General features: G+C 39.1%; 1 protein-coding gene across 1 annotated transcript; it reads left to right on the forward strand.

The window, feature by feature from the left end:
• The first annotated feature begins 13573 nt into the window (after positions 1-13573).
• Positions 13574-48108, forward strand: LOC118844086 (vomeronasal type-2 receptor 26-like). The gene is given in 7 exon segments (XM_036751940.1): positions 13574-13824; positions 25438-25729; positions 34148-34951; positions 40080-40307; positions 41192-41315; positions 41358-41363; positions 47144-48108. Coding segments are annotated over 7 exon segments (2670 nt in total).
• The last annotated feature ends 23981 nt before the right edge of the window (positions 48109-72089 follow it).

The following is a 72089-nucleotide window of genomic DNA, read 5'->3' on the forward strand; positions in this document are numbered from 1 at the left end:
AGCCATTTTTTATCTGTGCTTGGAGGAACCTGGGGGAGGGGAGTTTAAACATGTCCCTGCTTTCCAGCCTCCATCTTGGCTCCACCCCCAAGGCTCTGCATTCTAATTTTTAAGGAATTCTTTTTTTTTTTCAGTAAGTTTTCGGACCTCCTTTTCCATTTGGCCATTCCTTCTTTTTTAGGGCATTCTTCTCCTCATTGGCTTTTTGGACACCTTTTGTCATTTGGGTTACTCTATTTTTAAGGTGCTATTTTCTTAAGTATTTTTGGGGGGGGGTCTCTTTTAGTAAGCTGTTGACTCATTTTTCATTATTTTCTTGTGTCACTCATTTCTTTTTCCAATTTTCCCTCTGCTTTGGTTACTTGATTTTCAAAATCCTTTTTGAGCTCTTCCACAGCCTGAGATCAATTTGTAATTTTCTTGGTGGCTTTGGACATAGGAGATTTGATTTTGTTGTCTGCTCCTGAGTGTATGTTTTGATCTTCCTTGTCGCCAAATTAAGTTTTCATAGGCTGAGTTTTTTCCATTGTTTGCTCATTTTTTTTCTAGCCTATTAGTTGACATTTTAATTCATGTTAAGGCAGGGCTCTGCTTCCAACATGGAGGGTATACTGTCACAAGCTTCAAGGGTTTGTGCAGCTGTTTTCAGAGATAGTTTTGGGACCTGCAAAATTTTCAGTTTTTTTCTAGGTGCTATTATCAAAGGAGAGATGTTTACTCCTCACCTGGTTGGTGCCCTGGTCTGTGAGTGACCACAAGCAGTCTTTTCTGCCCTGGAATTGTCCACTGCTGCCACAAGCTCTACTATGCTAGTATTTCTCCTTGACCGAGACTGCCACCCGGGACTGTGACTCACTTCCAAGCATGGGCAAAGAAATAGAGTCCTGCCTCAGTGCTAGTAAAGAGACCCCTACAATCTCCTTCTGACCAGTTATTTGATACCCTTACCATTTGGGGGCTGAGAGCTCCAGAAGCTGCAGCAGCAGCTTCCACAGGTTCCACAGACCTTTCCTACTGAAACTCTAAGTTTTCTTCCGTGTTTGTGGGCTGAGAAGTCTGAAAATCACCACTGCTGCCACTGAGTCAGTCCTCTGAGACCTTCTCTGGGTTTGCTGGCATGGCCTGTGTTGGACTGTGTTCCTCTCTCTCAGTATGGTGCAACAGACCTTTCCTGTTGACCTTCTAGGTTGTCTTGGGCTGGAAATTTGTTTCACTCTGTCATTTTTTGGGTTCTGCTGCTCTCAGATTTGTTTATAGTCATTTTGGGTGGGGAGGGGAGAAGGTAAGGCAATTGGGGTTATGTGACTTGCGCAAAGTCACAGAGCTAGTAAGTGTGTCATGTGTCAGGCTGCATTTGAAGTCAGGTCCTCCTGACTCCAGGCCTGATGCTCTCCTCATTGCACCTCATAGTTAACCCTAGAGTCATTTTTAAAGGTATTTGGAGGTGTGTGAGGGAGAGCTCAGGCAAGTTCCTACCTTTACTCCACCATCGTAGGTCCCCCTCAAATTCTTATAATCATTTTAGATGATCAGTATGAATACAATATTATATCTTTATCTTATAAGATAATACTGGAGCACATCTGAATTACTACAATAAGATGCAATTGTAAGATTTGAGTTATTTGACCTAGAATTTAGTCCTTTCTATGTTGCAGCTATTCAAGTATTTAAGCTTCACATCTGTTACTAGGTATATCTTCCTGTGTAAGTTAAGGTCCTTTAATTTCTTACAATGATACGGATCTATTTAAACAAATGATTCAAAGACTTGTGAAACCAGGATGTGCTTCTGTTATTTAGTGAATAATGGTGGTTTCAGTTCTGTGTTATGGAAAGAGATATGAGCCCAATTAGCTGTCTTAGAAAAAGAATGGCTTGTGGTCTGTTTTGTAAATGTTTTAAAGAGACATTCACTTGCATTAGGGGTTATTCATTTGAACACGGCTAAAAGGTGAAAATGTTTTATTATAACTTATTTGATATGAACTGTTTTGAAATTGATTACTCAATATATTTATATATCCACTTTTGAATCTTTTGTAACAATTGAATTTAACCTGGCAACTTTTAAATGAATTCATTTTTGTATTATAGTCCGTCTTCTTATAAAAATTTCTGTTATTAATTCCTTAGTGGAATCTCATCCTCCTAACAGAGGAATGAATAATGCCAATTGTAAATTTGTGTTCGAAATTTCATATTTGTATTTACGTTTCTTAGATATACCAAGATGACAATTGGCTAACCTAAAAATATAAATTCCCTGGTCTAAAATATTCCAAATTTTAATTTATAATAATAGAGACATATGGGTTGGGTTAACTTTCATTAATTGACCTGGTTATCAATAAAATAATTTAAAACTGTGTTAAGATCAATTTTCTGGGAGATTTTTAGCAGAGAAGAGAATTTCTACAAGTGAAAAGGTGGTCAGCTGGAAACTGCTCTGAAACCACTCCCAGACCAGAGAGGTGCATCAGGTGATGTGCTGAGAATCACAGCTATATGAGATGAGATTTCTGAGCCTTATGTGGACAATTTTTTACTGTTTACTTTTTCCCTTTTTATATTTTATCTGCAAGCTCTACTCACTAAAGGGGACAGCCACCTTGATTTTGTCAGTGTGTCAGTCAATTTCTTGCCTTTCCTCCCTCACATTGTTAATAATCATAAGCCTCATAATTAAGAATCTTTGAAGTGTTTGTAATGTCAATTAGTGATTCATTGAGGGGTCTTAGTCTCTCAGAATCAAAACGGGGAATGTGAGAAATTAATATATCTCTTATATTTAATAACTAGTTATTGTATTAGGACAAAGAATTTTCCCCTTTTATACTTCCTCATGCAGGAAACTACCAGTGTGGGAAAGGCAAAGATCTAATCAGACAGTAAAAGAAAATACAAGTATTGGCTAATGGTTATATTCCTGCTCATTGTGTTTGCTTGGATAGGCTTGGGGAAAGGTCGATTTCCCTTATTACCAACACAGCTGACATGGAAATTGATGTCTCTTTATCCAATATTTGAGTGACCTAATTCAATACCTTTATTTTAATAGGGCCCACACCTCTTATTGTGTTAACCAATAGGAGTTGCATGCCACCCCTTAGGAACACCTCCTTTTGGAAGGGTATATAAACTGGGATCCCACAATGTTTAGGGGTATTAGGTCTAAAAGAGGTGGCCAAATGAACATCCTTTTATTAATAACATGCTGAGTTGATTAATAAAATGATTAAATTATGCAGAAACTATGTTTCTCAAAACCTTTTAAATGTTACAAGGTTCTGTTGAGCTTAAGGAAGCAGAGAGAACTGGAATTTGACCTTTCTTCTAAAACTGTATGGTATTATACAGACACTGCTCTTTTGTAGACTGAGACTGGAGTTATGTCTTGGTTTTGCTCCTGTAACATATTGAGGAGCAAATATATTCCCCCCTCCTTTTTAGCAATGCAGTCTGAAATGTAAGCCTCTATGAGTCTGTACTTCAGATGGGGTGGGGGAGCTGAGATTTAAAGACACACACACACACACACACACACACACACACACACACAAACGCAAACGCACAGACACATACATTTTTCCTCTGAAATATTCCTTTACAAAGAGCTTCATTATAAGGTAGCTGATGCGTTAAACGGTAGGAAGGAATTGTCTGGGTGGGTTGTGGGAGGTGAATTATGGGAAAAGGTCAATGGTCCATATGAGATGGGCATTCTGACCTCTTCCTCTAGATATTTTTCTGTCTCTGCATTTCTCTATTTCGCTTTGTCCCTCACCTTCTTCTCCTCAGCATGTCTCAATTAATTGGCCAAAATGAGAAAACAGATTCTATTCCATAGAGTCAGAAAGACCTCAATTCCATCCTGTGTAATACACTGGATATGTTATCGCTGGACAAAACACTCAACCTGTCTGTGCCTCAGCCTCTTCATGTGTAAAATGTGGATAATAATAGCACCTACTTCCCAGGGTTGCTGTGAGGATCTAATGAGACTTTACACACGCGCGCGCGCACACACACACACACACACACACACACATACACACACACACACACACACACACATACACACACACACACACACACACACACACACACACACACACGCACACACACACGAAAAGCACTTCTCAAATGTTAAAGCAGTATATGAATGCTGGCTCATCTATTCTTAATCACTTATATTTCTCCACTGCTTTAAGGTGCTCACTGTCCTTTTCTTTTCCTTCATTATGCTCTGGCAGGGTTGGTGATGGTTGGTTTTAGAGGGAGGAAAGTGCTCCTGGCCTGTATGTGGCTTCAGAACAAGTTGCTGCTATGAAGCACACTTCCTTTATTTCTCTATGTGGCCTTTAAATTTCCTTGTGAACAATGGTCCTCTATGGAGACAAAAGAGCTCATTCTGCAGTGTTTCATTCTAATGGTAAAGAATGTGAGTGACTCAGAAAGGAAACAATGAATTTAACAAGCATTTATTAAGCACCTAATGTGTGCCAGGTCCTCAGGGATCTTCTTTCTAAGGGAGAGAGAACATGGGAGAGAGAATATAAACAGACTCTAACCAAGATGAATACCAGGTATTTATGGGATGAAGGTCATCAGCTGCTGAGAGGGCCGATAAAAGCTTTTTGCAGAGCTGTGGCTTTTGGTTCTGGGGCAGTTAATAACAAAATTTGGAAAGAGTGGACTCAGAATCTCAAATTCTCAGGGACCTGACAAGCAACCTCTAATGAGGGAAAAGAGGTAGGTAGAGGCAGTTTGGATGTGAACACAAGAGTTATGGGGAAGGCTGATGGACTCTCTTCTCCTCAACTGCTGCCTCCCAGACAACTGGGCTTGTTTTCCTTAAAAGTGGGAGCTGCCAGAGGAACATTCCCAGATTGTAAATCTATTGGGGAATATTGGCATTAACAAAAGAGGTCTTTGCTGTGGGTTGTCTACTTAAAGATTGGCCACAGGTGACAGTCTTTAGGTGCCTTTGGCTTCCTTCTCCTCCCCAGCCTTAACAGGGGAGCGAAAGAGATGGAGAGAGAGGAAAGAAGACCTTCACAAAACTCTGGCCTAGAAATGAAGTTACATGGGCAAGGCCTGACTCCAGATGCTGTTTGTGCAAGTCTGGCAGGCATCCAGTTCCCCAACCTGCCTCTGATCCCCACTCCTGCAGTTCACTCTGCCTAAGATGACGACACTAATGATAATAATACATAGTTCGTTCATTCATTATGCTTTACAATTACTTTATTTGAGCCTGCAACTATCCCCATTTACAGATGAGGAAAATGGAGGGAAACAGGCGATGTCACCTGCCTGGGATCACACAATATGAGTCTGCGGTTAAATTTCAACGCAGCTGTTGCCACCTCACAGCTAGCAGCCACCTAAGTACCTGCTCCCTTCTTACTCATCTGCATGAGCGCCCTGAAAACAGGAAGGACGGAAACATGCAATTATTAAGTGGGTGTTATGTATCAGGTACTGTGCTATACTTCAAATATTACCTCATTTGTTCTCCACAAAACAACCCTGACAGGTAAATACTACTCTTATCCCTATTTTACAGACAAAGAAACTGAGGCAGACTGAGTCTCAAGTGACTTGCCTAGGGTCTGAGGCTGGATTTGAACTCAGCAGTCCAGGCCCAGCAATCTTTGCAATCAGACAGTCTCCGGGGCCTGTTTCAGCCTTTACTTCACTTTTACAGTGCCATCACCATTCTTGAAATATGTTAAATGTTAACAAACGCTTGTTATTTGACTGATCACCATTCTTCAGTAGATATGACGAAATCCAGGGAGCCTTTTATAATGGCTTCATTCCAAACTGAACTCCCCCTTACTCATTCCTACATTTTTCCTTACTACGCATGTGTACATATCCTCTGCTCCCTTTTTTATTAAGGACAGGTGGGCATTTCTCACCACACTTACTGTACCTTAGACCCATGTGGGAATAAGGACCATCTTTGTCACTGGCATTTTCTAGTATATCATACATGCTTAGTATTCAGTAGTTGAATGTCATAGTTCCTCTCTTCTCTTTTTCTGTTTATTTACTCTTCACTTTTCTGACTCTGGAGAGAGTTAATACTCTCTAATTCACAAGTCAAGAGAATCGTTTTTCAGTTCTTACCTATGTTCTTTATACTAAAACTTTTAACAGATATTTTAAACCTCTAATTCTAAACTGATTGCATGCAAGGCCACTCTAGAGAAACCTTGACCAAAGATGCCATTAGATGAGCAGATCTGTCAGTCTACTACAAAAGGACCACTAGTTTAATTGCTTAAGGTTTTTGTCCCCTATAACTGGCTTTAAATCTTTCAATGTCTGACAGTCAAAAGAGCTGTATCTGGGCCCCCATGATTCCCCAGATGAATCACTTGTTGTTTCAGACCAAACGTGACAGAACTTAACCGCTTGCTTTTTTTTCATCCCTGGCTCAATGGGGAGTCCTTCCATATCCCAATATTTCTAGGGGAGTTCCTTTAGGCAGCTTTTTTATTACTATGGTTGGCTCTCATCATTTAAAAATAATTCTTGCTCAGTGTTTTAAAATACAGTTTCCGAGAATGCCTTTTCTTATCATTCAGGAGTTCACCCAAGGGCTCACATGGTTCATCTGGAAAGCCCAGCCACAGGCCTGGTGCTCAGGTTATATTAAGATTGGGAAGAAGAGGGCTTAAACAGGGAGACCCTTTTTCTGTCCCTAAACAAATTAGGGCCAAAGAGGAGTTCTTACCACATCCTCCCCCCCACTACAGATTGGCCACAAGGGGTAGGGGGTGGCTTGGTATTTACCAGTGGAAGTACACACACACACACACACACACACACACACACATGTGCGTACACTCACACGCACACACATGAACACACACACTCCCCTGAAACTTCACTGATACTTCTTTCAAACATTGTGGTATGTTTTTAACTTTCTTTTTTTTTTTAAAATCATTATTTATTTATTTAATATTTTTAGTTTTCAGCATTAATTTTCACAAGAGTTTGAATTACAAATTTTCTCCCCATTTCTACATTCCACCACTCCAAGATGGCATATATTCTGATTGCCCTGTTCCCCCATCAGCCCTCCCTTATGTCACCCCACTCCCCCCATTCCCTTTTCCCTTACTTTTCTGTAGGGCAAGATAGAGGTTTATGCCCCATTGCCTGTATATTTTATTTCCTACTTGCATGCAAAAACTTTTTTTTGGACATCTTCTTTTAAAGCATTGAGTTCTGAATTCTCTCCTCTTCCCTCCCTACCCACCCTGCCTAAGAAGGCAAGCAATTCAACATAGGCCACATGTGTATCATTACGTAAAACCCTTCCACAATACTCATGTTGTCAAAGACTAACTATATTTTGCTTCTTCCTGTCCTATCCCCCTTTATCCAATTTTGTCCCTTGACACTGTCCCTTTTCAAAAGTGTTTGCTTTTGATTACTTCATCCTGTCTGCCTTCCCTTCTATCGCCCCCTGTTTTTATCCCCTTCCTCCTTCTTTCCTGTGGGGTACGATACCCAATGGAGTGTGTATGTTATTCCCTTCTCAGGTCAAATCCAATGAGAGCAAGATTCACTCATTCCCCCTAACCTGTCCTCCCTTCCCTCCCAACAGAACTGCCATTTCTTGCCACTTTTACGTGAGATAGTTTACCGCATTCTGTCTCTCACTTTCGCCCTCTCTTAATATATTCCTCTCTCATTCTTTGATTTGATTTTATTTTTTTAGGTATCATCCCTTCATATTCAACTCACCCTGTGCCGTGTGTGTGTGTGTGTGTGTGTGTGTGTGTGTGTGTGTGTGTGTGTGTATGTGTGTGTATTCCCTTCAGGTACCCTAATACTGAGTTCTCATGAATTATACAAATCATCTTTCCATGTAGGAATGTAAACAAAACAGTTCAACTTTAGTAAGTCCCTTGTGATTTCTCTTTCTTCTTTACCTTTTCATGTTTCTCTTGATTCTTGTGTTTGAAAGTCAAATTTTCTACTCAGTTCTGGTCTTTTCACTGAGAAAGCTTGAAAGTCCTCTATTTTATTGAAAATGTGTATTTTACCTCGGAGCATGATACTCAGTTTTGCTGGGTAGGTGATTCTTGGTTTTAATCCTAGCTCCTTTGGTCTTTGGAATATCATATTCCCCACCCTCAAATCATTTAATGTAGAAGCTGATAGATCTTGGGTTATCCTGATTGTGTTTCCACAATACTCAAATTGTTTCTTTCTGGATTCTTGTTGTATGTTCTCCTTGATCTGGGAGCTCTGGAATTTGGCAACAATATTCCTAGGAGATTTCTTTTGGGGATCTATTTGAGGAGGCGATCGATGGATTCTTTCAATTTCCGTTTTGCCCTGTGGCTCTAGAATATCAAGGCCGTTCTCCTTGATAATTTCTTGAAAGATGATATGTAGGCTCTATTTTTTTGATCATGGCTTTCAGGTAGTCCAATAACTTTTAAATTATCTCTCCTGAATCTATTTTCCAGGTCAGTGGTTTTCCCAATGAGATATTTCACATTGTCTTCCACTTTTTCATTCCTTTGGTTCTGTTTTATAATATATTGATTTCTTATAAAGTCACTAGCTTGCACTTGCTCCAATCTAATTTTTAAGGTAGTATTTTCTTCAGTGGGCTTTTGGACCTGCTTCTCCATTTGGGTAATTCTGCCTTTCAAGGCATTCTTCTCCTCGTTGGCTTTTTGGAGCTCTTTTGCCATTTAAGTTAGTCCATTTTTAAAGGTGTCTTTTTCTTCAGTATTATTTTGGGTCTCCTTTAGCAAGTTATTGACTTATTTTTCATGGTTTTCTTGCATCATTCTCATTTCTCTTCCCACGTTTTCCTCTACTTCTCTAACTTGCTTTTCCAAATCCATTTTGAGCTTTTCCATGGTTTGAGACCAGTTTGTCTTTATCCTGGATGCTTTTGATGTAGGCTCTTTGACTTTGTTGACTTCTTCTGGCTGTATGTTTTGGCCGTCTTTGTCACCACAGAAAGATTCCAAAGTCTGAGTCTGAATCTGAGTTCATTTTCACTGCCTGGCCATGTTCCCAGCCAACTACTTGACCCTTGAGTTTTTCTTCAGGCTATGACTGCTTGTAGAGGAGAGAGTACTTTGTTCCAAGCTTAAGGGGATGCGCTGTTCTTTTCAGTGCTATTTCTATACAGCAAGCTCTGCCACATCAGTGCTCCACCCCACCCAGAACCAGCAAACTGGACTGGACTCAGATCTTTTATTTTCAATTTTCATTTTTTTTTAAGTTTCAGTTACAACACTTGGTTCTACATAATTTTGAGTTCCAGATTTTCTTCCCTCAAAACCCCTCCCCACCCCACCGCAAGATGGCATGGAATCCGATATATCTTCTACATATAACTTCGCATTGAACTAACTTACATACTATTCAAGTTGTGGAGAAAAATTATGACCAATGGAATGAATCATGAGAAAGAAGAAATAGAACCAAAAAAAACCCACAAAATCAAAAACAAAAGGCAGAAAAAAAGGGGAAAAAAGGCGAGCATAACATGTGTCTCAATCTGCATTTCTACTTCATAGTTCTTTCTCTGGATGTAGATAGTATTATCCATCTTGAGTCCTTTGGAGTTGTCTTTGCACCTTGTGTTGTTGAGAAGAGCAAAGTCTATCAGGGTTGGTCCTCACAGAATCCATATATCTGTGGTTGTGTATAATGTTCTCCTGGCTCTTCCCCGCTTACTCAGCATTATGTCGTGTAGGTTTTTCCAGGTTGTTATGAAGTCTGCATCATCCCCATTTCTTATAGCACAATAGTATTCCATTAGCTTCATATACCACAGCTTGTTCAGCCATTCCCCAATTGATGGGCATCCCTTTGATTTCCAATTCTTAACTACCACAAAAGAGCTGCTATTAATATTTTTGTACATATGGGTCCTTTTCCCACTTGTGTGATCTCTTTGGGATACAACCCTAGAGGTGGTATTGCTGGGTCAAAGAGCATGAACATTTTTATAGCCCTTTGGGCATAGTTCCAAACTGTTCTCCAAAATGGCTGGATCAGTTCACAACTCCACCAGCAATGTAACAATGTTCCAATTTTCCCACATCCTCTCCAGCATTTATTATTTTCCTGTTTTGTTATTTTAGCCAATCTGACAGGAGAGATGTGGTATCTAAGAGTTGTTTTGGTTTGCATTTCTCTAATCAGTAGTGATTCAGAGCATTTTTTCATATGCTTATAGATATCTTTAATTTTTTCCTCTGAAAACTACCTGTTCATGTCCTTTGACCATTTCTCAATTGGGGAATTACTTGTATTCCTATATATTTGGCTCAGTTCCCTGTATATTTTAGAAATGAAGCCTTTATCAGAGATACCAGTTGTAAAGATTTTCTCCCAATTTTCTGCTTTCCTCCTAATTTTTGTTGCATTGGCTTTTTTTTGTACAAAAACATTTCAATTTCACATAATCAAAATTATCCATTTTGCATTTTGTAATGCTCTCTATCTCTTGTTGGGTCATGAATTCTTTTCTTTTCCATAAATCTGATAGGTAAACTATTCCTTGCTCTCCCAAATTACTTATAGTATCAGCCTTTACTCCTAAATCATGGACCCATTTTGACTTTATTTAGGTATATGGTGTAAGATATTGGTCTATGTCCAGTTTCTGCTCTAACATTTTCCAATTTTCCCAACAGTTTTTGTGAAATAGTGAATTATTAGCCCAGAAGCTGGCCTCTTTGGGTTTATCAAAGAGTAGATTGCTATAGTCGTTGACTTCTCCGTTTTGTGTTCCTATCCTATTCCACTGATCCACAACTCTGTTTCTTAGCCAGCACCAGGTAGTTTTAATGACTGCTGCTCTATAGTACAGTTTAATATCTGGTATGGCTAGGTTGCCTTCTGTAGTATTTCTTTTCATTAATACCCTAGATATTCTAGACCTCTTATTCTTCCAGATGAATTTTGTTATTATTTTATCCAGCTCTGTAAAATAATTTTTTGGTAGTTCAATTGGTATGGCACTGAATAGATAGATTAATTTAGGTAAAATTGTCATTTTTATTATGTTAGCTTGGCCTAACCATGAGCAACGGATATTTTTCCATTTATTTAGATCTGACTTTATTCACGTGAAAAGTGTTTTATAATTATGTTCATGTAGGCCCTGGGTTTGTCATGGCAGATAGACTCCCAGATATTTTAGAGTGTCTACAGTAACTTTGAATGGAATTTCTCTTTCTGTCTCTTGCTGTTGGGCTTTGTTGGTACTGTATAGGAATGCTGAGGATTTATGTGGGTTTGTTTTATATCTTGCAACTTTGCTAAAGTTATTCATTATTTCAAGTAGTTTTTTACTTGATTCTCTAGGATTCTCTAAGCAAATCATCTTATCATCTGCAAAAAGTGATAATTTTGCTTCTTCTTTCCTGTTCTAATTTCTTCCATTTTTTTCTTCTCTTATTGCTACAGCTAACGTTTCTAGGACCATATTTAATAGTAGGGGTGATAATGGACATCTTTGTTTCACCCCTGATCTTATTGGGAATGCATCTAGCTTATCCCCATTACAAATAATGCTTGTTGATGGTTTTAGGTAGATGCTATTTATAGTTTTAAGGAGGGCTCCATTTATTCCTATGTTTTCTGGTATTTTTAATAGGAATGGGTGTTGTATTTTGTCAAAGGCTTTTTCTGCATTTATTGAGATGATCATATGGTTTCTGCTAGTTTTGTTGTTGATATGGTCAATTATGCTATTAGTTTTCCTAATACTGAACCAGCCTTGCATTCCTTCTATAAATCCTGCCTGGTTATAGGGTATTATTCTCATGATAAGTTGCTGCAATCTTTTTGCTAATATTTTATTTAAAATTTTTGCATCAATATTCATTAGAGAAATTGGTCTATAATTTTCTTTCTCTGTTTTGACTCTATCTGGTTTGCATATTTGTGTTATTAAAAAGAATTTGGTAGGACTCCTTCTTCATTTATTTTCCCAAATAGCAAACAAACTATAGGAATTAATTGTTCTTTGAATGTTTGATAAAATTCACATGTAAAACCACCTGACCCTGGAGATTTTTTTCCTAGGGAGTTCATTGATGGCTTGCTCGATTTCTTTTTCTGAGATGGGGTTATTTAGAAATTTTACTTCCTTTTCTGTTAACCTGGGGAATTTTCTTTTCTGTAGATATTCATCCATATCTCTAAGGTTGTCAAATTTATGGGCGTACAATTGGGCAAAATAATTCTTAATTATTGTTTTGATTTCCTCTTCATTAGAAGTGAAGTTACCCTTTTCATTTTTTGATACAGGTAATTTGATTTTCTTCTTTTTTAATCAAATTGAGCAAAGTTTTATCAATTTTTTTTTCATAAAACCAGCTCTTTGTTTTATTTATTAATTCAATAGTTTTCTTGGTTTTAATTTTATTAATCTCTCCTTTGATTTTCAGTATTTCTAATTTGGTATTTAATTGGGGGTTTTCAATTTGCTCTTTTTCTAGCTTTTTCAGCTGTATGCCCAGATCATTGATCTCCTTTTTCCCTATTTTATTCATTTAAGCATTTAGGGATATAAAACTTCCCCTAAGAACTGCTTTTGCTGCATCCCATAAGTTTTGGTATGCTGTTTCATTATTTTCATTATCTTGAATGAAGTTATTAATTGTTTCTCTGATTTGTTCTTTGGCCCACTTAGAATTAGATTATTTAGTTTCCAATTAGTTTTTAGCTTATTTTTCCATGGTTCTTTATTAAAAATGATTCTTATTGTATCATGATCTGAAAAGGATGCTTTGACTACTTCTGCCTTTCTGCACTGGATTGTGAGGTTTTTATGCCCTAGTACATGGTCAATTTTTGAGTATGTGCCATGTACCGCTGAGAAGAAAGTATATTCCTTTATATCCCCATTGTCTGTTTACATTGAATACTATCTGAAAGAGGCAGATTCAACATCCCTCCCACAGTCCCCTCACTAAAGTTGCAATCTGGGCCAGCCATACAGCCTCAGTAGCCTTGTGCAGACACAGGAATACACAAATATCTCTAGCTCACAAAATGTTACTAAGACTCCACAGTTTCAACCATCTGGTGAGCCCTGCTGGGAATAGGTAGGGAGAAACCAAAACATGTTATTTGACTTCTGTTTTTCTTTTTGATGCCAAGACACAGCTGGAGATGCTCTAGGCAAGGACAGTCCTTAGATCTCCCAATGGATCCAGTTGTCTCTTTGGATACTGGGCTTCCTGAGGAGGTATCTCTCCCAGTAACTAACCATGAGGCTACTGAGAGACAGTTCTGTTAAGGAGCACGGGAAGACTTATAATAAGTCTTATATAATACCCTTGGTCTTACATCATTGTCCTTGTCCTGGACAAGGGCCTGACTCATGTTCCTTTTTGTTTTCTCAGATATAAATGGAAAACTCCAGATTGGACATCAGCAATATTTCTGTTGCTGGCCAGTTAACCATCAGTCAATGACCCAAGCAGTTGATTTTGTTCTGGGCCAGGCAGCTCCTTGGCTCCTCCCAGGTTTGGGGCTTTGGTTGATGTTCAGGGAGATGGTACTTCATGTTCAGAGGGACACTTTCTGGCTGCTTCCTACCATTTTCTTGACACTGCTCCTGCAGCTTCCTGCTTCTGTGTGCAGGACAGACGAGCTCATCTGCTTCCACAAAATCAGCCCCAGCCTCAGGAGAGATGGGGACCTGGTCATTGCAAGCTTTCTCTCTCTGTATTCAGTGAAAGTCAGTCATGTCACAGGAGCAGCACTTTTTACAAATCAGCCTAACAAAGACTGTAGGAATTATCAGTAAGTGCCTATCAGTATGACGGAGTAAATTTTCACTGAGTGAATTTTAAAAAGCATTTTCTTTCTAAAGAAATGGCAAACAGGGAAGCCCCAGACACTTAACCCCCACCTTCCCCTCTCCAACTTTTGTTTTTGGCAGTCTTACAAAGCTAAAGAGAGAAAATGTTCTTTCTTGCTATGTCCCTGTGTCTGTACCTGCCTCTCTCTGTCTCTTTGACTTTGTGTCTCTTTCTCCGTCTCTCTGTTTTTTGCTGTGTATTTCACTGTCTGTTTTGTTAACTTTATGTCTCTATTTTTGTCTCTATTTCTCTGTCTCTCTTTGCCTGTCTCTGTCTCTATTTCTGTGTTTCTTCTCTCTTGCACTTCTCTTTCTCTCCTCAGGGGCCAGGTCCTTGGGAAAGTACAGAGATAAGGGTTACTAGGAGTCTCTGCCATTTACCCCACCTCCCATATCCTGCCCTTCAGTGTCCATACTGACACTATGCATAAAAGTCTTTTTGTTCCAGAGCAGCGAAGCGTAACAGGGCTTACTGGTCTAGCCTGAACTGTTCCTGGGAACTGGGGGAATCATTTGTGTTGGATTTCTTGAGAGGACAGAAATGTGTTTGGGGATCAGCTATAGTAAATATGAATCTCTAGGGATATAATAAATCTGGTGATGGAACGCCTGTCATATTTAGAGATTTCTGAGGTGCTCTCATTTTCAGTTGAGTGATGTGTGAGCATTTGGTGTTTGTTTCTCCAGAAATGTTTTGAGAAATGAATATTTCTCTTATATTTAAAAGCTAATTACTGTATTAGGACCAGGTTTTTTTTTTTTTTTGCCTTTTCTCCTTCCTCGTTCAGAAACAGATCAGGAGCAGTGTGGGAAATCATAGGCAGGCCAAGATCTAATCAGACAGTAAAAGTAATGGGTAATGGGTGTATTCCTGCTCATTTGTTTGCTCAGAAAGGCCTGGGAAATTGTTGATTCTCCCTGTTATAAAGACAGATGATATGGGACATTGATGTCTCTATGACCAACATTTGAGTGACCTAGGGCATATACCCCAAGAACTTCATTTCAATATATCCCATACCTGTTATTGTGTTAATGGATCCTAGGAAATTTCCATACCTTGGGAACACCTCCTCTTCAAAGGGTATATAAACTGTGACCCCACCACGATTAGGGGTCTTTGGTGTAAGAGAAAGGGCAAAATGGCCATGCTTTTATTAAAAACCTTCTGGCCTAATTAATAAAATGATTAAATGACTCAGAAACTATATTTCTCAAACCTTTTGAAACATCACAGTTGTAGCTAACCATGAAAGGATCAGAGCTTTTCACTCTAGATTCTTAACAGACAGATCCCCTCAGGTGAGTGCACAGGGAGAGTTCTTTGTTAGGACTCTATGATCTGAGTCCCCCTTTAACAAGTAAATTTTATCTGAGTAAACATACACATGTCTCTGTTTTTAGTGTTTGTGTTGCAGCCTTTTTTTCTAATTTACCCAGTCAGGGGGAGGCAGATCATCAGGTCAGATGGGCCTACTTGAAAAAAGATCCCCCGAAGTAAGTTATATGGGGATGAGGGAGAGAAAATCTGTGTTTACAGTGAGGGCCACCTGGGAAATTCAGGGTATTTTGGTTATTCTGCTTATGAAACCAATTGTTATTAAACCCCCAAAGCACTAGCAACATATTCCGTATTGTTTGCAGGACTAGGGATTCAAATAGTGAAATCTGGGCCAATACTCTGTGAAAGAATCTCTAATGCTGCTCTGTGTGTGTGTGCGCGAGTGTGTGTGTGGGTGGGTGCGTGTGTGCACACTTTAAGTAAAGGTGTTGAGGTGTGTGAGCCTGCCCAAGAGGACCCTGGTAGGAACTATTCTCAGCCTTTTCGGGCAGGGTTGTATTAAAAGGATTCTTGCTGTCAGGGAAAGTGAGTAAACTAAGGGACATATTAAAGCAAGGAAAGGAAGTAGTTTTTAAACTCAGCTTTTCACTTTTCTCGGTCATTAAGGCTCTGTTCTCTTTGTCTCTGTGTGCATTTGTGTGAGGTTTTTGAAGAGTAGTTTGTTAAGTTAGGGAACTGAAAAAGCAGAGTGTGACTCTGTCAGGAATTAGGTTGGGACATGGACTCAAAGGGGTCTTCATTTCTGAGCAAAAATGCCAAGTTGTTTCTCCCCCCCTTTAGTGGGTCTCTAACTTGCCCTGCAAGGTGATAACATCTCAGACTCAGCAGCCTGTGCGTGGCTGAAGCTTGCTGGGGCTGATTCTTAGGAGCAAGCCCAGCATTTCAAGTGAGGTTAATTAATGATCTACTTAAAGCCACTTTAGGATATTTAAATTAAATCTAGAGAATTCCCACCCCCCTTCCTCCATATATCTGACAATGTGTTTAAAACTGCAAAAACAAGTTTTTTGTCTTGTAAGCCAATGATCAGGGCTCTTATATCATAGCCTTAAATGCAATCATTTGACAATTCAGTAATTTGTTAAAACATATATTTACATGGTAAAATCTGTTTTTTTTACTAGTAATGTTGGTGAAGAGTTTGAGAGAAATACACCTCTTTGACCTCTAAATTGTTAAGTGTTAATTTTCTACAGAGTCTAGGAGGTGAAGAGAGGCAGGACAAAGAGGAGGGAGAGCATGATTTTTTAATTTGGAAAATTGCATCAAGTAGGAATCAAGCTTTTTGTAATCTGTTAATGGGTTTGGGAATAGTCAGAACCCCACTATTGTGCTTCAACAGGAACATAAGCCACTGCATGTCTCCTAAAAGTTTTTCAATCACTAAAAAAAATCTTAACTGACAATTTTTTTTTTGCTGTTTTTATTCCGAGAGTTTATTTATTTAATTTATTTAATATTTTTAGTTTTCAGCATTGATTTTCACAAAAGTTTGAATTACAAATTTTCTCCCCATTTCTGTTGACATTTTTTAAAAAGGATTCATCCCACAAACTTCTTCCCGTGTTGGTACTAGGAATAGACAATGAGGATTTCTATATCCTTTTGGGAACCTGAGAGATTGGGAGCTCTTTTATCTCTAGAGAGGAATGGAATTTTGTGATGTGCAGATAAATGAAGAGATTCCCCCAGGTTGAAATTTAACTCCACAGCTTGGGGAAGTAGGGCTTTAGTAAGACATTGGTTTAATAATAGTATGTGCAGTCTGCGTTGCGGTTGAAATGTGAAGGAAAGTAGGTTTGTCTGAGTAATGCGTTGGAAATGTTTTAAAAGAGAAATAAAGGCTTGCCTGAAAATAGGAAAGGTAGATAAGAAGGATTGGGGACAGGTGGGGAACGTATCCTGCACACAGCAGGTGGGCAAAAGCAAGCCCACAGAATCCAAGCCCCTCCTCTCCATGGATAGTTGCTCTGGGTGCCTTAGTGCCAATTTCAGATGGTTTAAGCATGTTGAGAGGGTGGGAGGAAGTTTGACTTTGTTTTAAGTAGAAAGATTGAGAAAGAATTTTGTAGCTTGATTTGAAATTCAATAGACAATGTTTAAGAAGGCTAGGAGGAGTCAAAATGGAACTGCATGTTAGCTGTATGGGTGCAAGAAAGTACTATTTACCTCAGTTTACTATTCTGTGAGGAGATCATAATAAAACCCTCCTCCCAAGGTTGTTGTAAGGATCACAAGATTGTAAAGTGCTTGGCATAGGGTAAGTGTTATATGAATGTTAACTGTTTTTATTATCTCTGTTAATAAGATATAATTCCTTCATATTTGGTAACTTTGGGTTTTCAGATGTGATCCATATACAATGCCTATGGTGATGAGATGAGTGCTTTTCTGTGTAAAGTAATTTGAAAGCGCATTCAAATAAATCAAAGTCACCTGATTGGCAATGGGTTGGTTTCAAATTTTAAATCCATAATGTTGTTTAGGGTATTAGTATATTTCCAAATTTTCTTATGTTGTGCAATTGGGTGAATAATTGTATCTACTATATTGTTAGAAAAATTATTTCTCTTATAATCTAGATGTTGTTAGATTTAGAATTGTACTGTTCAAAAGCAGAATGAATGGGTTAGGAAGCTGTTAGGTCATTCTGTCAGCCCTGCTGACCATGTGTTGGCAACAATCTGAAGTACTGTTATTCAAGAGGAAGTTCACCTAAAATTATTTGGTTGTCACTTATGACAATTATGAGACTGTTAACTAAGTTATATGGATTTATTATTTTAACAAAGTGTTTAGATAGGTATTTTCAGAAGGAAAATGAATAATTATACAAAAAAACTTGTAAATCTCTGCTTTGTAAACCTAGAAGGATTTGAGAAGCATCTAATCATAAATTGTTATCAACTCTCTACACGAGCTTCCAGTGTTGTGGAATTCCTACTGAGTAAATGAGAATCCTTGCACAAACTACGATTTTCAAGCCTGCTTCATCCAAGGGGACACACACACACACACACACACACACACACACACACACACACACGTTAATTTGGAGGTTTACAGCTATTAGCCAGTGTTGATTTTCTAGGGGTTTTAAGTAAATTATCACATATGTGCCATCTATGTAGAATGCCAGAATGTAATTATTTTTCTTAATTTCTAGTGATATATTTTAAGACAAAGGAAAAATATTGAATTAAATTTTTAAAGGCCAGGTAAATTTTGTTACTGTGATAAGGTTAATTTAATTGGGTGTGTTTTTTTAACTTCCTAGAAAAACTGAAATCCATGTTGTAAACACATTTTAATTCCAACTAGATGTTATGTAGGAATTTGTGATGAGTAGAAATTTATTTTATTGTTATAATATTTTAGGGATTTATTTATGTTACTCAAAGACATTTTACAGCAACTTAGCTTTGATAACTTTCAGTTTTAAAGAATTTTTTTTTTTTTGCTTTAAGGTTGAAGAAGAGAGAGATCTATCATTTTTGAGGTTTCCAACTAATTTACTTCATGAAAGTTTATTGAGTATTCTTTTTAAAATCAGGATAAATATTAAGCTGTTTTTAAGAAAGAGAAATACTTTTGGGAAGGAAAGTTTAAGTTAAAAGTCTTTTTGCAAAAATAATTTGTGTGTTTTTAGAAGGCCTACTAATTTTTATTTGCAAGCTAATTTGTTGCAATAATTTGATGATATTGATAACAGTTTTGTCCAGATGTAGTATGATTAGTGAAGCTTTATAGTTTGAAGAGAAAACTCTTTTGGGGCCATCCTAAATATTCTTTGAGTTTTATTCCTACTATTGTTGTGTGCTTGGACTGGCCTTAACTGATCTCTTGAAGAGAAACATGTACAGTCAGAAACTCAATGGAAGCAACATCTGACATTTAAGGTTAGGGAGCACCTGTCCATATCTGTCCCTGGGAACACGGTATGGAGGTGACTTTGGAAAGCTAAGGTTGGACTCCTCTAGACTGATTCCCCCATAAGGGAAATCAGTCCACTTGGTTCTACATGCTAGGCTTCTAGTGGTGTAGGCCTAGAGCACCAGTTCTGATGCTGTTAGGACTATGTCCCTGCTTATAGCTCTCATAGCCAATTTCTATTATCAGGGTAGACAAAGTGGAAGTTTGTTACTGCAGTACTGAATCTATTAGTTATTAGTTTGATACTACACATTTGAATTGATGTGATGAGCTGCAAGTGGGAAAGATCTTGCTACTTTCATTTGAATTTGTTGTCATTCTGTGGCCTAAGCAAGAGTTCAATTGAACTTGCCTTACGTATAAGACTCAGTTCTTGAAATATTTTATTCTTTCAGAATGATATGAGTGTAAGTAGCCAAAGGTAAACAAGCTTGTGAAACAATGATGTAAATCGTATATAAGTGGTGAGGTCAAAGTCAGGAATAGGATTTCAGTATAGTCAGTTATGTTAGTGAAGAGTAGTAACTTATGAGCTATCTTGTTTCACCCTAATGGGAAATCTGATTTTACTTTTGTTTGCCTGAAAATAGGAAAGGTAGTTAAACTGGGATTAGAACATGTGTAGAAATGCATGCAGACTCCTTAAGAGTCACCTTAAAGATGTTCCCATTGTTTAGAGGGATTCTGAGAGCAGCACTCTGTATTTATGTGCATTTGAACACGATTACTAACTGAACATGTTTTACTATAGAAACTGTTTCATAAAATCTGTTCTCTGTATACAATTTGAGATTTTTATGTTTACACATCTCATCCTAATTCTTTGTTGTTGTTATGAAGCATCTTAAAGGAAAATCATTTGTGCAATTTTTGAACTTAGGAATAAAAAAAATCTACGTAGCATGAATACTAGTTTTCAAGATGTGATGTTTTTATGATGATTTTTTTACTGTTTCCAATGAGAGATTACAGTCAATACTTACTATCTAGGATATGTGATACTTGAGAGCTGAATCCTCCTAAATCTCTGATTGTTGGAACTTTCTATTTAAGACCTTATGGGACAGTTAACTGATGTTATTCTGAATCTGACTCCAGGAATGATCATCAAGAAAAACTACTGAGTCAGTGATCCATGCTGCCAGCAAGCCTATAGGATTTTACATGCAGGTGGAGTTCTCATGGATAAAGGTTGGGAGAATGACTTTTTGCATGGGTTGAGGGAGAATCCTCCTGACTCAATTTCCCCAATGAGACATTTACTCTTGGAAATATCCTACCTGGCTGACTTAAAGTGTGGCTTAATGTAATTGACTCTCTACCTAACTTTTTTTTTTCAGAATTGACATGAAGTTAGGAAAGCATTATCCCTTGACTGTATAGCTATGTCCTTATTCTCCTTATATGGCACATTTCTATATTCATATTAGATGATTAGTATGAACACACTATTGTGTCTTTATCTTCCAAACTAATACTAGAGCATATACAATAAGATGCAAGCATAATATTTGAGCTATTTGACCTAGACTTTTAGTCCTTTCTATATTCCAAACCACTATACCCTTAACATTTGTTACTAGGTATGTGTTACTATGTATGTCAGTCCTTTAATTTCTCGCAATATTATGGAGATAATTGAGCAAATGATGCAAAAAGATTTGGGAAACCAGGATATGAGTCTGTTATTCAGTGAATATCATAACTGTCAGTGTTAAGGAAAGGAATATTAGCACAATTACTTATCTTAGAAGAATGGCTTATTTATTTTGTAAATGCCTTAAAGAAGCATTCCATTTTGTTAGGGGTTATTCATCTGAACGTTGCTGGACGTTGAGAATGTTTTTTATACGTCACTTACTTCATATGCACTGTTTTGAAATTGACTATGTCATTTATTCATACATATCATCCCTAAACCTTTTGTTTCAATTGAAGTTAAAATGGCAACTTTTAAATGAATTTGTTTTTGTATTAGAGTCCACCTTCTTATAAAAATTGTCGTGTTATTAATTTCTTAGTGGAATCTCATCCTCCTAATGGGGGAATGAATAATGCCAAGTGTAAAAATTCGGTTCTAAATTTCCTGTTTTTATTTGAGTTTCTTGGATGTATCAATATGACAGTTGGCTAGCCTAAGACTGTAAATTGCCTGATCTAGAAAGTTCCAAATTTGATCTTCTAATAATAGACACATGATGGTTGAGTTAACTTTTATTACTCGACCCTGTTATTGGTAAAGTAATTCAAAATTCTATGAAGACCAATTTTGTAGGACATTTTTAGCAGAGAAGAGGATTGCTACAAATAACCTGAGTCTAATAAGGCAATCAGCTGCAAACTGCTCTGACACCACAACCAGGCCAGAGAACTGCATCAGACAATGTTCTGAGAATCGTAGGTATATAAGATGAGAATTCTGAGTCTTAAATGAACATTCTTTTTTCTTTTTACTGTTTAGTTTTTTCTTTTTGCTTCTTCTATCTGTGAGGTCTACTTACTAAAGGAGACAGCTACCTTTGGTTTTATAAATTTGTTAATCAATTTCTCCCCTTTCTCCCTCACATTATTACCCATCATAAGCCTTATACTTAAGAATCCTTCATGAAGTGTTTGTAATATCAATTAGTGTTTCATTGAGGAGTCTTCATCTCTCAATTATAATCAAATGGGGAATGTGAGAAATGAATATTTATCTTATATTCAGTAAGTAATTATTGTATTAGGACCAAAGTTTTTCCCCTTTCCTACTTTCTCATCCAGAATCCAACCATCATGGGAAATCTTAGAGATTTACTCAGGCCAAGATCTCATCACAAAGGAAAGAAATTCCAAGTATGGGCTAATGGGTATATTCCTGCTCATTTTATTTGCTCAAATAGGCTTAGGGAAAGGTTGATTCTCCCTATTATTAAGACTGGTGATATGGAAATTGATGTCTCTTTGACCAAGATTTGAGTGACCTAGGTCACATACACCAAGACCTTTATTTTAATATAGCACTGACCTGTTGTTGTGTTAACACATCCTAGTTGATCGCCATCCCTCAGGAACACCTCTTCTTTGAAGTGTGTATAAACTGCGCCCCCACCACTATTAGAGTCTTTGTTCTAAGAGAGATGGCTAGATGACCATCCTTTTATTAATAACCTGCTGACCTTAATGATACAATGAATAAGTTACCCAGAAACTATGTCCCTCAAACCTTTTAAAATGTCACAAGTTCCTTCTGAGCTCAAAGCAGCAATGGGAAATGGAACTGGACCTTTCTTCCAAAACTTTATTATGTTATATGGACACTGCTCTTTCCTAGATTGAAACTGTAGTTCTCTTTTGGGTCTGCTCTTGTTACATACTAAGGAGTATAACACAAATGCCTTTTCTAGCAATTCAGCCTGAAACGTAAGCCTCTGTGAGTCTGCGCTTTGGGGTAGGGTGGGAGAGTCCATATCTGGACACAAACACACACATACACACACACAGACATATCTCCCCTCAAATAGTCTTTCACAAAGACCTTCACTGTAAGGTAGCTGATGCATTAAAAGATAGGAAGGAATTGTGTGGGTGGGTTGTGGGACCTGAATTACGGGAAAAGGCCAATGGTCCTTATCAGATTGGTATTCCGACCTCTTCCTCTGGATCTCTCTGTCTTCATATCTTGGTATTTCTCTATTTCACTTTGTGCCCCTCCTTCTTCTCCCTAAGTATTCCTGTATTAAATGTCCAAAATAAGGAAACAAATTCTATTCCATATAGTCAGAAAGACCTCAATTCCAGTCGTGTGTAAGACACTAGGTTTGTGATACCTGGGCAAAACATTCAACCTGCCTGTGCCTCAGCTTTGTCGTGTAAAATGAGGATAATAATAGCACCTACTTCCCAGGGTTGTTGTGACGTCCCAATGAGATTACACGCACACGCTCACAGACACACACACACAAACACATATACCCATAAAGCACTTCTCCAACCTTAAAGCAGTATATTAATGCTGCCTCTTATATTCTTAATCACTTAGATTTCTCAAATTCTTTAAGGCATTACTGTCTTTTTCTTTCATTATTCTCTGGCAGAGTTGGTGATGATTGGTTTTAGAGGGAAGAAATGTAGCCTGTATGTAGCTTCAGACCATGGTGCTGCTGTGAAGCACATTTCTTTTTTTATCTGTGTGGCTTTTAACTTTCCTAGTGAACAGTGGTCTTCTATGGAGACAAAAAAGTTTATTCTACAGTGTTTCATTCTCATGGTAGGGAATGTGAGTGACTTAAAATGATATCAATTTAAGGGGGATTTATTAAACACCTACTGTGTGCCAGTTGCTCAGGGACCATACTTTTTAATGGTAGAGAGAATATAAACACTCTAACCAAAAGGAATACTAGTTATTTATGGGATGGACGACATTAGCAGCTGAGAGTGCCAATAACGCTTGAGAAATAGATGTGCCTTTTGGTTTGGGGGACAGCTGATAACAAAGCATAGAAAGAGTGGACTCAGCATCTCAACTTCTCAGGGACCTGGCAAGCATCTTCTCATGAGAGAAAAGAGAGTCTCTTCCTGCAGGTAGAGGCAGTTTGGATGTGAACACAAGAATTATGGGGAAGGCTGATGGACTCTCTTCTCCTCAACTGCTGCCTTCCAGAAAACTGGGCTTGTTTTCCTTAAAAGTGGGAGCTGCCAAGAGGGACATCCCCAGTTTGTATATTTATTAGGGAATACTGGCATAAACCAAAGAGGTCTTTGATGTGGGTTTTCTGGTTGAAGATTGGCTGCAGGTGACAGTCTTTAGGTGCCTTTGGCTTCCTTCTCTTCTCCAGCCTTAACAGGGAAGATAAAGAGATGGAGAGAGAGGAAGAGAGGCCTTCACAAGACCCTGGCCTTGAAATGAAGTCACATTGGCAAGGACTGACTATAGATGTTCTTTGTACAAGTTTGGAAGGCTTCCTATTTCCCAACCTGCCTCTGATCCCTCCTGCTATAGTTCCCTCTGCCTAGAGATGATGGTAATCATGCTATTAATAGCTCTCCTATTCAGAGTGCTTTACAATTATTATCTCATTTGATCCTAAAAATCACCCTATCAGAGAGGTACTATTATTCATCCCCATTTCATAGAAGAGGAAAATTGGGGGAAACAGGTTCAGTGACCTGCCCAGGGTCACACAGTAAGAATTTGAGGCTGGATTCCAACTCGGGCATTCCTAACTCACAGCCAGTAGCCACCCAAGTACCTGCTCCCTTCTTACTTATATCCATGAGTTCCTTAAGAGCAGGAAGGAAGGAAATAAGCATTTATTAAGTGCTTATTATATGTCAGGCACTGTGCTCTACAGATTTCAGATATTATATCATTTGGTCTCCAAAGCAACCCTGGCAGGTAAGTGTTACTATTTCACTATTTTACAGACAAGGAAACCGAGGCAATCTGAGGCTAAAGTGACTGAGTGTAGATTTGAGCTCAGCCATCCAGGCCCAACAATCTATGCACTCAGACAGTCACCAGGGTCTATCTAAGCCTTTCCTTCACATTTTCAGTGCTGTCACCATTCCTGAGATGTGCGCAACGTTCCTAAATGCTTGTGATTTGATCGATCGCTATTCTTCCATAGTTAGGAAGCTTTTCCTAATGGCTTCATTTCAAATGGAGTTTCCCCCATTCATTCCTACATTTCCTCGACTGTGCATGTGCACATATCCCCTGCTACTGCGAACAAAGGGCAAGTCGGCATTTCTTGTGCCCTCGCCGTGCCGCAGACTCATCCGGAAACAAGGACCATCTTGGTCACTGACATTTTCTGGTGTCAAACACACGCTTAATGTTTAGTAGCTGAACAGATGAGAGGATTTTGCAGGCAGAGTCAAACCAGGAGCTCAAAGTAAACAGTCCTCAGCATCACAGGAATTTTAGGAGGGGAGCTGTTCAGGGATGAGGGGGCATGATAATAATCAGCTTAGGGCAGAAAGGTGACAGCAGTACAGAGAGGCACAGACCTCAAGTCAAATCCAGCATCAGAGACTTACTGGCTGTGTGACCTTGGAAAATTCACTTAACCTCTGTTTCACTCAGTTTTCCATTTGAGAAGTGGGGATTTAATGAGATGATAATTGTAAGTTGCTGAACACAGTGCCAACACCACATAAATGTTAGTTATTATTTTTGCTGTTGTTACTATAAGTCCAAAATGAGCTAGAATGCTTAGTTTTGACCTTTGTCTTCATTCTGAAGTTAATTCTCATTTCAGGCTTTGTTAGTGGTTTCTGGCTCTTTCCCCCTCAGGTGGCTGCATAAAAACTACCAGCAGGCCATGACCATAAGGTTTGCTGTGGAGGAGATCAACAGGGACCCTTTTCTGTTGCCCAACATTTCTCTGGGATTCCAGGTCTACAATGCCTACCACAGTGATGAGAGGACCTTGGAGAGCTCCCTGCGGTGGTTGACAGGAGGTGGTCAGCTAGTCCCTAACTTCAGCTGCAGAGGGCAGGACAAGTCTGTGGCTGTCATTGGAGGAGCCACATCAGCTCTGTCTGTCCAGATGGGGACCCTGTTTGAGCTCTACAAGTTCCCACAGGTGGGTGATAGTGGGCCTGCTGCCTTCTAAACCTTTATCAGTCCACTCCAATTTAGGAGAGGTTGGATGGACCTTTATTTGAAATACTCTTCAAATTATACACAAAGTAAATAGATTTAGAATTACCTAACTCTGTGGAGGGGTGAGTGGGGAAGGACTAAGTACTTAGACAGTGCCTACTGTGTGCCAGGCACTGTGCTATACACTCTTGTAAGTATTTTCTCACTTGATCCTCCCAACAACCTTGTGAGGCAGGTGCTATTTTATTCCCAATTGAAGCACACAGAAATTAGGTGACTTTTCCATGATCACCCAACCAGTAAGTGTCTAAGGAGAGATTTAAATTCAGATCTTCCTGATTCCTGATCCAATGCTCTATTCACCACTTCCAAAACATGTTGCACATGTAGCAAAAGAGACTAAGAAGAATCCGTCATACAGGTAGCAGAAGAACCAAAAGAAAACAGCATCATAAAACCAAGAGAACACAAGCTATCCAGGAGAAGAGCATGATCAACACTGTCCAAAACTGCAGAGAAGACAACCCCGATGAAGATTTTCCAAAAAAGTCCATTTAATTTGACAATGAAGGGATCATAGTTGACTTTGGAGGGAGCGATTTAAAATAAAGACTTTGGTTGCTATGTTGTAGAAAGTTCAGCAGAAAGTGAGAGGAGAGGAAGAGGAAGGGTTTAGTATAGATGAATTTGACAAGAAATGAAGCCACGGAGTGCAGGAGAGGTACAGGGCAGTAACTACCAGGATTGTTAGGATCCAGTGAGGCTTGTATTCAGGCTGAAGGGTGAGGGACATGGTCGTACATTTAAACATCTCGGAAACCGCCAGGACATAGAGAGATAACAGATGATTGAGAGAGCAGAATGACATAGAGGGCAATCTGTTTAAGAAGATGGATTGGGATGGAATCAAGGGTGTATTCAGAGAAGTTTACCTTTCTACCTCTTTCTATTATACAGACAAGAAGGAGATAGTAAGAGAAGACATCTAAGTGATTTTACTTGAAGAGGAGAAAAGAAAAGGGAACTCTCATTAAGAAAAGACAGGGTTGTTTTTTTTTAATTTTGGTGAAGTTGTGGGTCACTGTCATCAGGTAAGAAAGGGAATGGAAGGAATACTGTAAGAGATTCAAAGAAGTTCAGTAGTAATAGTGGGTGGCATTTATATTGTATTTTAAGATTTCCAATGTAGCATACACTTATACAATTCCTGGCTCATAATGAACACTATTCAAATGTTAGATATTATTTTTATTATGTATCGTGTTTCATTTGAGCCTCACAACAAACTTGGAAGATACTATTCTTATACCCCTTTTGCTAATGAGAAAACCAAGCTATCCAAAGGATAAGTGACCTGCCTCAGACTTGAGCTCAGATCTTGCCAAGTCCAGGCCCAGCGCTCAACTCACTGCGCCACCTAGCGGCCATTTGTTGAGAATTCTTGGAATGTTCTCGTTATTAATTGAGATAGGGAATCAGTTGGGAAGTGGAAAAGGATTGTTTTTACTGCAATGAGTGGTTGTTGTTGTTGTTGTTGTCGTTACACCAGTTGAGTTGTTTAAGAAAAAGAAGAATCTATAGTGGACCCAGTAAGCACAATTTCCGGATTTTCCTCTATTCCATTCACGAGTATCTAAATAGAAACAAATTGGTAAATGATGGGAGCAATTCCAGATTGGGGCTTTCCAGGTAAAATCAGTGATAGGACAAAGGGTCTAATGAATGGAGCATCAAGATAGTGCCGAGTTGAATTGATTCACCAATGAAATGGAATAGAGCAGAGAGGGGAGAATGGCCAAAGTGGAGCTGATGGCCTGGGAAATCTAATCCCCAAATTATCAGTTTACTTTTTAAAATAGTATTCTTCTTTCCTGGTACAGACAAAGGCACTCCAGATGACGTCTGATTTATGCAGACTGACAGTTTTCCCTCATCTGGGATATCCAGCTTCTTATTAAAAACCTGAGCTTTTGTGGCTGCTCTAACAGTGGTGATACACACTGAGTTTGTAATCCACTACAGCTCTTAGGTTTTTCATACAAAATGTTGCTTACTTATCCCCTCTCCGCCTTCTTGCACTTATAAGGCTAACTTTTTTTGTATCTGAGTGTAAGATTTTACTTTGATTTCTGCTTTATTTCACTTATTAGATTTAGCACAAAGTTCTAGCTGATTAAAACCATATTGGAGCCTTCCTCACTGTGCCGTCCATGTTGGGACTAGCATTCCCAGCTTTCTCTTATTTGCAAATTGAATACATGCACCATCGTCAGGGTTTACCAAAATCACTGATAATGGGCTCAAAGTGCCAGTGACAAAGGATACTTTCTAGATCGTTCTCCTGGAGACTGCCTTGCAAGATATTTTGGTTGTTATTGTTCAGTCTTTTGGGTTGTGCTGGACCTTTTCTGACCCGATTTTTGGTTTTCTTGGCAAAGATTACCACATGGTTTGCCATTTCTTTTTCCACCTCATTTTACAGATGAGGAAACTGAAACAAACAGAGTTAAATGAATAGCCCAGGGTCACGCAGTTAGTAACTGTCTGAGGGTAGATTTCAGTTCTGAAAGATGAGCCCTCCTGACTCCAGGCAGGCAAACCTATCCACTACCTCACGTAGGTACACAAGTGAGTGTCTGGGGTGACATTGTCCTATTAAATACTATGATCTGGATCTAGTAATTCAGCCATTTGACTTACTTATGCCATTTACGAGCTCATATTTTCCGCCCACAGGAATAGAATAGAATGACATTCCATAGTACAGTAGAAGGACCATTTGGTATGAAATCAGAGGTGTGATTTCAAATCTCACCTCTTGGACTTACTTGCCCATTTTGGATAAGTCACAAACTCCCTCAAACCTAGATCCCTTCCCTGTTGAACAAGAACATTGAATCAAATGTCTTCTCTGTTCCCTCATGCCTTTGGACCCATGAGACTCCAAAGCGAGACGTGGTCATATAATCTGTTAATATAGGGGCAAATTATAGCTGCAGGTTTTCCATGATTAGAAAGTATCTTATTATAGTAATTTTGACACAACATTTTTATTGAGTCTTTCTCTGTCTTAAAACATCACATTTACTTTGTGTTTGCAGACTCTCTGCCAGTTCAAGTTATTATATTCTTAATGACAATGAAGTCACAGAAGATATTCTTGCTGAATGTATATATGTATGTATGTATGTGAGAGAAGAACTGGAGTTGCAATCATTACTAGCATCATTGTACATGGGAAACAAGAGCAGTACCTTTATCAAGCAGTACTTGATGCTAATTTCTCCCATGGGTGTTGAAAGACCCACTAATGAGAAATGCGACACACAAAAGAGAGGAAGCATGAGGACTCTCTTCTTGTTCAGTCATTTTTTTTGGTAGTGTCTGACTCTTTGTGACACCATCAAGGTTTTCTTGGCAAAGATACTGGAGTGGTTTGTCATTTCTGTTCTAGCTCATTATATATGTGAGGGAACTGAGACAAACAGGGTTAAGTGATTTTCCCAGGGTCACATAACTAGGAAGGGTCTGAGGTCTGATTTTAACTCAGAAGGATGAGTCCTCCTAACTCCAGGATGAGCAATTGATCCACTGAACCATCTAACTGCCCTTTAGGACACTACAGGGGCATTACTTTTTTTTCACTGAATGTGGTAACTTTATTTATGGTACAAAATACAGGACTCTAGGCTCCAGGCCAATAGGGGTGCCTTGGGACAAGGATGTGAATGGGATACAGCATCCCCAGTATAGGAATGTAGGCTCCCCTTTTTTGGCTGGGGATGAAGGTCCTTGGCTTTCCACTTTGCTCCTTGGAGGCCATGTAGACCAGGAGGTCTACTATACGGTTTCTATAACTATACTCACTGTCATACCAAGAAAGGAACTTGATAAAATGGTCATTGAGGGAAATACCAGTGCCAGCATCAACAGTAGAAGAAGGGGTGTTGCTGTTAAAGTCACAGGATACAGCCTGGTCCTCTGTGTAGGTCAAGATGCCCTTCAAGGGTTCCTCGGGTGCTTGCTTCATCACTTTCTTGATATTATCATATTTGGCAGGCTTCTCCAGGTGGCAGGTCAGATCAACAACAGATACACTGGGAGTAGGAATGCAGAAGGCCATGCCTGCAAGCTTCCCATTAGCTCAGGTATAATCTTGCCTATAGCATTAGCAGCACCAGTGGAAGCAGGGATCATGTTTTTGGCAGCACCATGCCCATCATGCCACAGCTTACCACAGTGGCCATCTATTTTCTTCTGGGTAGCAGTAATGGCATGGACTGTAGTCATGAGTCCTTCCACAATGTCAAAGTTGTCATGAATGAACTTGGCCAAAGGGGCCAAGCAGTTGGTAGCAGTAATGGCATGGACTGTAGTCATGAGTCCTTCCACAGTGCCAAAGTTGTCATGAATGACCTTGGCCAAGGGGGCTAAGCAGTTGGTAGTGCAGGAGGCATTACTGACAATCTGAAGGGAATTATCATATTTTTCATGGTTTACTCCCATCACGAACATTGGTGCATCAGCAGAAGGGGCAGAGATGATGACCCACTTGGCTCCATCCTTCAAGTGAGCCCCACCCCTTTCCATGGTGGTAAAGACTCCAGTGGACCCTACAACATGCTCAGCTCCAGCAGCCCCCCCCCCATTTAATATTGGTGGGATCCTGCTCCTAGAAGATGGTAATGGCTTTTCCATTGATCACCAGCTTCCCATTCTGGGCCTTGACAGTGCCCTTGAATTTCCCATGGGTGGAATGACATTGAAAAATATAAACCACATAGTTGAGGTCAAGGAAGTAGCCATTGATGGCTACGATGTCTACTACACATGAGGTGAATGCAGCCTTGGTCACCAGGCAACCAGGCCAAATCAGTTGACTCCGACCTTCACCATCTTGTTTCAGGGATATGACTGAAGTAGCAGAACCTAGCACCAAGCTTGGTAGAAAAGCCAAAAGGGGGCACTATTCTTTGGAGCCTAGCAGAGAGCCACACTGAAGAGGAACTTCATGAGAATTCCACAAAGAGAGAAAAGGACTTTCAGGAATGTGGAGATGGAATTCACCTTTTGGCCACATGTATTCTCTCTGCATTTGAGCCAATTCTCTTCAGGAACCTTGTGGTGTAAATGAAGAATGCATCCATGCTTAGGGAGATTGGTTTTGTAATAACTATCCTTGCTTTACCTGCTTAGTAAATTGCTTTTCTGAAAGCTAATTAAGTCTAGCTGATAATAAGGAACGTATCATTTGGGGCACATGACTCAAATAACTAGAAACCCTCACAGCTTCCTGCTCCTGCCCAGGTTTCTTAGGATAACAGAGAGAGCAGTTAGTAGCAATCAAACTTTATACAACCAACTTGATAGTTAAAGGGAGAGTCAGGGAAACGGTCCATGAGGGTGTGCTACAAATACATGATTTGATATGTTGTCTAGGAATTATAACATGGATTCTGATTTTACTCCCCTTAGAATTCACTATGGTCAAAGTGTGATACCTGTCCACGTGGCAACTGAGGAAAATAGTTGGCATGGCCAGTGCTACTACGGCAATAATTTCATTTCTCATGTTCCCTAAAATCCATGTATTTTGCATATAACTTGCTAGCATGCAACTGTTGAACTGATTGTGGAATTTAATCATTTCACAGTGAATCATGCCTGTCTCAACCAGCTTGCTTAATATTTGATGTTTAGATACATATTCTGAATAAGAATCTATTGAATAATATTTGAAGCATCAAAAGGACAGCATTTCCGTACAGCCTAAGACTTTAAAACATGTATGACTATTTCCAAGTGTCTTTAAAGAAACTGCATATTCAAAGTATACATACATACACACACACACACACACATTTATATTCCAGTGTCAAAAAAGAAGCTGTTTGATTGCCTATTATTAAACACAACTTTTGTATATAAAAATGTATAGATATCATACTTCTGGCTTCAAAAACGTGCAACATACACAAAACATCTGATTGTTTAAAAATTTTCTTAAAAATATTGCAATTACCATGTGCAAAACCTAACAGTGTTAGTGTAACAACCGATTCTGGACCAACAACAAACATGTCTTAGTCTATTTGGGAAGAAGGGAGAAAACCTAGCTGAATCAGTCACAACTCAAGAATCAGAGAACTTTTTCTTTACTAGGCAAGTGGATAAATGAGAGGGATAAAAATTGAGATTTGACTTGGTTAAAATCCCCTTGCAATAAGGAGGGTACTCTAAAATCCACTGCATTAAACAAGAAATAATAAGACAAAGTATTAAGTATGAAAAACGAGAATATGAAACATCTTATAAGCAAAAACAACTGATCTAGAGAACAGGTCAAGAAGAGAAAGCATAAGAATAATTAAAATACCTGAAAGTTACAATAAAAAAGAATCTTGATACAAGAAATAATGAAAGAAAAATGTCCTGAATTTTTAGAAAAAGAGGGTAAAGTAGAAATAGGAAAACTCAATGGAAACTCAATGGAAAACACCACCTGAAAGAGATTCTATGAGGAAAAGCTACAGCAATATCATAGTTAAATCCCCAGCTAAAGAAGAAAATATTATGAGTAACAAGAAACAAAAATTCAGTATGACACTTCCATAATTAGAATGACACAAGACCTAGTAGTGGTGATATTAAAAGATTGCAGGTCCTGGAACACTATATATTAAAGAGCAAAAGAACCAGGCTTGCAGTACAAAATGTCATACTCAGCAAAGTTAAAGAGAATCCTGAATTTACAAAAGGATATTTAATGAATTGCCAGACTTTCAGGATGATATTTAAAAAAAACATGGACTTAATAGAACATATGACTTAAGATCCAAGAGAAATATCAAAGGCTAATTAGAAGCGACTCAGGACACAGTGTTTGTTTTTTATATGAGGAAATGTAAAATGTATGTCCAAGTTTGTTATTAGTAATTGCGGAATTCAAGAGAAAGATTGGAGTAGACCTGAGTATTGTATGATTCTAAAAAGTAAAGCATTTAGGAAAAGGTGAAAAATAGATATACAAAGGAGGTGGGAGAGGAAGAGCTGACACAGAGGAATTAGAAGAGGGAGGAGGGCTGTAGGTTCTGGAACCCTACTCTCGTTGTAATTGGTTAAAGAAGGAATAATAGATATACATTACACACACACACACACACACACACACACACACACACACACATATATATATGATGTAATAAAAGTCTTCTAAATTAAGAAAGAAATAAAAGGCTAAGGGCATAGGGAGGGGGGAGATGATAAGGGAGAGACTTTTAGGGGGAGGGGGCATAAGATAAGGGGATTATAGAAAGGTGTTTAGATCAATGGAAATTGGCAGATGAGGGAGGGATTCTGGGGAGGGGTGTTAAGTAATAAGGGGCAAGGTAGTGGGTAGAAGTAAAGCAAAGGAGTCAGGAGGGATAAGAAACAAGAGATACACACACATATAAAATGAAGATCAAGAGTAGAATTCATTTTGGAAAAAAAGAAAGGAGGTTAATGGTAATCTCAGACAAAGTTAAAGCTAAAATAAGTTTATTAAAAAGAGAAAATTAGGGAAAGCACAGTATATGTCAGGCGTATCAATTAATATTGTTTTAGACTATTTGAAATAACTACACAGTATGATGTTGGAATGCTGTTGTGGTTTAGGAGATTTGAATTGGTGGCCTTAGAAAAATAAGGAAAAACATGGAATTATGAAGGAAGAGGTTTTCCACCCTCAGAGAAACAGAAGACAAATAGGTATAGTACAGTTTTCCTTAGATGCATATGAATATATATGTCTATATATGAGTATGATTATAAATATTTAAGTATACATATGTATATACATATATATGCCATGAGACAGTCATATATATGCATACAAATATATGTTACATGTATATATGTTGTATGTGTGTGTATGTATGTATGCATATTAATTTATATGTAGATACATGCACACGTGTGTGAGTGTGTAAACACGCACCTGCCCATAATTGTATCCTTCTTTGGGGAGGGAGAAGAGGGGGGGAGAACAAAGTAAAAAGTACACAACTGAGAACAAAAGAAAACTTTCCAAGAAGCAAAGATGAACAACTTTGAACATAATGCATAGTATTTATTGTACAAGATTTCTTGAAATGGAAATTTATTGCTGTGTATTTTGAATCCTCTCTTATATTCTACTGTGCACATGGCAGTGCTTTTTTTTTTCTTTTCTTATTGTGAATTTAAGTTTTAGTAAATAAGTTTGAAATAAATTAATTTTGAATAAAAGAAAAAAAATCAACTACATGTATCCCCACAGAGTGAGGACAGTTTGAAGACAGTTTTTAATTTTCCACAATTCTATTCTTACTACCAAATTCATAGAATTCAACATTTCCTATGTTTCCATATTGTCCAGCTTACTTTTGGCCCTTTTGATCCCATCCTGAGTGACAAGGCCCAGTTTCCTTCTCTCTACCAGATGGCTCCCAGGGACTCCTCCTTGCCTCGAGGTGTTGTCCAGTTACTGGTACATTTTAAATGGACCTGGGTAGGTCTGGTGATCACAGATGATCTCAGAGGTGAGGAATTCCTTTGGAAAGTGACAGGGGAGATGGCAAAGTATGATGTCTGTGCATCCTTCACAGAGAAGATCCCTGTCAGTGAGAGACGACATGAAGAATCAAAGGAGAATTTCATGTCCAGGATCATGGAATCTTCAGCCAGGGTGATTGTGATTCATGGTGATACAGATTCATTAATGATTCTGAGACATTCACAATGGCTCTTTTTGCCAATATATAAGGTGTGGATCACCACTTCTCACTGGGATATCACCATGAGGCCCAACTCTGTTGATAATTACAGTTTCTATGGAGCTCTCACATTTACATACCTGACCAATGAAGTTCCTGGTTTTAAGTCTTTTCTCAGGTCAATCAACCCTAATAAAGACCCAGAGGACATTGCACTTAAAGAGTTCTGGTTGTCAGCTTTCCGGTGCCAGGAGGAATATATAAAGCTTCAGCTAAAGCAATGTGCACCAAATGCCTCCTTGGAGGCTTTGCCTATATTCCTTTTTGACATGACCATGTCTGGTCTCAGTTACACCATCTACAATGCGGTGTATGCTGTAGCTTGGGCCCTTCATGAAAAGCTTCTGAGGAAATCAGAGATTGCATCTGAGGAAGGTGGAGAAATCTGGGTGCCTCCTCCTTGGCAGGTAAGATCCCCTTAAGAATTAGTCCAGTCCATTGCTGATTCTCGATATTTTGGATGGAACTCACAGTAGGGCCTTTTCTCACAAAATCTTTGAACTCCACAAATGATCTAACAAGGGCCACATACTGTGGAGCTATCATAAAACTCATATTCTGGAAATCATGTCTTTCTCCATTCACCTTATGTGAGTTTGTGGACTTTTTGGTCACACTCAACATATTAAGCTTTAGCCAACTAAAACTCTGCGTTGTTTTCGCTCATAAACCGTTACTTAGCTGTTCCGGCTTATGTTTGTGAAGATGACTTTCTGGACACATGAAACATTTTTCTATTCCTACTACATTTCATTTAATTAGTCTAACTTCAATCTTTCCCTTTTACTTTCAGGATCAGTTTGAACTTCTCTGTTTTGCATTCAAAGACCTGCATCATTGGGCACACCCCATCATTTTCCAGTCTTCTTAGATGTTTAACCATACTACCATTGACTTTGATAACCAATGACAATGGGTATTTTATCGTTCCTCACACAAAATCCTCCATCACCCTACTACAAGCTTTTTTACTGGCTGTCCCATATGCCTGAAATTCTCTCCCTCCTTCTTTACATTTGCGGTCCACCCTGGCTTCCTTCAAGTCCCCCAAATTTAGCTTTTTGTAGGAGGACTTTTCTAATCTCTCTAAATCTCTACTGACTTCCCTCTGATGTTTATCTCCATTTCCGCCTGTATAAACTTGTTTTTGGTAAATGGCTGTTTTGTGTTGTCTCCCCAACAATAGGAGCCCCTTGAGAGAAGGGACTATCTTTTGATTTTTGTGTGTACATCCACATTTAGGAGAATGTCAGACATATAGTAAATGTTTAATCAATGCTTGTTGACTGTTGGCTCAGTGACATATTTGAACCATTCTCTAATCTTCTACAGCCTTTTTTGGATCTTGTCTCTCTTGTGCTAACCTTGGGTGGCCCCTAGGGTTCTGTCCTCAGCTTTCCTCTGTTCTCTCCCATAATGCTTCACTTGGAGATCTCAATAGCTCCCATGGGTTCAGTGATCATCTCTATGCAAAAGATTCTTGAATTTTCTTATCCAGCCCTAACCTCTCTGTTGACCTCCAGTTTTGCTTCTTCAGCTGTCTATTCAACGACTTGAACTGAATCTCCTGTACATATCTTAAACTCAGCCTCACTAACTCCTCCTCCTCCTCCTCCTCCTCCTCCTCCTCCTCCTCATCCTCCTTCTTCTTCTTCTTCTTCTTCTTCTTCTTCTTCTTCTTCTTCTTCTTCTTCTTCTTCTTCTTCTTCTTCTTCTTCTTCTTCTTCTTCTTCTTCTTCTTCTTCTCCTTCTTCTCCTTCTTCTCCTTCTTCTTCTTCTTTTTCTTTTATTTTTATTATTATTATCATTCCCCTGAGACACTTCCCTTTCTAAACTCTACAGGGCAGAGTTCAAACTATCTTACTGAATGCCATAAGAACACTGGGATGAATTCTCTTGCAAATACACATTATGTCCATGGACAGAGTGGACACAAATGCAAAGGGTAATGTTCATGTGCTATACAGGTGTCCAAGCCAACTTTCACCTTAAGCACTGCAGGTCCTTGAGTTCTCCCATTATAGAGGCCTTACAAACTATACCCTATTTTGTACATGAATTAATCGACATAGAGACTGTGACTGTTGCTTCTCCAAGAATCAGGTGGTTCTGTTGGCTCAATCATGCTGTCGGATTCTCTTGGTCTTGCTCCTTGATGCCAGCTGAATTCTTCATCACCTCCATCCCCAGGCTCAGCTGTACTCCTTTGCTGGGGAACTTTTAGGCTCTTTCCAAAATAGCAAAGACCCTTAGCTTTGGACTGAGAAGAGCCTTTCAAGTTCTGTTCCCTCATGACCTCCCAGGCCTCTCACTTTGACAATTCTTCCAGACACAAGGTTGGGCCTCTTTAGTGAGAGGCCTGACTCTAATCTACATTGACCATCTCATTAATTTTCCAAACCCTCATTTCTGCAGGCTAGGCCATTGCCAGGCAATGACAGTTTGCCCAATCTTTTATAAGCTTCGAGGCTCCCAAATCTGTGTAAATCCTAGAGGGCTCCCTTTGGACTTACACAAATGAATGGCTGCGCTGAAGGGCCTGTAGACATCTGTGCTTTAGGGACAAATTTGTGTTCTCTATGGGACTTTTCATATGAGAATAAAGTAGCTTTCCTAACAAATCAATCAATCAATAATTGTTTAAATTAATCAGTGTCTTCTTTCTGACAGGCATCGCACTAGACCCTGGGATGCAAGTGCAAACGGTCACACGGTTCTTACTTTCAAGTCATTCAGTCAATCAGCATTTCTGAAGCATTGACTATACTGCTGGAACTGGGTTAAGGGCAAGGGAGACAAGGAAAGGGAGCAAATTGTCCTTGTCTTCAAGGAGTTTAACCTCTGATGAAGAAGAAAACAAGGATATATTTATATATACACACACATCATAAATTGGGCTCTAAAAATAAATCAAATACTTATAGTAGCATGGTCTTTTTCCTAGGAACAGCGTAATAGTCCTTTTGGACTGTTTTCTTCTCTGCCACTTTAAGGAGTTAATAAAACTTAAAAATACAGTGAAAATCACTCTGACCACCTAGTTAGAAATATTTCTAACATTTGGTTCTGGAAGTGGTGTAACAACTACGCTGCTTGCCACTGCTTTGGCTGTGTAAGAGCAACAACACCAGCACATAGAATGGCTGCCAGTACAGGTCCTTTGATTTGCTTTTCTAAGGAAAGCATCTATAAGGGGTTTACAATATCACTTTAATCAAACACAAATATATCATTCACTTAGGTCAAGGGGGAAAGCCAGCACCTTGAACTTCAGAGCAAATACAAACAGAATTACAAACACAGATAATATAAACAGAGCAAACACACACAGTTACTGACAGACAGGCTGTTAGCCATCTGACCAAAGAATTACCTAGTTACCAGAGAGAGAGGCACCAACATCTGGGTTTTCAAAGCCAGGGGGCTCCAGCAGCTACTCAGAGTCTCATCTGGTGAAATCACATGACACTTTTCCAGTGAGTGAGAGCTCCAAACAAAACTCTAACCTCTGAGTTTATATACTCTGTTCAGGGTAAAATGGCATCACAACCATGTGACTCAAAACCATGTGACACTTCTTCAGGTGTCACAGCCATGTGACACAAACCTATGTGAACTAGGCTTTGTTTTTCTCAAGCAGGTCAAAAGCTCTTGATTCAATCAAAGAAACAAAGACCAGACTCATCAAAGGCACTTGATGACCTCAGTGTTCCAAAAGAGAAAACAGATAAAAAAGTCCCACCTTAATTACCATTACCCTCCACCTTTCTTCAGGATCCTTGTCTTTACATAATCTAAATAGCTGTGGAATCTGGAACAAATAGAGGTATTATACATTGCTATCCAATCAGGGAACTAAAGCATAACATTCACAACGTAACAAAACATATCATTCAGTGTCATTCTCCAAAATACTTGTTTACAATAAAAACTCCATCCACCCCTAGGTTACAGCAAGTTACAATCTTCTTTAGTAAATACAGAGTGTCCAAGTAAAGTCCTTCTTGAGGGTGTGTCCTTCTCCCCACACTTCCATTGGAGGCTTCCTCACAGCACCTTGAGATACCAACATGTTTTGATTAGCAATGCAAACAAAAAAGTCTGAATAAAATTCTCTTGGGGATGTGTCCTTCTCCTCATACTGCTCCAGCTCCCCACTTCCAAGTCCTGAGGGGCAGCTGGGCAACAGTACAAGCAGGGTGGGGTCTTTGGGGGTCAACAGCACTTCTCCCCACCCACCATAGACAACTCTACCCTCCTGCTGCGTCACAAACCATCTCAGGAGAAGGTAGCAAACAGCACACTCAGTGCCTTGCTGCAAAGTTTCCATCTTGCCCCAGGGCTGAACTCTACTCTCCTGGGTTCCTGGTCCTCTAGCAGGAGCTGGCTTCTGCTGGAATCCTGATGTAGGCAGCTCCCTGGTCTTGCTCTCACCTCACCAAGATCAACTCACAGGCAGTTCACCACTTTCCATTTCACCTTTCCGAAGTTCTCACACAGGCAGTCCACCCCTCTGGCTGGGTCCGTATGTCAGCAGCCATCCTCCTCTCATCTCATCTCACCAACTGCTCTTGCCATGTCTGTACGAAGGTCATTCTCCTCTTTTTCTCTCAATGTATGAAGGCAGTTCTCTGCTCCTGTTTCAAGGCTCCACATACAATACAATCTCAGGACATTCGCCCCTCCAGCACAGTCTGGAGCTGGGCTAATCCATTCAAGCCCTGGCTGTGGAGATCCCCACCTCCTCCAAGCCTCTGTTTGTTTTTCTCCCACAGCCACTGCTCTGGCGTGTCTCATCTGGAGTGCTACTGGGGTACGGAGGGGGAAGGAGAGGTTATCTCCCAGGACCCCTTGCTCTGGGCTTCCACAGGAAACCACTCCCATCACTGCTTTTTGCCTGTTTTTGTTTAGGACTCTGCTGCTCCTGGGACTCCACAAAACCACATCCATCACAAGTATAAAGGGCACCCCAATAACTGAGAAACATTCAACCATTGTCTCAGCACCCCAAAACTCCATGCTTTCCTTCTAATCTGCAGATCCTGCGCCATTTTGTAACAAAGCTGGCAGCCCTTCTGCCACAGTAGTGGCAAGCAGCATTGTTGTTACAAGTGGCAGTGGGAAGCAAGGAGAATTCTGACTCCTCCAGCATGACTAAGATTTTCCCCACAAAGAACAAAATTTCTTCTCTAATTGTGTTGTCCCCTTTTCAGTTTCATTGGAGGAAGAAGATGTAACGATGACAAGAAGAATAGCTCTCATTTTTGTACCCCTTTGAGATCTACAATGCACTTTGATATATCATTAGGTCTTATTACCTCATTTTGTAGAGGAGACAAGAGAGAGAATAAGTAACTTGCCAAAGGACAATTAGCTAACAGGTGTGTGAGGTAGAATTCCAATTCACATATATCATCCTTCCAAAGAGTAGCACCAACCTCAGTTCACTAGCCCCAGCATCTCTGGCACTGTGCAGAGATCTTGCTTCTTAGAGAACCCTGATACCAAGACATAAAGATTTCTCTTCCCTTTCAGCTCCACTCCTTTCTGAAGGATACTCACTTTAACAACAGTGCTGGTCACCAGGTATTTATGGATGAGAAAAGAAGCTCTGAGGCTCAATATGACATTAAGTACTATGTGATTTATCTTAATGCTACTGAATTTCTTCTGAAAGTTGGCCAATTTCTCCCCAGTGCTCCACCTGGTCAAGATTTCACCATGTGTGAGGAAGCCATCGACTGGGGATGGATAGATTCAAAGGTCAGAGACAATTTCAACGTAAACTTACAAGTTCAGTCGTAAGAAAAATTCTCACTGTAATTCTCCCTAAACATTGAATATGATGCATAGAAAATCTATGGCTATGGGTGGAATGAACCTCAAGCCTTTACCTACCCAGAGGGTTTCATCATGTTTCTCCTTCAAATAGAAAAGAGAAACAGCCTCGGACAGTTGCTTGCCTTTTGAAAGCATTCTCAGTTCTGGCTCAACACCCAATCAAACAGTACCTCTTTTTCATATAACAAGTGGGTTTCAAACAGTCAGACTATGTAATGGGAAAAAAAGGTGGTTGTTGTTTTTTTCCCATTATCCCACATCGCTTTTTTATGGAAATAAGTAACTTAGTCTCTTCTACATGGACTGGCAAGAGGCAGAGCATAATACTTACCCTCTGGGGAGATAGGTACCATTAACCAAGTTCCTGTTTTGGTACAGCCAATTCACTCCCATCCTATCTCGTTAGTGTCCTTACATACAACACAGAGAAAGTTTAAATGTAATTTTGGATGGTCACAGCCTTTTATTCAGCAACTTGGATCATTACCATCATGATGATCCAGGGTATATTTAGTATTACAGAATGTAAGTTTCCTAAGATCTGCCATCCCAAAACTCTCATTTTACAAATAACAAAACCCAAATCCTCAGAGGTCAACAGTTTCAGCCAAAGTACCACAGCAGGAAACAGAAATAGCACTACAAAGGAAATCCCATGAATATTTTATTAGGGATGTTCATTGACGCGTGAACCAGGTATACTAGTCAGAGCTGTTTTAGAGGACATAGTTTCTTGGCCTCTACCATCCATCATCCATATTTCTCTAGCTAATGGAGTACTTTCCACTCTCTTGTTAATGGCTCAGGTTCCCTGATCTGTGTGCAGTGACAACTGTGGCCCTGGATATAGGAAGACACTTGAAGAGGGAAAGCCTATTTGCTGCTTCAGCTGTTCCCAGTGTCCAGAGGGGGAGATTTCCAAACAAATTGGTAAGTAAATGCCAGAGGCTTCCCTTGCAAGCCTTCTGGCAGGGAACAGTGTGGGGTTGAGCTACTGGAGTCATATGTAACCCACAGTAACATTGCTGTCCAAGTAACAGGATATAAACCACTGAGGAGATTCAGGGCAAATGTCTGAGATAAGAAACATAGCAGGAAATAGTGACAGCCTGAGAACGGTATCTGATATTATGGCATTATGTAAAATACAATTGATTTGAGTGTGTGTGTATATACATATTTATATATATATATATATATATATATATATGTATATATATATATGTGTGTGTGTGTGTGTGTGCGCGTGCATGTGTATATATATAATTACATGTATATATGTGTATATATGTTTAATTATACTTATGTTACATTTATGTATATATGTGTATAGATTGACAGATAGATGTCTTCCCTTATCCCTTTGTGGCTCATGAATTACTGTTCCTGTTTTGGGGCTGAGCACTATGAGGTAGGGTATAGGCTTGAGCTAGAGTCACTTCTATCCATGTCTCACAGGTGAATGTTAAATTTTCCGTGTGAGCGTTTATACAGAGGAAACTGGTGTTATAAATTATGTTTAGTTTAGTTTTTGAATAAATTTAAGAAAAAATATGTAGAAAATGGTAATAATGCACATTAAACTTACAAGTGGGTTGTGCATACATTCTGCCCCCCCAAAAAAATCCAGTTGTCAAAAATGTACCATCACACCCCCAAAAGAAGTTAGATAGCATATTTGCCAATGGATATGTATGACTTGGAGGAGCTGAGGGAGGGCACAAATTATCTGTTTTATTTTTTCTTGGACAGAAAGTGCAGGAGAGAAATATGACCAAGGTAGGAGTGGAGGAGATGATCCCACTAAAGGGGGCTCAGTTAGGCAGGAAAGCTGAAGTGGGTGTTAGGACCCAGAGGGGATGAGTTCTATCTGTGAGTCTGAGTTTTGAGAGTGATTTGGAGAAGGGGGTGGTTTAAGATAAAGATTGGAACATATTGGAAAAATAGTATTATCAGGAATAAAGGAATTTGGGAGAGTGTTCTAGTCAGGCAGGTGGTGACTGAAAATGGAGAATGAGGGATATTGCAGGAAATTGACTTTTAATGGAGCAGATGATTCTCATTTCAGATATTCCTGGGGAGGGGTGCAAATTCCCTTGGGTGGAAAGGACAATGCTTAAAAGGTTCACTCTTTTCTGGATGCCTTTGGTGTTTTGCAAAGAATTCCTGCTGACTGGAACCATGTAACTCAAGCATATCAATCAAGGTTAATTAGCTAGAGGGCTAATTATAGAATCTGACTAGTGCAAGGGACCTTGGCTACCACCTTTTTCAGATGTCTCATTTTATTTATGATACCCACAGAGATGACATGATTCCTCCACATCCCAAGTGGGCTGTTCCATGTCTGATACTTTTGTGTCCTGACTTTGGGTATAGAGCTCTTTCTTCTAAACTCTACAGTTCAACTTATGTACCAAATTAGAGATATAGAATAAAGCATGACTACATACACTGTTCAGAAGAATAATACACCTCAAAGGTGATCATCACAATCATGAGCCCAGTGAGGGGCAGAAAGATGTAGCAGAAAGGAGCTAGTCTAGGAGTCCAGAAGACCTTGGGTCAGTCCTTTCTCCACATGCTGGCTTTGTGCCCCAGAGCAAGGTCATTTACCCCTCTGTACCCCAAGGAATTTTCTAAGACAGAAGTTCCTAGGATTTTATGTGTCATCACAATTTGGGAAGATTTTGAACTGCCTTTCAGAATATTTTTTTATAAATTTAAAATGCAGTAAATGCTACATTTCAGGTAAGACTAGTCAAAATAAAGATGTATTGTTTCACATCCAAATTCGTGGACCCTCTAATGTTCATTCACAAAACTACTTAGATATCTGTGGACATTAGGAGAAGAATCACTGCTCTAAGACTACATTTTATGTGAAAGACACTTCTGCCTGCATTGGTAAATAATAGTAACTAGCATCTATATTGTTCCTAAAAGTTCACAAAGCACTCCACAAATATCATTTTACTTGATTCTCACAACTACCCTAGGCAATAGATGTATGATTTCCATTTTATACATGAAGAAATTGACACAAATAGTAGTTAAGTGACTTGGTCAAGATCACTCAGATAGTAATGGTCTGAGGTCAAATTTGAACTCATGTCTTCCTGATTCTTACCTGCCTCCAAAAGCCAAGGCAAAGATCTGAGAAAGTTTCACTCCACTAGTGAAAGCATAGTCTGATTTTAAAAAGCAAAATAAAACAAAATACCAAATTCTTAGTTGGTGAAGTGTCATCTGTTAGGGAAGACATGTCTGATCATGAAAAGAATGGAACTGTACAGGAGGAAAAGGGGAGCCATAAATAAGCCCTTCTTTGAATGTAGATGGTTCAGTTCATGGCGAAGCACTTCAAGGATTAGCACGCAGTTTATTTTTGTTTTTATCATTTTTATCTTTCATTTTAAAACATTATTCTATAATGAAACTTATGTAACAAATTAGGTCCTGGAGTCAGAGTTAGACTGGTTCTGGAATATTTTGCTTATTTGTCTGGGGGTCTTGGGTCATTTAAGCTAATCACAATAAAATATGGTTCACTCTTTTATGTTAATACAATATGGAGATCTTTCCATCCCTTAATAGGCCCATGTGACCTCCTTGAGTCCCATGGAAGCCAGAGTCACATGAGTCCATGGTGGGAGAAGCTTGCCAAATGGGTGGAGCAGGAAGGGGTGGCGCAGAGCTGAGAGGAGGTGAGACAGAGCAACCAGAGCTGGGAGAGGCACACATAGAGCAGGAGCTAGCATGAATGAGAGAGGCAAGGATTTTGCTTAAGGGAGCTTGTGTTGTGGAAAGGCCCTAACTGAGGGAAGGCTTGGCGATGGCATTATCCCCTGCATTGGGAATGTCTATAGATTTCTTTGTTGCTGTGATGGATTTGGCTTTCTGGTGTTGGAATTTGGCTTTCTGCTGTTTGAATAAATGTTTTGGTTTCTCCTTCCGTGAAGAGGGTCTGTTATATTTTGTGATTTAGAACTATACTGACCTATTCATAGTAGCTGCGGCCACTGTGGGTATCACACTGGTGCTACATTTGGCAATTAGGATGGGTTCGACTTCTACTTGGAGGCAGGAAGGCTTTAGGAAAGGAAATGGATATCCCAGGAGGGGAGAATTTTCCTTAATCCTCACTTGCAAGAGAATGGGCTAACACCACAGAGCTCTGTGAACACTGGGAACTGAAGCTAAAAAAGCGAGGACCTAAAGATTTAGAAATATGTGTGGAAGGAATACCAATAGAACTGGGGAAAGAACTGGCAAGGGTGCGTAGGAGAGCCTTGGTCTTGCTAACAAGTTATCATGTTAGGTGTAAAAGCAAAGACAAATTATTTGAGGAAGAAGTTCAGATGAAAAAGGAATTAGCTGGTTTGCATGAGAAGCTTTCTGTGCTACAGCATTCTAGCTTTCCTTTAGAAGAACAAGCTAGAAAGTCCCATGTGGTAGAGGAAAAAGCAGCTGTTAATTTAGCTCCAAAAAATAAGCAAAAAAGTAACAAGAGTACATGCAGACCTTGCACAGGCTGGGCTTGATTAGGGCCCAAACACCTGCCAGGAGGATGCGTGGGAGGATAATGGAACAAAGTTAGATGAGGAAGCTTTGAGGAATGCAGAAGTTCACCTGAACTATGAAGGAGGCAGGAGAATGGGGGTGGGGGGAGCACACAGTGTTTAGGGAAATAATTGAGGATTTTACTCAGCAAGAGTTCACAGATATTTTGAGTCGATTCACTCAAAAATGGGAGAATCATTAGCATCTTGGATGGTGAGAATCAGTGATGAAGGATCTGGAGGATTATAGATAGATAACATAGATTGTTGGAAATTCATAGGTATTAGCAGAAGTTTGTACAGCAAGCTTTTAGGGATTACCTTATGCATGGAGGTAACAATGCAACTAATCTTAGCTTTAGCTGCAGGAAGATGCAGCAGACAGTATCCTACTGCTTCTATGGGGCCTAGTGGAGCTAGACCCTGGTATTCCCTTAGGGCCTGTATGAGAAAGATAAAGGAAGAGGTAATAGAAATAGCAATTATGATCAGAGATGCAGATGCATATCATGGGGTACTCCCTTAACAGTTTCTCATAGATATATAATAGTGAAGATGACTCCTCCTTATAAGCACCTGATTCTGCCTCTACTAATTGGGAAAATAGGGTGCCCTCATTTGGAGGTGCTAGATAAGATTTCACAGTTAAGTGACGTAAGGGAGTGGGGAAAAGATAAATTTTCCCGAGGGACAAGACAAGAGCTTTTACATGAGTAAAAGCCATCAGATTCAAGTCAGAATAAATTAAGGAGAAGAGAATTGTTTACTTCTCTATTAAGAGTGGAGATAGATTTTGGAAAGAATAGATGGTATTGCAACTAATCAGCTATATAAGATGTACCAAGAAAAGAGACTTAATTTTAGACTGAATGGGGAAGCCAAAAGTGCCCCTACAGATCCTCCTGAATCATTGTACCCAAGTTTGTCATACCTTCAGGGAGAACAGGAAATTGGACAAGCCTCAGTTCAGATTAAAGAAGTACATAGCAGTGAGGGAGATAGGAATAAATAGTTTTAGTGGATTTGTGGACTCCAGAAGCATGGCTGATGTTATATTTACCCTGCTTCTGGTTGTAGTCACCTTATTATTTTTGGCTTTTCAACTTGTTTGCTAGATGTGTTTCCTGCAGGTTTGGTGCCCTGCACGTGTAGATGCCTGACCTCTTGAGCTAGATGTCAGCCCCTGCCCAAGACTGTTCTGTGTCATGCCTGGAGCCAGCATTGACCAAGCTCTGTATGCTGGCTAAAGAACTGTCCCCTCGAATGGAACCTCTTGGGGCAGGGACAGCTCTACATCCAATTTCTGCAGGAAGTAGCTGTAGAAGAGACCTTCACTCCTTTCCCCAGGGAATTTGGGGCCCTATTTGTTTGAAGGGGGGATGATGAAGTGATTGTGCTCAAAACTCACCCTAAGATATTGTTTAATGTGGTTATTTCGTGTTATCCCTGTTACATTGTATAGTTCTGTAGACACCAGTTACCCCTAAACTTCCATCGACCTATGTAATGGGTATGAAAGATCTTGAGGCGAAACAACATTAGTACAATTTGAAAATCTTTCCATCCATTGATAGGCCCATGTGACCTGCTTGAGTCACGTGGAAGCCTGAGGGACATGAGTCCATGGTGGGAGGAGCTTGCCAAATGGGTGGAGCAGAGCTGAGAGGGGGTGAGACAGAGCAATCAGGGCTGGGAGAGAGAGGCCACAGAGCGGCAGCTAGCGGGAGTGAGAAAGGGAGTGGTTTTGCTTGAGGGAGCTTGCGCTGTGGGAAGGCTTGGGGATGGCATTGCCCCCTGCATTGATCATGTGTACAGACTTCTTGGTTGCTAGGATGGATTTGGCTTTCTGCTGTTTGAATACATGTTTTGGTTTCACCTTCAATGAGGAGAGGATTCAGAACTACACTGGCATATTCATAGCAGCCACTGTGGCTATCACACTGGCACTATCACTATCTACAGACCATGTAGTAGGCAGTAGGATGTATTAAACACCTAGTATGTGCCAAGTTCAGTGCTAAGTGCTATGGGAACAAAGAAGGGCAAAAATAGTCCCTGTGCCCAAGGAGTTTGTCTTTTAATAGGCAAAACAATATGTGAATAGCATATTTATGGAAGATAATCTCAGAGTGGAAGTCACTAGCAGCAGATCCTCTTGTGTGAGATAGGATCTGACTGGATTTCTTTCCTCTTCAGATATGGACCACTGTGAGAAGTGCCCAGACGATGAACATCCAAATAAGGAGAGAGATCACTGCATCCTAAAGGTTATGACCTTTCTGGATATTGTAGAACCTTTGGGGATGACTTTGGCATTGATAGCTGTTTCCTTCTCTCTCACAACAGCCCTGGTCCTCTGGGTGTTTGTGAAGTTTCGAGACACTCCCATAGTCAAGGCCAATAACCGGGCACTCAGCTATACTCTTCTCATCTCCCTCACTTTCTGTTTCCTTTGCTCCTTGCTCTTCATTGGCCGTCCCACTGCAGCTACCTGCCTCCTCAGGCAAACAACTTTTGGAGTTGTCTTCACTGTGGCCGTGTCCTCCATTTTGGCAAAAACCATTATGGTGGTTCTAGCCTTCAGGGTAACAAGACCAGGGAGTAGAATCAGGATGTGGGTGCAATCTAGGGTGTCCACCTCTGTTGTTCTCATCTGCTCTGGCATTCAAGTAGTTCTCTGTGGCATCTGGCTGGGAACTTCTCCCCCTTTCCCAGATCTGGACCCACACTCTGAAACTGGTCATATCATCATTCAGTGTAATGAGGGCTCTGTCATTGGTTTCTACTCTGTCCTGGGCTACATGGGCTTCCTTGCTCTGGGAAGCTTTACCATAGCTTTCCTGGCCAGAAGCCTACCTGACACTTTCAATGAAGCCAAGTTTATCACATTCAGTATGTTGATGTTCTGCAGTGTGTGGATCTCCTTCCTCCCCACATACCAGAGCACCAAGGGCAAGGCCATGGTTGTTGTGGAGATCTTCTCCATCCTTGCCTCCAGTGCTGGGCTACTGGGCTGCATCTTTATTCCCAAGTGTTATGTGATCCTGCTGAGGCCAGAAAGGAACACGCAGGAAGGGATAAAGAAAAAATTGGATTCCAAAGGCAGAAATTATTCTAGGATATTGCCGAAGAATTCCTGCCAGAGACGTAAAAGATTTTAATAATAGCTCATATCAGTTTGACACACTTATATTTAACCATCTTTTGATTAATTTCAGTTTGACTATATCAGCTGGTTCTTTTTACAATTCCCCATCTATTGTCAGAGATACCCAGATTTGTGTTAGTGATTATTTAGAGATGAGCTCTCTGATTTTCACAGACAGTTATTTTTACTATCCATTGTTTTTCTAATTTTTTAAAATTTTAAACATATTTATAAGTCTTTTAACAATTAAATCTATACCTCAAAAGAATCAAAGTTCACTTTTATAATCTATATTTCTGACATAAAGTGTAAGACACTATTTTCATGCAGTTAAAAAATTGGTAACCTGAGGTACCTTGGCTTAAGACTACACACCTAACAACTTTCCTGATCCATTTTCCCAATTAGTCTTAATGCCGAATGGAACAATAAATTCCAGGAGAGACATATTTCACTTAAAAGGATCTGGATCTATATTTCCAAGTGATATCATGCATAACACTTAAATAATTTCAGTAATTTCTTATTATCCTTTATAAGGTCTATTCATTTCAAACACTTCATAGGACCTAAAATTTTCAGCTAATACACTCACAAAAATTTAAAATAGCAATTCTTTTTTAAATATCCTAATCTACCATAATTATGCTACTGGAGGATCACTTTTAACACCACATCCTGATGTGATCTGATATAATTTAGGACATATTACAAATGAAATCTATATGTAGAATTAGTGCTTGAAACATTTAAATCTCAGTTTCTGTTAAAGGTTCAAAAAGCAGAGCCCACTGTTGTCAACAAATTCATTTTGTAAGACCGATGGTGGCTTTTCCAACTCTCTCTGAACTTTTTTTTTAAATTCCTTTCACACTGCCCAAAGAGCCTGATCTGATTCTTGTTCTCATCCTCTTGCTTGCCCTTAGGGGAGGGATAGAGTGGAGACTAGGATTTAGGACAGGTCACAATTTCCTTTCCTCGCTTCCTTTCCCCTCCTTTATTTCAATGAAACATAAACCTTGATTTTTTAATTTATTTACCAAGAATACTAAACTATTTTGTTGAATTATTTCTTGATTAGTATTCAGACATTTTTTTGGAGATTAAAGCACCTCAAATTTATCCTATTCTCCCCAAAGTGGGTAGAAGCCTAAATAGCCTATTCCTAATATCAATATATGGAAGAAATCTCTAGGACAAATCCCTCAAAAATCCATTAAGATATTCTTTGTAAGGGGCAGCTAAGTGGTGCAGTGATTAGAGTACTGGCCCTGGACTCAGGAGGACCTGCATTCAAATCTGGCCTCAGACACTTGATACACTTATTAGTTGTGTGACCTTGGGCAAGTCACTTAACCCCAATTGCCCTGCCCTCCCTCCTGCAAAAAAAGAAAAGATATTCTTAGTAAATACAAAAATTTTTAGGTCTGCAGTGACTTATACTCATGTTAAAATGCAGAAGTGGAACTGGGTTCTCTTAGCCCTTATTAACAGCTTATAAAACCTTGATTTCCCAATAAACAGTTAAGGTATCTTATTTGTCTACAAAGAATTTTTTTCCAAATCAAGGCATAATTACTTTCTTCTCTTTTATGCTTATTTACTCTTTACTTTTCAGACTCTATAGAGAGTTAATACTTTGTAATTCACCACTCAAAAAAAGTTGTTTTTCAATTCTTCACAATATTACTTATACTAAAAGTTTTTTTTTAAATGGTAACGGAGATTTTAAATGAAGACCGCTCAAATTCTCAACTTATTGCATTTAAGGCCACTATAGAGAAACCTTTTCCAAAGATGCCTTCTGGTAACTGAATTTTAATGGCCACATCTGTCACTCTACTCCAAAGGTACCAGTAGTTTAATTGCTTGAGATTTTTTGTCCCCTGTAACTGGCCTTAAATCTTTCACTGTCTGACAGTCCAAAGAGCCATACCTGGGCCACAGTGATTCCCCAGCTGAGTCACAGTTCAAAGGTGGAGAGGTGCATTTAAGAGCAAGAGAGAGCAGGTGCCCCAAGGAATAGTATTACTTTTTTGTCACAAGCGATCAGAGACCCTGAGCAAAGATATTTCTTTTGGCCCCAAAGGAACAGGGGCCTAGAGGCTCAGTATCTTTTCTGGTCCACAAAAGCAGTGACTATGAGGAAAATTATCAAATGCAATCCCAAGTGATCAGTGGCCCTTACTGAGTAAGGAGCAGAGTGAAGATCAAAAGACCAGTGACCATACCTCTCCCCAGATCATACTGCCTTAGACGCACGGAAAAGTTTGAAATCTTCTGAAATGGTTCTGAAAATAGCAGTATGAATAAGCCTGAAGCTTAAGGTAATGTCCTTTCACCCTGGAGTGTGACCAGACCCCAACTTTATCATTGTTGTTTGTCCTTCATTCTTGAAGTGGGCCAATGGCATCACAAGAGTGATGTCTTGACTTCCCTGTGAATTGAATTCAAGTGAGGAATAGCTGACTAAAGTTATTAATCTCACTCTCCCAGATTCATCAAAGTCCACTGGCAACACAAAAATCAAGGCAACTAGAGATTGCCCAGGATTCAATGGGTGACCTTGGCCTTTTAAAATTAAGGTCTTTCTGAGGTCTCAGTTTGTCTGAGGCAACAGCCATTCAATGACTAAAGATTAGGTAAGAATTGAGACAAAAAGTGTCCCAAAGTACCATCACAAAAATAATCAATCTGAGAGAATATGATCCTCAGAATATCTAGTGAGAAGAAAAAAAATCACTATTTAGACTAATTCTAAGTCATCAAAAGCTAAACTGTGAGTCACAGAGTCTTGGAAGGAGTTATTATTTGTCATTCAATTATTTGCCATACAATGTCATTTGTCAGTGTGATTTGCACTTAAAAGTGTAGTCCAGTAGCTCCATTTGAAAAATAACGAGCTCTTTTAAAGAGTGGCTTTTCAGAGCTCTGTTTCAAGAAACCATCAATGAAAATAGCATAGTACAAAATGTAAATTGTCCCAGCTTTTAAAAATAATGAATAAGTAAATATTAATGAATTTTTAATTCACTAGCCCACAAACACAAAAACATCTTACCTGTTGGAAAAGAATTGTCAGTAATGAGGATAAAGTTGAAACCTTCTGTAATAGTAATTAAGGTGGGACTTTTTGCTGTTGACCTTTAATGATTCTGGCCTTTGTTTGAACAGGTCAGATAAAGTGGGATGTTTTTGTATTTCTCAGCACTGAGACAATTGGGAGTCATTGATTGATTTGTATCTGATGTGATATTGGGGATGGGGAACTTTTCTATGCCCAGCCTGGGTGAGGTCGGGGCCCTTGGGGTCCTGAACAGGATACGTAAGTGCAGGGGTTGTTCATTCTCATCAAAAACTACTAGAGAACACAGGAATAAATGGAGTCTTCCTTAAAATGATAAGTAACATGTATCTAAAACCATTAGCAAGCATTATATGTAACGGTGAGAAGCTAAAATAATTTCCAATAAGATCAGGGGGCAAACAAGGATGTCCATTATAACAACTGTTATTCAACATTGCACTAGAAATGTAAGCTTTAGCAATAAGAGAAGAAAAAGAAATTGAAGGAATTAGAATAGGCAAAGAAAAAACAAAGCTATCACTCTTTGCAGATGATCTGATAGCATACTTAGAGAATCCTAGAGAATTAACTAGAAACTATTTGGTGGAACATTGTTACATTGTTGGTGGAGTTGTGAACTGATCCAGCCATTCTGGAGAGCAATTTGGAACTATGCCCAAAGGGCTATAAAATTGTGCATACTCTTTGACTTAACAATACCACTTCTAAGGCTGTATCACAAAGAGATCACACAAGTGGGAAATGGACCAGTATGTACAAAAATATTTGTAGCAGCTCTTATTGTGGTGGTAAAGAATTGGGAATCAAAGGGATGCCCATGAATTGGGGAAAGGCTGAACAAATTGTGGTATGTGAATGTAATGGAATACTGTTGTGCTATAAAAATGAGGAACAGATGGACTTCATAAGAACCTTGGGAGACTTGTATGATCAGATGATGAGTGAAGGGAGCAGAACCAGGAGAGCACTGTACACAACCACAGACACATTGATTCTGGGATGACTAACTTAGATAGACTTGGCTCTTCTCAACAATGCAAGGTTCTAAGTCAGTTCCAGAAGTCTCATGATGGAAAAGGCTGTCAACATCCAGAGAAAGAATTGTGGAGTCTGAATGTAGAGTGAATCAAACTATTTACTCTCTCTTTTTTATTTTTTTTTTGTTTTTTTGTCATAATTCATTTCATTGGTTGTAATTCTTCTTTGCAACTTGATTATTGGGAAAATAAGTTTAGTGTGAAGGTATACATAGAACCTTTATCAGACTACATGCTGCCTCTGATGGGGGGGTAGGAGAAGGAGGGGGGATTTTGAACTCAAGAACTTGTGGAACTGAGTTTTGTAAACTAAAAATTAATTAATTAATCAATCAATTAACTAATTAAAAATAAAATGAAATCAACTTACCACTTATTACAGCATAGTAATTGACTCAGAAGGAATGTAAATTGCAATTGTTTCTGTTTTCTCCAGAAATCATGATGGTCTACCCCTGCCAGATGAATTTTTTTTGAATTGGTAAAAGAGGACATTCTCCAATTCATTTCTTACCTAGCCTTAATCACTGATTGGGAGTTGCATCAGTCAAACTGAGTCCTGTTAAGGACTTTAGCTTACAAAGGCCCAGTTCTCCCACTACATCTGGAGCCATCTCCAGTTGTCCTGATCTATATCTGGCCACTGAAACCAGATGGCTCTGGAGGAGAAAATGAGGCTGGTGACTTTGCCCAGTAGTCCCTCACTTAAATCCAATTCACTTGCATGTTATTGCATCATCTCCCTGATGTCGTGGTCCTCTTCGAGAATGAAGTACAAACAACAACAGTTCTTTGCACCAAAAAGAGAGAATACACACAAACACAAACACACACATACATATATACATATGTACATATATGTACACATGTGTATGTGTATGTAAATATGTATGTGATTTGTATGCATATGTGTATGTGTACACACACATATATACATATATAGTATGTATGTATATGCATTTAATTAAATATAAGAGAATATTTTAGAACATATAACTTCTTTTCCTTTTTCCCTGATCATTTTGACAAATACAGCTACTAGGTATATGCAGTTTTAGAATTCTATAGATACAATTACACGTTGCTTTCCAAAATGGTTGGATCAGTTCAGTTTCACAGTGTATTAGTGTCCAAATTTTTCAACAGCCCATCCAATATTTGCCATTTTCTTTTTTTATCATTTCCTTCAATCTGATAGGGGTGAGAGGACATCTCCAGGTCAAAGGAGGGGCCCTGAAATTTTACACACAAAGAAAGCTGAGCTCAACCAAAGTGTGAGCCTGTAAATTGGAGCATGAACGAGGACAGAGGACTGGCCAGATTGTGGGGGGGTGGGGGGTGGTGTCAGACTCCAGAGAAATCTTCAGTGGCACCTATTCCATTCCCAGCCAGTACCTGAGAGTCCAGTGACCTGATTCCAAGTCCATTCCCACTTCTGACACTAATTTAAATGTCAAGCCAACCAGAAGCAGCCTTTAACTTAGAGCTGAACAAAGCAGGTTAGAGACAGTGGAGTCAGGAATCAAACAGAAGTTTAATTTAGGAGTGAGGAAAACAAGCTTACAAACTGAAGTCCTCTTGGAAAGGAGGGCTTGTGGTTTTTGGCAGGGGTAGAGCTTCTAAAGACAAAAACCACAAAAAGTGGGACCACAACACACCCATTTTTAGGTGTTCAGTAAATGGTTCCTATCGCAAGGTCATGTATGCAGGCATTTTTGGGAAACTAGAGGTATTCTTGGGCCCTCCGGGAACAGTCCCTAAGTTGATTGTTTCATGTCTTAAGGGTCATTGAGCCCTGTGAACCTCCACAAGTAGTAGTTAACAGAATCAGAGCTTGTGTGGTGCTCACAGGAGGGCAATGTCTGGTTTGGTTTGCTTAGCAGTTGTGAGCACTGGGATCGTTCAGAGTATCAGATTAGATTGATAAGTTTCTGCTGCAGCACATTGGCTGCTTCTGGCTCTCAGGGCTCTGGGAAATAGGGAAGCTCCAACAAATCTAAATAGTTACCGATTAATATCAGAATAATAAATCCCTTAGAGAACACCTGGTGATGGTCAAAGCAATGCATTTTGCCAGAGGGTGTGTGCAAGTGATTGTTGTTATGCCAAACTTGGGGCACAGCCTGCTTTCTGGATTTTTTTTCCTCTGGAAAATAGGGTGTCTCTTAACATCTTGACAAAGACAATCTACGTTCTGTGGGGAAAGTTTCTTTTCTCTGCTGGACTTTACATATACAAATGAAAAGACTCAAAGTCTTCCATTCTTTACAAGTCAATCAATCAAAAATTGTTTAAATTAAAACTGCTTCAGCATCCTATGCTGGGAGGGGGCATTGTACTTCTGGACTCTTTCCAATAGATCAAAGGCCTTGGACTGGCAGAAGTTTTCTGATTTTAGCTCCCTCACAAACTCAGCTCTTAGACTTGGCACCTCCCAGGCCTTTCACTTCGATGACTCTTCCAACAGCAAGAATGGGCTTTCCAGTGAGAAAGCTCATCCTAACTTACAAGCACCATCCAATTAACTTCCTAAATCCTCACCTCTGCAGACTAGGCCATAACCAAACAGTGACAATTTGCCCAGTAATCTGTGGGTTTCAGAGTTGTGCAATTTTGAAAAATTCTAAATTGCTCCTATTGGTAGATATGATTGAATAGCTGGAGAAAAGAGAAAGAGACAATCTGTGCTCTAGAGACGAGTTCATTTTCTCTACTGGATTTTTCACATGCACGTGAAAAGACTCAAAGTCTCACATTTTTCACAAGTCAATCATTTAACAATTTAGTTTATTAGTCGTCTTCTTTATGCTAGACATTTTACTAGACACTGGGGAAACAAGTACAAAGAATCAAACAGTCCTTACTTTCAAATCATCTAGGTAATCAGCATTTATTAAGCTTTACTGTATGCCAGGCAGTGTGTTCAGTGCAAGCGATACAGAGAAAGGGAACAAATAGTCCCTGTCTTCAAGAAGCTTAACTTTTAATGGAGAAGAGAACAAGCATATACATTAAAACATGTAGTTTTTAAATTTCAATGAAAGGTTACACTGAGGCAAATCTCCACCCAAGGTAACATTTATTAGCAGTTGTGTTCTGCCTGTCAATAAAGGGGTTGATGGCTTGACTCCATTTAAGGCAAAGACCCTGAGCAAGAGTACAGTTTTCCTTCTACAGGATTTGGAAAGTAGAGAACAAAGAAAAGAAGAGGGTAGAAGACATCATGGGAGTGAGGTAACATGACTGGTTACAGAGTTGAGGCATGGGGAACAACATTATTGGTTGAAATTTTGGTAATGGGGCCAGCCATGAATGCCCTACTTCTCTCATGAGAGGAAGAGGTGCTCATTGTTTGGATGCAGATGTGAGATAGTGGCCCAGACTTTTAGAGAGCATACCAGATATTATTGCAAGATATCAGGCCCAACTCCCTTGCTTACTCACATAGTCCTCAAGGTCTGTTAAATTCCTTGGGACAAGAAGAGCTGTATTTTTTTAAATGGACCCACTGTAGGCCAGGTGAACTCTAAACTAAATTCAGTGACAAAACTCCATGATTTGGGCAGCTACCAGACAGAAGTAGTTACAAGATAAAAGCAATTACAAGATAAAATCAATTGTAAATAGAATCAGTAAATAAATGGGGCCTAACAACTAACACCATGAAAATACAGGTACTCCATCAGCTAGCACCACAACATTCATACATGGAACCACTGGTTACAGCAAATGAAGAAGTTTTGAATGCTATAGGTAAGTTAACTTACTTTGACAGTATACTTTCTAGGAACGAACACACAGATAATGAGGTTGATACGTGCATTGCCCGAGCTAGCTCAATGTTCCAGAGGCTCTGAAGGAAAGTGTGAGAGAAAAGAGAAATCAGACTTATTACCAAACTAAAGATATACAGAGTCGTTGTGCTGATCTCAATGCTATATGGCTGTGAAACCTGGTCAGTATGCCAGAGCCATGCCAAGAAGCTGAATTGCATCCATTTGAATTGTCTTAGGAAGATTCTGAAAATCACCTGGCAGAATACGATATCAGACACTGAGGTCCTATCTTGACCTAAACTGCCAAGCATTCAAACTCTACTTCAGAGAGCACAATTCCAATGGGCTGACCACCTTGTTCAAATGTAAAATATATGTTTGCCTAAGAGACTCCCTTATGGAGAACTCGTTCTGGGCAAATGCTCACAGGTTGGTCAGAAGAAGTGATACAATGGCACTCTCAAAGTCTCTCTTAAGAACTTTGGAAATGATTGTGTGACATGGGAGACTCTGGCAAAGCTGAATTGAAGTAGTTCAAAGGAAACATTAGATGCACAAATTTAGAGAATCCACACCAAATGTTCACATGAACTGTTTGTGCCTGACCTATGGTAGAGCATCACAAGTTCTCATTAGTCTGATCAGCCACAATTGGATGCACTGTAACTTGACTCTAATATAATGATGCCATTTTGGTCCTCTTTCAGAATGAAGTACAATAACCAACCCAGGTATTTAATACTGTTTATAGTTATTTTGAATGGGGCATCTCTTAATATCTCTTCTTGCCAGCTTTTGTTTATGACATATAGGAATGCTGATGATTTAGACAGATTTACTTTATATCTTGTCACTTGGCTAAAATTATCAATTGTTTCAACTAACTTTTTAGTTGAGTCTTTGGGATTTTCCAAATATATCATATCATTATATCATCTTCAAAAAGAGATAGTTTTGTTACCTCATTCCCTATTCTGGTTCTTTATTTTTTTTCCTTCTCATTGCTATTGCTAGGATTTCCAATACAGTATTGAATAATACTGTTTACAGTGGGCATCTTTGTTTCAAACCTGATCTTCCGGGGTGCTTGGGGATGGTTTTAGATAAATGCTTTTTTTATCAATTTAAGGATAAATCAATTTGTACCTATACATTCAAGTGTTTTTAATAGAAATGAATGTTATACTTTATCAAAATAATTTTCTGTATCTCGATATAATTGTATGATTTTTAACTTTTATTATTGATGCTATCGATTATGTTAACAATTTTCCTTATGTTGAACCAGCCCTGCATCACTGGTAGGAATATCACTTGATTATAATTTATAATCTTTGTCATATTTTATTGTACACTTTTAGCTAATATTTTATTGAGGATTTTTGCATCTGTATTCATTAATGAAATAAGTCTATAATTTTTGCTCTGTTTTTGGTCTTCTTTGTTTATATGTCCCATTTGTTTCATCAAGGGATATTTGTAGTTTCTTTTTAGCCTCTTACTCTAAATAATTTCTTAAATATTATAATTAAGTTTATCTTTAAATATTTGATATGTCACTTTTAAATTCATCTGGTCCTGATGCTTTTTTTTCTTAGAAAGCTAATTCATTACAAAAATATATATAGCAGCTCTTTTGTGGTGGCAAATGACCATCAATGAGAGAATGGCTGAACAAGTTGTGGTATATGAATGTAATGGAATACTATATGGAATGCTATAAGAAATGATGAGCAGATGAACTTCAGAAAAACCTGGAAAGACTTATATGAACTGATTCTGAGCGAGGGGAGCAAAACTAGGAGAACATTATGCACAGTTACAGTGACATTGTGCAATGACTAGGTTTGATAGACTTGGTTCTTCCAAGCAATGCAAGGCTCTAAAACAACTCTAAAAGGCTCATGATGGAAAATGCTATCCATATTCAGAGAAAAAATTATGGATTCTGAATGCAGATCAAAGCATACTATTTGCTCTCTCTCTTTTTGTTTTGTTTTGTTTTGTTCCTTCTTTCTTATGGCCCATTCCACTGGTTATAATTCTTCTTTGCAACATGACTAATGTGAAAATATGTTTAATGTGAATTCATATGTAAAGCCCATAGCAGAGTACATGCTGGAAGAGGGGAGGGGAGGAAGGGGGAGAAAATTTGCAACTCAAAATCTTATGGAACTGAACATTGTAAATGGAAAATAATTTTTTTTAAAAAAAAATAAAGCTCATTTATGGCCTGTTCCATTTCTTTTCCTAAGTAGGTCTACATAGATATTCTATTTCCTTTTTTGTTAATGTAAGTATTTCATATATTTATAAATATTCTTCATTTTACTTAAATTGTTAAATTTATTGACACATAATTGGGCAAAATAGCACCTAATTGTTTTCTTTTCATGTTAATTAGCAAAAGACCCTTTTCATTTTTCATAGAAGTGATTGTATTTTCTTCTCTGTTTTTCAAATCAAATTAACCAAACTTTATCTATTTTAATAGTTTCTTTTAAGAAAACCAATTCCTAATTCTATTTTTTAATTTAATAATTTTTACATTAACTTTTCTCAATCTCTTCTTTAATTTTTGGGGTTACATATTTACCATTTTATTGGGGATTTTTAGTTATTTTCTCTATTTCTTGTGTGCATACCTAATTCATTGGTCTTCTCTCATTATTTCACTGATGTAAGCATTTAAAGATATACATTTTTCTCTGATTACACTTTTGCTGTATTCTACAAGTTTTGATATGTTGTCTCATTACTTTCATTTTCTTCACTGAAATTATTGTTTTTACAATTTATTCTTTTTTTTCTTTTTCATATTTTTGTATAGCTAGTATTTTTAGTTTTCAACATTGATTTCCCCAAGATTTTGAGTTACAAATTTTCTCCCCATTTCACTCCTCCCCCCACTGCAAGATGTCATATATTCTGATTGCCCCTTTTCCCAGTCTCCCCTGCCTTCCATCACCCAACTCCCCTGCCCCCCCCACCATCCCCTTTGCCCTTACTTTCTTGTAGGGAAAGATAAATTTCTATGTACTGTTACCTGTATATTTAATTTCCAGTTGCATGTAAAAAACAACTTTTTCATGAGCATTTCTTTTAGGAACTTTGAGTTCCAAATTCTCTCCCTTCTCTCCTACCCACCCACCCATCTTGAGAAGGCAAGCAATTAGACATAGGCCACACATGTATCATCAAGCAAAACACTTCCACAATAGTCATGTTGTGAAAGACTATATTTCTCCCCATTCTATCCTGTCCCTCTTTGTTCAGTTTAGTCCCTTGACCCTGTCCCTTTTCAAAAGTGTTTGCTTTGATTACCTCCTCCCCCATTATGCCCACCTTTCTATCATCCCCCCTCTCTTATCCCTACCCCCCCCACTTTCCTGTGGGTTAAGATACCTAATTGAATGTGTATATTATTCCTTCCTTAATCCAAATCCAATGAGCGCTAGATTCACTCATTCCCTTTCATCTGCCCCCCTTCCCTTCCGATAGAAGTGCTTTTTCTTGCCACTTTTATGTGAGATAATTTAGCCCATTGTATCTCTCTCTTTCTTCTTATCCTAATATATTCCTTTCTCATCCTTTGATTTGATTTTTTTTAGATATCATTCCTTCACATTCTACTCACCCTGTGCCCTCTGTCTATATGTATATTCCCTTCAACTACCCTAATACTGAGAAAGGTCTCATGAGTTACACACAGCATCTTTCCATGTAGGAATGTAAACAAAATGGTTCAACTTTAGTAAGTCCTTTATGATTTCCCTTTCCTGTTTATCTTTTCATACTTCTCTTGATTCTTGTATTTGAAAGTCAAATTTTCTGTTCAGCTCTGTTTTTTTTTATTGAGAAAGATTGAAAGTCCTCTATTTTATTGAAAATCTATATTTTGCTTTGGAGTATTATTCTAAGTTTTGCTGAGTAGGTGATTCTTGGTTTTAATCTTAGTTCCTTTGACCTCCAGAATATCATATGCCAAGCCCTTTGATCCCTTAATGTAGAAGCTGCTAGATCCTGTGTTATTCTGATTGTGTTTCTGCAGTACTCAAATTGTTTCTTTCTGGCTGCTTGCAATATTTTCTCCTTGACCTGGGAATTCTTTAATTTGGCTACAATATTCCTAGGAGTTTTCTTTTGAGGATTTTTTCAAGAAGCTATCAGTGGATACTTCCAATTTTACTCTCTGATTCTGGAATATCAAGCAGTTTTCCTTGATAATTTGTTGAAAGATGATATCTAGGCTTTTGTTTTGATCACAGCTTTCAGGTAGTCCAATAATTTTTAAATTATCTTTCCTGGATCTATTTTCCAGGTCAGTGTTTTTTCCAATGAGATATTTCACATTGTCTTCCATTTTTTTTCATTCTTTTGGTTCTATTTTGTAATTTCTGGATTTCTCATAAAGTCACTAGCTTCCACTTCCTGCAATCTAATTTTTAAGGTGGCATTTTCTTCAGTGGTCTTTTGGACTTCCTTTTCCATTTGGCTAATTGTGCCTTTTAAGGCAATATTCTCCTCATTGGTTTTTTTTTAAATATTTATTTTTAGTTTTAGTTTACAACAGACGGTTCTACATAAGTTTGAGTTCCAGATTTTCTCCCCTCCCTCCTCCCTCCCTCCCCAAGACGGCATGGAATCTCATATAACTGCCACGAATAACTCACATTGAATTAATCTATACACTAGTCAGGTTGCGGAGAAGAATTATGACCAATGGAATGAGTCATGAGAAAGAAGAAACAGAACCAAAACAACAACAAAAAGAAACCCAAAAACAAAAACAAAAGAGAAGAGAAAAAGGCAAGCATGAAGTGTGCCTCAATCTGCATTCAAACTTCATAGTTCTTTCTCTGGATGTAGATAGCTTTCTCCATTGTGAGTCCTTTGGAGTTGTGCCTGCACCTTGTGTTGCTGAGAAGGGCAAAGTCTGTCAGGGTTGGTCCTCATGGAATCCATTTATCTGTGGTTGTGTACAGTGTTCTCCTGGCTCTGCTCCACTCACTCAACATTATGTCATGTAGGTTTTTCCAGGTTGTTATGAAGTCCATATCATCCCCATTTCTTATGGCACAATAGTATTCCATTACCTTCATATACCACAGCTTGTTCAGCCATTCCCCAATTGATGGGCATCCCTTTGATTTCCAATTCTTGGCTACCACAAAAAGAGCCACTATAAATATCCTTGTACCTATGGGTCCTTTTCCCACTTGTGTGATTTGTTTGGGATACAACCCTAGAAGTGGTATTGCTGGGTCAAAGGGTATGAACATTGCTGTGGCCCTTTGGGCGTAGTTCCAAATTACTCTCCAAAATGGCTGGATCATCTCACAACTCCACCAGCAATGTAACAATGTTCCAATTTTCCCAATCCTCTCCAGCATTTATCATTTTCCTGTTTTGTTATTTCAGCCAATCTGACAGGAGAGATGTGGTATCTAAGAGTTGTTTTGATTTGCATTTCTCTAATCAATAGTGATTTTTCATATGCTTATAGATAGCTTTAATTTCTTCCTCTGAAAACTGCCTGTTCATATCCTTTGACCATTTCTCAATTGGGGAATGGCTTGTATTCCTATATATTTGGCTCAGTTCCCTGTATATTTTACAAATGTGGCCTTTATCAGATATACTAGTTGTAAAGATTTTCACCCAATTTTCTGCTTCCCTCCTAATTTTTGTTGCATTGGCTTTTTTTGTACAAAAACATTTCAATTTAACATAATCAAAATTACCCATTCTGCATTTTGTAATGCTCTCTATCTCTTGTTGGGTCATGAATTCTTTTCTTTTCCATAAAAATGATAAGGAAACTATTCCTTGCTCTCCCAAATTACTTATAGTATCAGCCTTTACTCCTAAATCATGAACCCATTTTGACTTTATTTTGGTATATGGCATGAGATATTGGTCTATGCCCAATTTCTGTCCTACCATTTTCCAATTTTCCCAACAGTTTTTGTGAAATAGTGAATTATTAGCCCAGAAGCTGGCCTCTTTGGGTATATCAAAGAGTGGATTGCTGTAGTCGTTGACTTCTCCATCTTGTATTCCTCTCCTATTCCACTGATCCACACCTCTGTTTCTTAGCCAGTACCAGGTAGTTTTGATGACTGCTGCTCTGTAGTACAGTTTAATATCTGGTATGGCTAGGCCACCTTCTCTAGCATGTCTTTTCATTAATACCCTAGATATTCTAGACCTCTTGTTTTTCCAGATGAATTTTGTTATAATTTTGTCCATCTCCGTAAAATAATTTTTTGGTGGTTCGATTGGTATGGCACTGAATAGATAAATTAATTTAGGTAAAATTGACATTTTTATTATATTAGCTCGGCCTAACCATGAGCAACTGATATTTTTACTCATTGGCTTTTTCAAGCTCTTTTGACATTTGGGTTAGTTTATTTTTAAGGTGTTGTTTTCTTTGGCATTTTTGGGTCTCCTTTAGCAAGTCGTTGATTTGTTTTTTCATGATTTTCTTGCATCACTCTCATTTCTCTTCCCATTTTTTCCTGTACTTCTCTTACTTTCTTTTCCAAATCTTTTTTGAGCTCTTCCACGGCCTTAGACCAAATCATATTTTTATTGGAGGCTTTTGATGTAAATCAAAGAACTCTTAGGTACCACAATACACCTATCAGATTCACTAACATGACAAAACAAGAACATTATCGATTCTGGAGAAGATATGGGAACCACTATGAAGAGCAAATTGGAACTATACCCAAAGGGCTATAAAAATGTGCATACCTTTTGACCCAGCAATACAACTTCTAGGTTTGTATCCCAAAGAGACCATAAAAATGGGAAAAGCACCCACATGTAGAAAAACATTTATAGCTGCTCTTTTTGTGATGGCCAAAAACTGGAAATTGAGAGGATGCTCATCCATTTGGGAATTGCTGAACAACTTGTCATACATGATATAATGGAATACTATTGTGCTATTAGAAGTAATGAGCAGGCTGACTTCAGAATAACCTGGAAAGACTTATATGAACTGATGCTGAGTGAAGTGAGCAGAACCAGGAGATCCTTTTATACATTAACAGCCACATTGTGAGATGACTGACTTTAATAGACTTAGCTCTTCTCACTAATGCAAGAACCTAAAATGACTTCTAAAGACTCATGATGGAAAATGCCATCCAAATTCAAGGAAGGAAATATGGAGTCTGAATGCAGATAAAAGCATACTATTTGCTCTTTTTTGCTGTTTTTTTTCTTTCTCTTGGTTCCTCCCATTCATTCTAATTCTTCTATACAACATGACTGAAGTAAAATATGTTTAATAAAAATGTATATGGAGAGCATGTATCGGATTGTATGCTGTATTGGGGAGGAGAGAAGGAAGGGAGGCAGAGAAAATTTAAAGTTTATGGAAATGAATGTTGAAAATGAAATAAATAAACTAATTTTTAAAAATGATTTGGATTGGGTGACAAATGTGGATATCATGAAGGTAAAAGTAGAAGTTACTTAGCGAAGGTTGTTGAGGGAAGGTTTGGAAGTGGCAATGGGGAGTAAGGATTATTCCGATTCCTCTACCATGATCAGTAAATCAAGACATGTGGGAGAACATGTAGCCAAAATTAGAAAGTGTAAGTAAGGGAGCAGTGTTTTAGGATGAAGCTATGTCTCAGTGAAGGCTTGAAGAGAAAATGAATGAAAAAGACATAAGTTTAAGATGAAAAGAAGTTTGCTAACTATGGGACAGGCATTTTAGAGTGCAGAATGGAAAATTATATTAGATAGCTGCTGTTCAGAGACCTATAAACTCTCAAATTCTGTTTACACCGTGGACCAAGAAGAGTATAAAGCTCAACTTACCATTCAACTTGATTATTTATAATTGGTGAATAAATTAGTGTTCTGTATTGTTGCTTTTGAATAAAGTATCCCTTCCAAGAACATTTTCTAGCCACTAGCCAGATGTCACCAAAATCAGGACATGTCAATAATCACCTTCCTCAGTATACAGAATCTTCTATAAAGAACAAATTTCCTTTTTTTTAAAAATTGTGTTGACCTCTTTTATATTTTATGACAAATAAGAAAACATAATGATAATTCAAAATAACATCTCTAATTTTCATAGCATTTTAAGATTTACAATGCACTTTGATATACTATCTTACTAATTGTTATTACCTCATTTTACAGAGGAGATTAGTAAGTTAAGAGAAGTTAAGTAAGTTGCCCAAGGACAAGGAGCTAATAAGTGGGTGAGGTAGATTTCCAGGTTATGTGTATCAACCCTCAAAACAAAGACACAAACCTCAGTTCACCAGCCCTAGCATCTCTGGCAGAGTGCACAATTCTTACTTCTGGGATAGCTCTGATTTCAGACATCAAGACATAATAGAGATTTCTCTTCCCTTTCAGCTCCACTCCTTTCTGAAGGACATTCAGGTTAACAATGATGCTGGTGACCAGGTGTTTATGGATGGGAAAAGAAGCTCGGAGGCTCAATATACATTAAGAACTATGTGATTTATCATAATGATTCTGAATTCCTGCTGAAAGTGGGCCAATTTATCCCCAGTGCTTCACCTGGACAAGATTTCATCATATGTGAGGAAGCCATTGACTGGGGCTGGTTAGGGCAGAGATATTTGCATGTCAACTTACTGTATTAGGAGGGCAGAGTTTATAATCTCAAAGAGGATCATAAACATGTCTGAAAGGTTCGGAACCGCCGGGTATAAGAAACTCTCAAAGTAGAAGGCAGAAGAATCAAAACATATATTTAGGCTCCACAGTAACCAACCCATGAACCAGCAACCCCATTTTGATATATTGATCAAAAGCTTCCAGGCCCAATAAGTACACCTTGAAAGAGTAACCAGGAGGCTACAGAGAAGCATGATTGCGTAAAGCAAAATCATGCTTCCCCCCTATGGTAAAAAGATTACCCACTGGCCTGAAGTTCTTGTTCAGCTTCCTCCCGTAGGTCAGCTCTGCCACTGGCAGCTCCTGCTTCAGCTGTAGCTGTAGCTGTGGCTGTGGCTGTGGCTGTGGCTGTGGCTGTAGCAGCCTCTGGCTCCAACGGGAGCTGCTTTTAACCATCCAGCTTCTGCGGGGGTGTAAGGTACGCCGGGGAAAGCACAGGTTCTTTCAATCTGCTTAAGCAAGGTGAAGGGGTTGACCGGGAAAGCACAGGTTCTTTCCATCAGCTTAAGCAAGGGAAGCAAGGTGAAGGGGCTGACAAGCTTACTCCAGTCCAACATACAAACAGCATTCAGTTCAGGGGAAAAAGCCAAACTAGTCAAGGGCACTTGTTGACTAAGTGCTAAGGAGCCCATTTTTGGTTGCCAATACACTCCACCCCTTGTTATAGGATACATAATCTAATCAGCCATGTATCCTAGAACATACATTGTGATCCAATTACAAAGGAAACTAAAACATATCATTCATTATAAAGCAAAACATATCATTTGGTGACATTCCTAAATATTGGTTTACGATTCAAATGTGATCCACCCCTAGGTCCCAGCAAGATAATCTCTTCAATCAATCATCCCCAAAATAATTATTAATAATTCAAATGTCCACCCCTAAATCCTTGTATCCATTACATAGGATCAATAATATCATAATAATAAAACAACATAGCAAAGATAACACAAAATAAGTAAACATAGAACACTATCATCATTCCCACCCCCCCTTGAATGATTGGGGCTCAAAATCTTGGGGTAAGGGGTGAAGGTCTCATTTTCCATAGCTTCTTCATGCTGAAATTGGATGTAGAGATGGCCCTACCCCAAAAAGTCCCATTCCAGAGGTCAGTTCTTTAACGAGCTGGCAGGAATTCCAAGAATGCTATGTGCTTAGGCAGTCACCAGAAAGTGCAGGGTGCTTAAGCCTAAAGGAAACAGAACTAGCAACAACGTTAGCCAAAACAAAGGACAAAAAGAGTAGACAAGTATGGACTATTATTCTTCAAATAAAATCATCTCAAGTTTGGTTGAGATTTCAGTTATGCAAGGATCCAACATCAGAGCCAAACTCAGGTGGGAAATGTTTCTTTTCAAAAGGAACATAATGAGGAAGCCAAGAGGATCCCACCCTAGATAGAGACTAAGATTGTCCTCTCAGCCTTTCCCCAGATGTACAAGGAAACACAATGGGAAAATTAAACTAAGAGGATCCCATCCTAGATAGAGACTAGAATTGTCCTCCCAGCCTTTCCCCAAATGTACAAGTTTTCATTCGTTAATCACACAAGGTCACCTTTCCTCTGAGTGGCTTATGGCATTTACCAGCATCAGCCATACCTGTGGAGTCTGTGAATCTATTATTATAACCTATTCACGGTAAAATATATGGTTCAGGGGTACGATTTGGTAATTATTTTCCCCTGAATAGACAACCGTTACAGTGTTGTCCTTCCCATGGGCTATAACTTTTGCAGCTTTTGGAATATCATCTGGCTTCCGTTTTACCCATACCTTAGCTCCTGACTTTATTCTATCAATGGAGCAAGACCCTTTTGCCCCTCTAGTAGTTATTTTGGGAGGAGGGTCAGTTTTCACAAAGGGTATTTTTTCACAGGGGATAATAATCACTTGAACTATCCTATCATTTCTACAAAATTGTACAGGTTTTTTACCCATATTCTGGAGTGTCACAACAATTTCTTTTTGATAATTAGAATCTATCACTCCAGCCAATACATGTATTCCTTGAGCCGCTAATCCTGGTTTAGGTAATATCCCTCCAAAATGATTCTTGGGGATTCTCATACATACTCCAGTAGGGGTTTTTCTTATCTCTTTCCTATTCAACCTAAAATTCTCTATACAATGTAAATCATATCCTGCTAAACCAGGTGTTCCTGGATTTGGTAGTGGGACATCTTCCCTCACAGTCCAAAATTCAATGTTTTGGATCTCACATGTTTGCTGTTCTCTGATCTGCAGATTTGGGGTCATCATTCTGGCTAGAGGTGTACTCCCCCCTAAGGGCCTATTATTCAAATTACGTAAGGCAATAGACAAATTATCCTTCCAATGTCGATATGAATTATTAGAGCTTAATTTTCTCAGCTGTTCTTTCAACAATCCATTCATTCTTTCAATTAGCCCAGATGCTTGTGGGTAATATGGAATATGATATATCCATTCTATATTATTCAACACACAATATCTTTTCACTTCTTTGCCCTTGAAATGTGACCCATTGTCACTTTGAATCTGCATTGGGGTTCCATAGTATAAACTTACAATATCTAGGGTTTTACAGGTGTTTTTCTGTGTTGCATCTTTATAAGGACAAGCCACTAGTACACCTGAATAGGTGTCAACACACGTACATACATATTTACATCCTTTATCCTGGGGTAGTGGGCCAATATAATTTATCTGCCAAATTTGGGCTGGAACTTTTCCCCTTGCTATTTCTCCAGTAACTATCCTAGGAAGAGTTCGTTCTTTTTCTAATTGGCATATACAACATTCCTCTGTTATTTGTTTTAACAACGCATGAGAAATACTGATACCTCGATCCTGTGCCCATCGATGGGTGGCCTGGACCCCTAAATGGCCAGCAGTCTGGTGGACCCATCTTGCTAAGGCTGGGTCATCAGTTGGAGTCGGAGTAGGGACAATACATTCAGTAGCAATCTTTGCTAGTCGATCCGCATGTGCATTGTACTCACGTTCTGGTGTGGTCAGGGTTGCATGAGCATCAACATGAAAAACTGACAGATCTGTAACCAAAGACATGTCCCATATATTTTCCCATAACTCTTTACCCCAAACTTGTTTGCCATGAATCTCCCAATTCTGATTCCTCCATATAGGCATCCAAGTAGCTAATCCATTAGCTACCGCCCACGAGTCAGTAAATATATGACACTGTCCTCCTTTCTCTGCTCTGATGGCCTGATGCACTGCCATCAGTTCAGCATATTGGGTACTTCCACCTATCCCAGAACTTTCCAGAGTTCTCCTTGTACAGGGGTTATAGGCTACTGCTTTCCAATGTCTCTTCTGTCCTAAATATTTTGCTGTCCCATCAGTAAACCAAGCATGTTTCTTCTGTTCTTCATTTAGTCCGTCATATCCATTATTCCATTTCACTAAGGATGGTACCATCTGTTGCTTAGATTCAAGGGGATTTTCATTGCTCTCAGTATCAATGTTCGCCACAGATTCATGTAGAGCAGAAACTCCATTTTTGCCTGCTCTGGACCTATTCTGAATATACCACTTCCATTTGATTATGCTCGCCTCTTGTGCATGTCCAATTCTGTGAGAAGCTGGGGTACTCATTACCCAAGTCATAATTGGAATTCCAGGCCTTAATACCACTTCATGACCCAGAGTTAGTTGCTCAGTTTCTACTAAAGCCCAATAAGCAGCTAACAGCTGCTTCTCAAAAGGTGTATATTGCACTCCAGATGAGGGCAGTTTCCTTGACCAAAAGCCTAAAGGTACACTTCGGCTTTGTTGTTTTTGCCACAGACTCCAATTTGCATAGTCATCTTGTACAGTCACTTGTAACTCCACTGGCCCATTTTGCATAGGCCATAAGTCTAGAGCTAATTGGATAGCAGCCTTTGCTTCCTCAAAAGCTCTACTTTGTTCAAGTCCCCAGTCAAATTCATATTTCTTTCTGGTGACTTTATACAAGGGTTTTAAAATCTGTCCCAAATGTGGGATGTGGTGTCTCCAATAACCAAATAGCCCTATGAACTTTTGGGCCTCTTTCTTATTGGTAGGGGTGGGAAATTCCTGGATTTTTTGTCGAGCTTGTGGGAGAATTTCTCGCAGTCCTCTATTCCACTGTATCCCCAAGAATTTTACAGTTTGAGCTGGCCCTTGAACCTTTGTGGGGTTGATTTCCCATCCTTTGCTTTTCATATGGTCAATTAATAATGCTAAACTCTCCTCCACCTCCTTTATATTCTTTCCCTGTATCATGATGTCATCTATGTAATGTGTAAGCTGTACACCAGGTAACTTTAATTCATCCAAATGTTCAGCTACAATCCTGTGGCAAATAGTTGGGCTATGAATATATCCTTGTGGCAGGCGTGTAAATGTATACTGTCGGCCTTGCCAAGTAAAAGCAAAGTGGTTCCATTGCTTGGGGTCTATTGGGATTGTAAAGAAGGCATTGGCCAAATCAATAACTGCATATCAAGTCCCTTCATGTTTTTGTATTCTCTCTATTAAAGTAACCGTGTCTGGAACAGCAGCATACAAGGGAGGAGTCACTTTGTTCAGCTGTCTATAATCTACTGTCATCCTCCATGGCCCATCTGACTTTCGGGCTGGCCATACAGGGTTGTTCCATTGAGTAGTTGTAGGGACTAACACTCCTGCCTCAACACATTCTCTTATAGTGTTGGCAATTTCATCTTGCCCACCTGGCACACGATATTGCCTCAAAGTAATTATTTTAGAAGGTTCAGGCAAAGTGATTGGATCCATCTTGATTTTCCCCACTAAGACTGCATTAATGCCCATTTTCCTCACAGCAAATTGGTATTTCCCTTCGGGTAAATTTAAGGTCATACCCTTCAATATGTCTATTCCAATGATGTATTCAGGAATAGGCACAATAACCACACTATATTCTTTCTTGGGCAACTGTCCAATTTTCATCATTAATTTAACTTGCCTGGCTGATATTTCAGTCCCTCCTAGTCCTGTAATGGTAATAGGAGTTCCATGGCTGAACTTGTCTGGATTTCCATAAATAAGGGTGGCCTCGGCCCCAGTATCTATTAATGCCTCAGTTACCGTACTTGACCCATTTTTCCAATATATGGTCAAGTTAATGTGAGGTCTGCAATCCAGCCTGTGTATTTCCTTAATTTGGACTGGGGCTCGGCCTGTTCCCTAGTATTCCCTTTCATGTGATTCACTTAGGTTTGAAGGTTCAACATCTGTAGCATTTGCAGGAGCAGTTCTTATTTCCCTATCTCTCCTGTTATCAAGTCCTTTATCTCTATACATTCTATATAATTCATTGGTTGGAATTCCATCTATCATTTCAAAACCTACCCCTGCTCTCAATAGAGTAGTAAACATTTCTTTCCTTGTTACTCTCCTTTGGCGCCAAGTTTGCTGGTTATTCACCCTTCTCTCTCGAGGAGATCTATCCCTTCCCCAGTCACCTAAGTCATGTAACTGTAAAATCTTATTTATCACTGTTGTAAGACGGCTCCCTACTTCTCCAAGTAATAAATTCAAAATTAGTTGTTTATAAGCAGGGGGAGCTGTCCTAATTATTAAATTCCTATGAGGCAGTCCCATTGGATCATTGTAATATTTGTCTGCAGTTCCTATCATAATGGCAGTCTTCATCACCTCCTCCTTTAGTCTCATGATACAATCTCTAAGTGAATACCAGGGTCTGTGCTCAGTGTGCCACATAGAATCAGTAGCATATCTCTTATTGCATCCCACAGCAGCTAACGCCAACAGAGTAGTCCTGCTATCACCATCTCCTTGCTGATGATGTTCCCTAAAAGCTTGTTGAACTAGAGGATCATGGCTGATACCTATGAATCTCATACAGTCTGTCCTATCTACTGATATTCCACTGGCCCCTTGATCACTGAGTCTTACCATCCAAGATATTAATGGTTCTCCTATTCTTTGCCTGAATCTACTCAAAATATCTGTGACCTCTTGCGGTGAGAAATCTTCCTGAATTTCCCTTGTAACTGAATCTTCACCTCGGGTTTCTGTCTTCCTCCTTTCTATGGGTCGAGCCCTTGTCTGATCATTTAACCATCTCCTATTCTCTGTGTGAGGGACATCCTGAACCCCAGTAGTGTTTTGTGTCTCAGCCCCTAACGTTGTCTCATTTTCCCCCCACTCACTTCCTCTGCCACCATGGCTAGGATGAAGCAGGCAGTCAGGCTCTTTCTGGGCTGGGTTGAAATGCACTCTGGGCTTTTTTGGTCTCCTGTTGCTCTTAGCCACATTAATAGAAAAGTTCTCATTTGAGTCAGTTTGGTCTCCTGCTATCTGAGATTCCCCTTCTTGCTGTGGGGTAGGAGTGCCCCCATGTCTTTCACTTAATCTCAATCTTTCGTATACTAGCCGGTAGGCTGATAACACTATCCAGCTTTGCCTAGATAGTGATGCCCCTGACTGAATCCCAACTTCTTGTAAACACTTTTCCAAATCCCTAGGATCTCCTCTCCGTAGCCTTGGTTCCCAGTTTTCACAGGGTCCAGCTTTTTTAGCCAATTCTTTTGCTAGGGAGGAATAAAATGGATCCTCCCATCCTGGGATATTCATCTCTTCCTCTGAAATTGTTCTGCTTCTAAATAGAGATCTTATACCTAGCGATCCCATCCTCGTCACCAAATGTATTAGGAGGGCAGAGTTTATAATCTCAAAGAGGATCATAAACATGTCTGAAAGGTTCGGAACCGCCGGATATAAGAAACTCTCAAAGTAGAAGGCAGAAGAATCAAAACATATATTTAGGCTCCACAGTAACCAACCCATGAACCAGCAACCCCATTTTGATATATTGATCAAAAACTTCCAGGCCCAATAAGTACGCCTTGAAAGAGTAACCAGGAGGCTACAGAGAAGCATGATTGCATAAAGCAAAATCATGCTTCCCTCTCTATGGTAAAAAGATTACCCACTGGCCTGAAGTCCTTGTTCAGCTTCCTCCCGTAGGTCAGCTCTGCCACTGGCAGCTCCTGCTTCAGCTGTAGCTGTGGCTGTGGCTGTGGCTGTGGCTGTGGCTGTGGCTGTAGCTGTGGCTGTGGCTGTAGCAGCCTCTGGCTCCAACGGGAGCTGCTTTTAACCATCCAGCTTCTGCGGGGGTGTAAGGTACGCCGGGGAAAGCACAGGTTCTTTCAATCTGCTTAAGCAAGGTGAAGGGGTTGACCAGGAAAGCACAGGTTCTTTCCATCAGCTTAAGCAAGGGAAGCAAGGTGAAGGGGCCGACAAGCTTACTCCAGTCCAACATACAAACAGCATTCAGTTCAGGGGAAAAAGCCAAACTAGTCAAGGGCACTTGTTGACTAAGTGCTAAGGAGCCCATTTTTGGTTGCCAATACACTTACAAATTTAATCAAAAAACAAGTCTCACT

This window comes from Trichosurus vulpecula, chromosome 1 (genome assembly GCF_011100635.1).
Source record: "Trichosurus vulpecula isolate mTriVul1 chromosome 1, mTriVul1.pri, whole genome shotgun sequence".
Taxonomy (NCBI): domain Eukaryota; kingdom Metazoa; phylum Chordata; class Mammalia; order Diprotodontia; family Phalangeridae; genus Trichosurus; species Trichosurus vulpecula.